Source organism: Melospiza georgiana, chromosome 2 (genome assembly GCF_028018845.1).
Source record: "Melospiza georgiana isolate bMelGeo1 chromosome 2, bMelGeo1.pri, whole genome shotgun sequence".
NCBI classification, from domain to species: domain Eukaryota; kingdom Metazoa; phylum Chordata; class Aves; order Passeriformes; family Passerellidae; genus Melospiza; species Melospiza georgiana.
Genome location: NC_080431.1, coordinates 115,503,993 through 115,572,871, shown reverse-complemented (window position 1 = coordinate 115,572,871; position 68,879 = coordinate 115,503,993). Strand labels below are relative to the sequence as shown.

The window sequence follows — 68,879 nt, the reverse complement described above, 5'->3', positions numbered from 1 at the left end:
TTTAATAAATATAGATATATATAACTACCTGATTATCAACTCCACTCCAAGAGGCACTGAAGTAAACAATGCTGTATTTTTAAGACTGAACTACATCCAGCAAGAATTCCCTTTTTTCCCCCTTCTTTATTCACTTGGATATTTTCAGACAACAGAAAAACTGGGACCGAAAAAAGTCAACTCCTACCCAAAGAGGAGACCAGCTCTAGCTAAAGCCACTGTGTTTCCTGTTCACTCCATCAGTTCTGTGAGAGCAAATACCACACTGACTCTTAGTTTACCTCTTCTATGAAGGGAGTCCATTTTCTATCACATCAGCTCCTCATCCAGAAATTCTCAAGTGCTGCATATTGCAAAAGGGTTTAAATTATTTCTTTTTGAAGGGAAATGAAGCAGTTGCTTTACTGTTTTTGGGACAAGGAAAGATGCCCCATGTTACTCTACTGGTGACAAAACTGTGACATGAGCAGCTTTAACTCTGAACCCTTCCCAAGGTGGCACTTGCAGCACAACAGCTTTGCTTTGTGCTGGTTTGTGCTGAATTTGTTAATGATGATCCACCATCCTCGTGGGTCATCTGGAAGCTTTCTGCAGCTCTTCTCTATGTGATGTGTTTAATTAACAAAATGCAGCCCTGAAATCCTATGCACAAACAGGAACATGCCTTTCCACTGTCCATTTTTCTCCTGCTTTTCCTCTCTGCTCATCAGGTAACTGCCTCCAGGAAAGTACAATGTTTCTTTCAATGAAAGGAAAAAATGAAAATATTTCTCTCAGAGCATGGCTAAAAATGTTTTCACTTTCACTCCTCATCGCCTGCTCCTATGTGACATCTCCCTGCAAGCCATTAGCCATGGGGGCATGCAGAGGAGCCCATCCAACACTGCAGCTTTGGGGCTGACAAGTGCCTGACAGGCACCTTTATCTGTGGGTGTAGAGATTTTGTTATCTCAGCTGTGCACCTGCAATGATTCATTCTGACTTTCCAGCTCTGGTGGAGTTGCTTGAGCTCTCAGTTTTCTGACAGTGCTGCAATTTTACAGTGAAAGTCAAATGTCTCAGACAGGAGCTCTTTAATGAGCAAGGGCACGGGACTCAAGCTCAGGAGATGGGTGGCTACAGCTGTAGTTCTAGAAAAAGATAAAAACACCAAATGTCACCACAACCTTTTCTTAATCAGGGGAAGCAGGATGCCACTGCAGTGCTGAGAGAACTGTGGCTTGGCTACTTCTCCACATCTCAGCCCAGCACACACTTGCTGTCAGCCAAGAGAGGCAGGTGTGGTGAGGGATGAGTTTGCTCTGTCTGAAGGTGGTGGCCAGGCTCCTCTGTGGCCAGCAGGGAGGGCAGGGGGGACTCACAGGTCTGGCTGAGAAAGGGCTGTATGATGCAAGAAGATCAGCAAAGACTGGTCATTTTTAATGTATTAGTGATATTAAATTTCATTACAAATTTTCTTCTACCTTTCTAGAGATAACAAGGGTTTTTTTTCATAATGCTATTATACATCAATCCTAGATTGGCCTGCAAACTCCAGTTTGGATTAAGAATCTTTTTCTTCCTATAAAATACCATGTGACATCTCTCCCTTCACCCAATGGAATCACATGTATTGTCAGGGTGGGTCTGTTGTGAAAAATAACCTGTAAGAACAGCACCATCTCATTTCTTTAACAGCATCATCCTTTCTTTAGGAGCTTTTCCACGTTGCTGCCACTGTGTATAAGGTAACAATGAAAACTTCTTTTTGCTTTTCAGTCCTTCTGGTCTGCAGAAATAATGCTGCTGAAAATGAGTTAATAGCACTCTAATCCTGTTATTACCCATGCAGCTCCTGTCCTTAATGAGTGTGTGCAGCTCCCTAGAGGCAGGTGACAGGAGGGGAGAAGGATGTGGCTGGGGGAAGTGTCTGTCTGTCTGTCTCTTACAGGGGATGGATTTTACTGCTCCACCCAATTTTGGCATCTAATCAGATGCCCACAATGCATGGACAACACTACTAACAAGCTAAATATACTTAACAGGCAGATTCCTAAAGCACTCAAACCAGAATCCCACTGTGCTTTTCTTTTATTCTCCATACAGATGCACTCCAATGAATTTTACTTCAGCGAAAGCAATGAATTAAACTTCAGAGCATGTTTAAATGAGGGTTTCAAACTTAAGTTTTCTTTTGTGGTGAGGACAAATGCTTAGTCACAAAACACTGTGCTAAAGTTATAAAGACTTCTCCATGTCTGTTGTTTGAGTCAATTGAACAGAAAGAACATGAACAGAAAGAACAGGCAGCACCCTCAGGAACCCATTGAAACCATCTCAGTCTTAATAATGGAAGGGCAAGGACAAGCTCTGCTATTCACAAGGACCCTGCTTTTGGCTTTTCTGGGAGCCCATGAACATAGACTCAACCCTAAACAATTTTTAAAATCAGAGCTGAAATGATGTCCTCATCATACAAGGTTTCTTGGTTGTACAATCTGGTGCTGGGGAGAGAGAGAGAATTCCTAACATGGTGTGTACAATTTATTTTTGTGATAAACAAAATAAATAGGAACTTGTTTTCCAGTTTCTTGGAGGGTTTTTTGTGATTTGTTTTTTGGGTTTTTTGTTTGTTTGGGTTTTTTTGGTTTTGTTTATTTGTTTGGTTTGGTTTTTTAATGCAACTTCTAAAATTAGTTGTTGCTTTACTCCATTGCAGTTTCCTTCCACTGGATACATTTTATTACAAAGTTATATGCTTCAATAGATGCTTTTAGTACTGCCTTGAGAATCTAAATGTTTTCTTTGTATCTTAAAATGTGAGAACATAAATTCTTTTGATGAAGACCTGCAGTGAGGCTAATCTATGGTGACCCCTTGTGGGAAAACAACTCCAGATTTATATGGCTAAATAAAGTCTGGCGTGATTGAGGGATGAGGAGGAAAAGCAGCAATTTTTTTAAACAATAATGCCTCTTCCATACCCTGAAAGGATATGAACATCAAAAATTGTATTGTTTGGGACTAGTTTTAGGCAGATGAGCTTGGAAAAACGCTTGAGACAAATTCTTCAAAAAAGCGAGATAAAGCATGCCATGAATGTTCTGATCCTGATTTTTCCAAAGCTTTTTTCCTTGTGCCAGCATTAATACTGGTTCAAGGAATATGAATGATTCTGCTGAGTCAGAGAAACAGATATTTCTATTCTTTGCACAGTTTTAAGTCACAGGTCAGGAATAACAGTTGAGTGGATATTTTTACTCCTTTTTTACTTACTGGGGATCTCCAAAAGGAACAAGTCCTGTTCTCAGGAGCAACCTGTAACACACTAGAGATTTGCAGATGTTCTCAGCTTTCCCTGATTGTATTCCAAGCAGGAGGCTTTTTATTTTTTTCAGGAATACCACTGGAGGTCACTCATGTACTAACAAACAGTGCTGCAGGGGAAAAAAGTAATTTAAACTACCCAAGAATGAACTCGACTTGAAGATTATGTTAAAATGGAGGTGAATTTGGAATTATGTTGGGCAGATATTCCTCACACTTACAGTAGACTATGACAAAAGTAGCAAGTAAACTAATTATCCTAATTTTCTTATAAAAAGACTAATCCCCTCCCCACAACATTATCAGGCCAAGGTAGCTTTGATCTAGCTACAGCAATAATGGAAATGCATCACAAATCTTCATCAAAAGTAGCAAAAATTAGGAAAATAGAACTAATCTAAAAATGCTCACTGGGGTAAGCATTGGGGGACATCAGTGTGACAAAAAAATTGAAAAAAAAATTTAAGATAGGAGAAGAAAGACTGCATGGGAATTTTATCACTATGTTATTTCAGACAGCAGAAAAAATTGCAAGGAAGAAGTAATAACCTCTATTTCATGTGACCGGTTTCCCTATCTCCACTTGCTCTTAATCCATTTTTATCACTAACTTTCAAACTTTCAGATACATTTTGTTGGAATTCTGAGTTGTAGAGAAATGGAAATTGTTAAAATGTTTTTCTTCATTCTGCTAAAAATTTAATATTGATTTCTTGCTCTGAAGTGAAGAACTAGAAAATGTAATTCCCGTTTCAGCAATATCATTACAATATCTCAGCCTAATGGGCCCAACCTTGTTGTTTCACTTCAGAAGCAGAAAAAAACCTGCTACTGGCTGGTAACTCTCTACCTCAGGCTCCAGGCCCATTAATATTGATACCAAAATTCTCACAGTATGAGAGAGCAAATTAAAACCAGACAGGTATACATAATAATAAAGGTATTGCTTACAAATTAACAGGGAAAAAAATTTCCAGAGCAGCTTTATTCACCTGCACAAAGAGAGAAAACCATCTGTCAGTGGAGTTTCATGCTTGTACAACACTTTGTATAGCTCTGCCTTGCTCTGTACTTTTAATTTACTATTATGTCTTTCCATTTGATTCTGGCAGCTTCTAGGAGGGTTCTGCAGCTGCTGTGTCCCGCCAGCCACTTTCTGATTGACAGGTTTTTTGTTTCAAAAAGCTGCATTAAAAATAAAAAGGCTTTTTTGATTTTTGATTTCAAAAAGCTGCATTAGCTGCATGTTAAGTAATTATCTGCCTGCTGATAGGGACCACTGGGCTTTGGCTGCTCTGAAAGGATTCCTCTTCCACTGGGAGATGGGAGCAGAGCAAGCAGAGCTGTTGGTAATTTGTGTGGGTGCTGGGGAATGGCAGAAACTCTCCTCCAAGCAGTGGCAACTGTGCGACACCAAGGGTGATGAAACACTGGGCCTGATCTCCAGCACCCTGGAACAATTTCCCTTGGCACCATGCTGGCGACAGCCTAGATGTGGCCACATCTCTCTTCACAGAGAGAAGCAGGCACAACTTCTCAAGGACTTGTCCTGGGAAATGCAGTGAGAGACCTCAGAGAAGGAGAGAAAACGATTCTTATCTCTACTTGCTGCACCTCTTGTTTTGCACATGTGGCATGTGTTATGGAAATTGTTTGCCTCAAGGGATTTGGTAATTGGATTCTGGGGATGGTTGTTTATATTAATGAACCAATCACTCAAAGCTGTGCCTGACTGTCGGGAGACAGTCACAGGTTTTCCTTGAATATAATATCTTTTAGTATCTCTTTAGTATAGTTATAATATAGTATTAATGGAATGTAGTATAGTTTTAATAAAGCAATTGTTCAGCATTGTGAAGCAATGGAGTCAGATGCCAATCATTCCCTGCATTCAATACCCAGACAGGGTTTGGGCAGGGGCACCTTGTGTCTGAGCCTCTCCCAGCTCTGGGCTCCTTCCCTGGGGGAGCTGTGTGCTGGTCCTGGTGTCACATCCAAGGAATTGCAGGAGGAGAGGTGCAGATTACTCTCTTTGAAGAAGGGAAAATGGGATATCAGCTGGAATTCTACAGAGGTGAGAGCCTGAACCTGGGATGGAGGGATGGCAGGGGCTGGGCTGGGTGGAGCAGAGGAGGAGGACACCCTTGAGGGAAGTTGCTGAAGTTCACAATTTCTGACAGCAGCAGCAATGTTCCTTGTCCCTGCCCAGACCTAAGTGCACAGTGTGCCAGTGTCAGGGCTGTGTGTGAGCCTGCAGGACACTGCTGGGAGCTTTGGGTGTACTGGAGGTGCGGGAATGTCCAGAGCTGCTGTTGGTGATGGCACCAGAGAGCCCTGGGGAAGGACTGAAGGACAAACAAACGAAGCAGAATCACAGGCTTCACAAGCAGAATTTTAATTAAGCCCCTAGCAGTCAGCAATTCAGTTTGCACATCTGACAGCTTTACGTCACTGTCTGGAGGATTGCATGAAATTGCAGATATTTACATGGCAATTGCTCTGGTCAAGAGTTCAGGGTTTTGGGTTGTTTCAAAAAATCAATGACCTTGTACAGAAAGCAGGAAATGTAAATGTGCTCCTGCCCTGAAAGATTCAACTATTCCATGTAATCATATCCAGTAGCTGGATGGGGTGGTCATATCAGCAGTTAACTTAAGAGCATCCTCAACAGAGATAGCAGAGGTTCTAATATCATCTAAAATCATCTGTCCCAGCAATGGGTGGGAGGATGGCAGGAAGCGAAAGGAGAAAGGGAGGAATTTTTGCTTTGCTCTGTAGTGCTGCCCCTCAGGATCACAGCAATAAGGGCAGCCACAGGACCATGTGCCCTCTCCATAGCTGAGCTGGGTCCATGTTTGGTTGTGAAAAAGAAAGCCCACCTGGTTTTCTCAGTTGGGATTTTTATCTGTAAATCTGACATCCTGAGCTTTCAGAGTAATGGATGTTCTAGAGATGATGAAGAGAAAGCAAAGTTTATAACATCTCTCATATGCCAATTCAATTGCATCAAAATCTCTTTATCCAAAAGTGGCATTTCTTTACCTGAAGTGACCATACTTCTGAGACATCTGATAGAGAATATTGTGCATTACCAGAGTGGGAGGCTGCTCTTGCCTACCCTACTAGGACAATGACTCCAACAAATGATTCTTTAAAGAACCAAGGGACACCTCCAAACCAGCTGCCCTTGTCCCTGTGGGGGAACTCAGCTTGCCAGGTGCTCACTGGAACACCACACAGCTGGGCCCAGCAGCCCCAGGAGGTTCCCCGAACACCTGGACCACAACTCCTCGGTGCAGGGGCTCGGGGGCAGCTGGCAGAGGCGCCCTCTGGGATCTGGTGCTCGTTCCCAGAGGGGCTCTCGTGGCTGCTGGGGGATTGTCTGGGCCACAGCGACCGCGCAGCCGCCGAGTTTCAGATCTCTGCTGCTCTGCCCGCGCCCGGCTGGCTCCGAGATGGGCCGGGCACAGCTGAGCCTGCCTGGAAAAGCAGCAGCTTTTGTCCATGTGGCCATGGCAAAGCTGCTGTGCCAAAGGGATCCTTTCACCTGTGTGCAAGAAGCCAATCCCCACACAGAGTTCAGCTATTTCCTTTATTTACAGTTCTGCACAGGAGGAGCTGCTGGGTGGCAAATCCACAGAGGCAGCACAGCAACTATCAAAACTTTTCACTATTTATACATTTTAGTGAACAAAGGCATTCATGTTCATTGGCTACCAGTTATATGGCTCTCTTATTAAATACATATAATATTTTTGTGAAAATTATTTTCATTTTTTATAGCATCATATCTAGATATTTAGATGTTACATTTGTATTACATGGAACTCTAATGTTCTAGATCATGTATTACATTTTTGACATCTTACAATATTCAAAATATATTATTTCTCAATATTTATTATATATAGACATTATAACTATTAAATATTATACAATATTTATATTTGTATTTTATAATGGTATTTTGTTTCTGTATGTATTAAATACTGATGCAATCTTTTATCTTATTATTGAATAATATTCATTTACAATAACTTAATAATTAATATTAGTATCTTGGCATTAATATGTCAGTATTGATACTTTTCTTCTACTGGTTTAAAGATTCCCTTGCTTTTTATGCTAACGACTCTTTGTGCTCAGTCTGTCTCTTCTTTTTTCTCGCTGGGTTTCTGGTGTCACTGGGCCAGGACTTGGTGGTCGCCATGCCCCTATGCCAGAAGTACCTTTTTCCCAGCTGGAGCTGATTTCAGCACAGTTGCTGGGTTGGCTTGATGAGTTTTGTCCTTATCTGGGAAGTTGTGCCAAATGTCCTTGTGGTTGTCACTCTGCATCCTTGGTGTCCCCTCTGAGCAGGAGCTCCTTCTCCCCGGGCTTTGTGCCCCTGCCCTTGATCTGACATGGCTGGTGCCTCTCAAGCCCTAAGCCTCAGCCAGGCCATTTTCCCGACGAGGAGCGATGTCCCTGAGCCCTGGAACATGACAGGCAGCCCGTGTGGCACCGGGCAGGCTCTGGGCCTGCGGGGCCGGGCCTGGCGCTGGCAGCGGGCACTGATTGTCCGGCTGTGCCCTCAGGCAGGGCCAGCAGAGCAGCACCTGCAGCGCCCGCCTGAGGCGGGACGGGTGTTTCTTGGGGGGAGCCGGCTGCTCCCTGAGGGCCTGGGCTCCTGCCTGGGGAGCTGAGGGGCCTGGGGGGCTGCTGGGGCTGTGCAGGGCAGGGCCCCGGCTCTGTGCCCCTGCTGCCTTCACCTGCTCTGCCAAGGCAGGAGAAGCTGCTGCCTTGGCAGAGTCCTCGGGGTCCTGCAGGAACTGTGCGTACTTGGGGTTGATCCAAATGGTGGTGATGGTGATCTCTTCCGCATCTTTCTGCAACTCCTCTATGTTTCTCCTGTATCCCCTTTGGGACAGCTCTGGGTCATGTCTGACTTCCTCTTTGTACAGCTCTTGGTCAGTGGAGCCTTCCCAATAGGAAGACTCATGGTATTTCTCATATTCCCACTGGTAAAGACTTTGGGCATTTTCATTTTGCCATTGAGAAGGCTTCTTGTGTCCCTCATACTCCCAAGGGAGCAGTTCGTGGACTCTCACATCTCCCCACTGGGAATGCTTCTTGTATCTATCATATTCCCATTGTTGGACATCCTCGTTTCCCCATTGGGAAGGCTCATGGTATCTTTCATATTCCGACTGGTCCAGCATTTGGACATTCTCATTTCCCCATCGAGAAGGCTCCTGGTATCTGTCATATTCCAACTGGTCCACCTCTTGGACACTCTCATTTTCCCATTGAGAATGCTCCTTGTGTCCCTCATATTCCCAAGGGAACCGTTTATGGACTCTCATGTCTTCCCAGTGGGAAGGTTCCTGGTATCTCTCATATTCCACCTGGTCCAGCTCTTGGACATTCTCATTTCCCCATCGGGAAGGCTCCTTGTGTACCTCATATTCCCAAGGGAACAGTCCTTGGACCCTCACATCTCTCCACTGGGGCAGGCCCTGGTATCTCTCATATTCCCACTGCTCTAGCTCCTGGCCCCTCTCCTTTCCCCACTGGACCAGTTCCCGGCCCATGTAGGGTTTCCTCTCTCTCTCCCTCCTGGCCAAGTCCCATTCCACAGTCTGTGGCCTTGGCAGCTCTGAACCCCCTACTGCCCCATGCCCCTGCTCCCTGAGGGCTTCCAGCCATCCGTGGTGGCGGCTGGAGGGCCACCAGGTCCTGTGTGGGGCACGACCCTGCCTCTCTGCCCTGGCTGTGGGGGAAGGAGGCGACCGCCTTGACACAGTCGCCAGCCCGGCCCTGGCTCCTGGGCCTCTGCCTCTGGCCTCATGCCAGATCTCTCTGTCTCTTCTCCCTCCATGGCTGGCCATCACCTGGGGTTTTATGCGCCGGCCCCGTTGCTCCATGGCAGGGGAGGAGTTGGGGTTCACCTCCTCTGTGAGCGGCTCTGTCGTGCTCTGCCACAGAGGCTCTCAGGGGAGCTGCTGCCTCCTGGCAGAGTGGCTCTGCTGGGACTGGGCACCCCAGGGCTCTGCGCCCTTCAGACACCCTTCAGACACCCTTCAGACACCCTTCAGACACGCCTCAGACACCCCTCTGGCACCCCTCAGACACCCCTCAGATATCCCTCAGACACCTCTCAGACATCCCTCAGACACTCTTAGGCACCCCTCAGACACTCCTCAGACACTCCTCAGACACCCTCAGCCATCCCTCAGACACTCTTAGGCACCCCTCAGACACCCCTCAGACACTCCTCAGACACCCTCAGACACCCTCAGACATCCCTCAGACACTCTTAGGCACCCCTCAGACACCCCTCAGACACTCCTCAGACACCCTCAGACACCCCTCTGGCAGGGTGGGGCTCTGCCGTGTCACAAAGGCCTCCGGGTGCCACTGTGTCCTGCATCACCACAGGCCGTCACCACACACCTGTGTCACAAATGGCCACACCCCACATCCAGCACAGAGCAGCCACAGATTTGGCACGTGTAGCCCGTGATGTGCCCAGGCCCCTGTGAGGGGAACTTTCCTTAGGGACACTGGGCCAGCAGAGGCCTTCAGAGGCCTTCAGTGGCCTGCCAAAGACACCAGTGTCAAATTCAGAGTTTTTGTCAGTTTTCATACAACAAAGGGTTTCCCCTTCTCTCAGTGTTAGTGTGTGATGCTGTTTGCACACTAAGCAACAACTGCAGAGTTTTGTGAACAGCCCCTCACATCTTTTCATCAATAAAGAACCTGTGGGCACTGGGCATAGTAAAGAACCCTGCTAGTGTCACCTCTGTGCACAGGGGTTTGGCTACCAATGGGCCTGGCTTTCTCCTCCAAAAAAGAAAGATCACAGAATCTCTGTGTACAGGAGGCCGAGGCCTATTCACCTGGCTTGTGGCAGAATAACAAAGCCCAGTGAATAAAATTGCAGTGCTGCCCCTCAGTACCCAGCAACTGTAGGAAGGCACCCCTTGGGGCTCTGGTATCAGCCTGTGGGAGCACTTACAGAGATCGCCAGACCTTCCCTTCCCCTGCCCTGTGTCTTCTTGAAGGGTGAATGCAAGCTGCCCTTTTCTTTCTTCTGCCTCCTCTCCTGAGAATGTCAAAGTAACTGAAAGGAGAAGTAAGCCCGTTCCATGTTTCATTGCGTTCACAGCCTGCAACCAATTCAGAACTAAGGACTTTCTGTAAACTGTGCTGCATGATTGTTGTTATCCAGAGGAGGTTTGTGATAAAGGGAGAAAATGCATAATAATCCAAAGTTTCAGATTTCTTTATTTCTGTCTCATTCCTTTTCAGGAAGTTCCACTTTGGATTTCAGAGTGCCACCTTCTCAGCTTAGTGCTACTTGCATCCTTTCTCTTCTTTCATTGTTTGTCTGCTCTGCTTCTTTCATACTGTCTGTCTTTACCTGTGACACCTCCCAGCCAAAGACCCTTGCCTGATTTTTTTTTCCCAATCCACGTGCTAAAAGAACCCTTGATTAAGTTATGAAACCTGCTCATGCAATGTCATTGCAAAATCTTGCTCCACTTGGCTTGCAGCCCCTTCAGAGCTTTGCGTTAAAGGGCAGGAACATCTTTTCCTTGCTGGAAACTGGAATTCCAGACCATTGCAGTGTGTGCCATGGACCACAGAGGGGAATTCCCGAGGCTCTTGGGGTGCTGGTTCTGCCTCTCGAGGGAGCTGTGCAGGTGACAAGGTCCCAAAGCCACATGGGCTCCCAGAGCAGACAGCAAAGGCTTCTTTGCTGGACATTCTCAAGCACATTCCCAGCTCAAAGCAGAGGCAAGAAGAAGAGGGAAGAGAGGAGCTGACAGAATCCCGGAATGCTGGCAGATGGAAGGGACACTGAGCAGGTGTTACAAACCCATGAGGGAGAGAGGCCTCTGCCCAAATGCAGGTGCAAAGGAGGCCATATGAAGACAATATTTAACATGGAGCTTATTTATCAAGAAAGGGGAGGAAGAGAGGTAGAAAGAGATAGCAAAAGGGTCTCACAGAGAAAGAGACAGTGAGAAGAGAATACTATCACCTGGAACTAGATGATCTTTAAGGCCCTCCCCTTCATTCTGTGATTCTAGAAGGTGTGGATTTTTTTATTATTATTATTATTTGCTACTACTACAATTTCATCTTCTTCATCTTACTACTCTTATTCTTATTTACTATTACTAGTATTTTTTTTCTTTCTTAGTACTTGTTCTTCTCATTGTTTTTCTTATTCTCTCTTACAAATTACTACTACTAATAATTCTTATCTTCTTATTATTCTTAATCTTGTTCTTCTTATAACTCTTAATCAACTTATCCTTATTATTTTTGTTATTCTTATTATTTTAATTACTATTTAGTCCTCTTAATCCTCTTCTTCTTTACTACAATGATTTCTTCATCTTGTTATTCTTATTCAACTTTTTTTGTTATTCCTTTTCTTCTTGTAATTATTATAATTTACTACCAATATTTCTTAATCCTCTTATTCCTCTTAATCTTACTCTTATTCATATTCCTATTCTTATTTTCTTGGGTTTTTTTTTATGGGGGAGGGGTTTTGTGTGGTGATGTTTTGTTTATTGGGGGGATTTTTGGTGGTTTTAGGAGGGTTTTTTTGGTTTTTTTTGTGGGTTTTCTTTTCTTACTGCTACTATTTCTTAAGCCAAACTTTCATTGTTTTGGGTCTCTGTCCCTGCCTCTGGCACCTGCTACTCACAGGAGGGAGAAGCCCTGTGCTCAACCCAGGCCTCTGAGGGACAGGCCCTGGGAGCCCATTTTCTGCAAAAACTCCATCTTTGTTCCCCGTCTTCTTCACTCCGCTCAAAGAAACCCAGTTTGTGCCATGTCCTTCTCCTGCAGCAAGGGCTTGATCCCATCGCTGCGGACACTCATGTTTCTCAGTTGCCTGAGCAAGCTCTTTGTCACCATCATTGTCCCAACTGGACTGCACACAGGCTCTGCTACCATTGCCTTGGGACAACTCCTGTCCAGCAGAGTCTTCCCCTCTGGAAAGCTCTTGGCCAACAGAGTCCTCCCAGTCAGACAGTTCTGGGGAGCTTCTGACAGCTCCTTGGGACAGGCCCTGCTCCTTGCATTCTTCCCCATGGAAAATTCTTGGTAGCTGAGGGCTTCTCCCTGGGACAGCTGCTTCTCTCCTCATCCCAGCTGGAGAGGTCTCCACACTTACTGACATCTCCTTGGGAGAGCTTTTGCTCAAGAGACTCTTCCCAGTCAGAAATTTCTTGGTAGCTCCTAACATCTAGGGGATTGGGAAAGCTCATGATCCATGTCAGATTCCCGCTCTTCCTCCACACTGACAAAGCCCCCTCCTCCTCAGTCCCTGACAGGGGCAGGACTGAGCCATGCACTGCCCTCACCAAGTGCCCGCTGAGGGCCTGGTGTTCGGCCAGCTGGGCAAGGGGCTGGGGGGCTGGAAGTTGGGGTTCACTTTGTCCTCTTCCATCTCTGTCGTGCTCTAGCACAGACATCCCAGGAGCTGCTTCCTCCTGAGAGAGGCCCCAGGGCTCTTGCATGGCTTCCCCAATGGCACAAACAGTGGATCCAGCCCTCCCTCAGCACGCTTGCAGGGGATGGGAAGCTGAGCAGAGCAGGTGAATTGCTGCCTTTGCCACCTCTTGTACCTCAGCAGCGATAGGAGCACGGTGCTCCTGCTTGGGCTTTAATCACCATGGCTCCCTCTTTGAGCAACAAAGTAAGAGTGTGTTTTCCAACAGGTTTGAGAATCTGATGAGGAAAAACTTGGTATCTTGGAGGACGGCAAGAACTGCTTACACTAAGGAATTAAGTTCAGGGTTGCTACATAAATGGAGCAGGGTGATGGTAGCAAGATATCCATCATGAAGATAAAACAACTCAAAAGGGAGGCTGTCTTAGACTGTGTGTATAAAACTGGGAAAAGGAGGAACTAGGAACTGCTTCAGATGCAGAACAGTGACATCCTTGGGAAAACGGGAACAAAGTGGGACAGCTCACAGAACCAGAGCTCTCCAATGAATGAAGGGCTCCTCAATAAAGACAGAGAGGTAAAATTTGGAGGAGAGTTTTTCTCCATGTGAAGAAGCTGCTTGAATGCATGAAACTATTCTGTATATGAACAACATTTTGGTAAGAGCTTGTGGATCACCGATGATCATTATGATGATGTGGCAGAGTGCTGATCAGCTGTTTCAATACCTTTGAAACAGCTTAAGGAAGGCACATGGTAAAGAAGGATCTTGGGACTGAGTTGCAATACAACTCAAAATCAAACCAAACCAAACTAAACAAGTAGTATACAGAAAGCAGAAGGAAAACCAGCGTAAAGAGGAAGAATTTAAAAACATTGCACCAGTGTGTTAGGATAAAAAAATCCAGTTGGAGTTCCAACTGGCAAGGGAAGATTTAGGGCAACAAGAAGAGCTTCTACAGATGCAAGGACAAGAGCAAAATCAACAAGGAAAACGTAGGCCTGGAATTGTGCCCTAGTGACAGGAAAAATGGAGAGAGCTGGGAAGTCCAGTACTGCCTTTGTCTTCACCAGCAAGACCCCCAAGTCTCTGTGCCCAGAGGCAGGGCTCAAGAAACACAGCAGCCACCAGGAGTAGAAGAGTAAGTTGTGTGGACACAGCTTCATGGCTTCATGAATCCAGAATAATTCCACACTGGATTTGACACCTCGTTACTGGCTACATGGAATAAAGGAAGTTGCTGTAAGAATCTGAGAGTAAAAGGTCCAAAGATACACATTACAGACAGAACACTGACAGAAATGTTTATTCAAAGCACCTAGAAATGTTTATTCAAAACATCTTAACACAACCTTTTACAAATAAAAATATTGCAGGCTTACCAAACCAAATAATCTACTTTAAAATTTCAATTTTGGGGTCTTTTCCTTTAGTTACACCCAAATCCTCTGATTCCTCTGGTTCATCCTCCAAAATCAGTAATTTCTGCGAAGTAGAAGGAAAGACAGGGCATAGAGATGCATTTTATTATAAAACACTGGAAAGTAATCCCAGTAATCTAAAACATAACTCTAGAACTCTGCTGTCCACCTCAGTCCTCCTCACCCACTGCCTTTCAATGCCAGTAGTTGAACTGAAGTTGTTTACATTGTTTGACAGCTGGCACACAGACTCAGTACACCCACACCGACTGCCAGCCAGCCCACATGTAACTGAACAGCCAAAAATGCCTCCTGGTTAGATGATATCATAAAGAATGCAGAACAAAAAAAGAAGGAATTTCTGTGTGGAAAAAGAATGATGGTAAAGGAGCAGGGATTACTAGGCTGCAAAGAAAACAGATTTTCTTATATCTGCTCTTCACAGGACGCATATTTTCTTCAAGTCATTCCCTCTTCCTATAACTTAATCTTGCTAAACCTAAAGACAAGGGGAACAATATGTTGCCTCATTAATTGTGGATGGAGACCTATGCTGAAAAATGTTGAAAATCATCCAACTCCTTGATTTTGGAAATAAAGAGTTGGAGGGAATTTTGAATCTATCACTTTGCTGTGTTTTCAAGCATTGGCATCTGCCTCTGTGCCATATCTGACAGACACCTGGGCTCATTTGTTCACAAAAACACTCTAGGAAAGCCACTGGGAAAACCAGAACTGCTTTGTTGTGGTGGGCCAGAAAATTTATTAGAATCAAGTTCAGTCCAAATGGTTATTTGAGTCCAAGAGTCTTTGAGACAAACCAGGCTCAATGCACTTTTGTAAAATCCAAAGCAGAGCTATAACCTGCTGAGATTTCTGATGGATTTGACCCAAGCCCAGGGACCCTGTAAGATGTCAGTCCCACACACCAGGTCAGCCAGCTGCCTGTCCTGCCCTCAAGCTGGAAAGCACCTTCAGAGCTGAAAATGAAAAGCAAATAAACTGAAAACTACAAGGGCTGACCTAAATGTTTAGTGTATACCTCCAGGCATTTTCATATGGTTTAAGGTATTTTCTAATCCATAAAGACAGTGGTTGGCTTGGATTTATTGTAAAATTGACTGATTACAAATAGATAAATTCATCTGATATTTTCATATCAGATAGGCAAGCTTGCAAATTTTAAGAATAAATACAAATAACACAATTGGTTGGAGGCTTTTAAGCTAAATATGAGTAAACATGGATGCAACCCTGTTGCTGCTTGTAACTGTGTATTTAAAACAGGTTTTTTAACTGCCTGGAAGAAAACCTGAGCACTTGAATTTCAAATCTCCTTGGTTTGTAGGAGAAACAAACCAAACAAAGACTATTCAAACCAGAATGTATAACAACACCAAAAATTTCTTTCTTCATATTTGTTCTGCCTGCTTTTGAACTACACTTGGGAGAATTAATGATACACAGTTGTATTCATGAGAGAAAAGTGAAGTGCTGAAAATTCCTGAACTTCTCAGGATCTGACATACTTTGTCTCATTTTTGGTAAAAAAACCACAGTTTGGAAATTAAATCTCTTACAAATTCAGCTCTGTAAGTGCTGTCAAGTGTATATGCACAGAAGTGTCACTTTTAATTTGTTCTATTGCAGCATATGAATTTAACTTCTCATAGTTTACTTCTCCAGAGGACTGCCCTCCTTATGAAAGGCAGAGATGCCCACGGTCTCCTAACAGCAGCATGGCCTCAGCTGATTGACATCCACAATTTCAAACCCTGACTGCTAATTAAAGAATGAGCACACGAGCCCCATTTCTCACCTTGATCCTCCTGATCTTGATTTACTTCTTCCTCTCTCTTTTCCTCACCTTCCTCTCCTGCATCACCTTCTGGGTGATCCCCACCCTCCTCAGCATCTGAAATGTAAGAAATTAGAAATATCAAAGAAAACCAGTTTTACAAATTTGCATTCAGCCTTTGTTTCCATATAATAGCTCCTAAGTCCTACTGAAGGCTGCAGTTGTTGTTCACATGAGAAATCCCACAAAATCTTATCTTTATAACCAAGTTTGTATAATAAGCCATGATATAGAGTCAAATAACTCACAGGCTTCCCAAGACAGTTGTATCTCATGCTATGTGAAATAAAACACATACATACATACATATTGTGCAGTTTATGAATGGACTTGGAAGTTCCAAATAGTCAATACATGGAAAATCACAGGAAAAACAAAACAAAACACAAAAACCTTTTCACATCACTTGATATTAAACCCCTAAAACAATGGTCACCATAGTCAAAACATGGCGTTTCCAGATGTTTCCAGAACAAACCTAGAGCTGATGGAATTTCCTCCTCTTCAGCTTCTCCACCTTCACCTTCCTTGGGGACTAGCAGCTCCTCATCATCAGGAGACCAGGGTGTTAATTTGGTAATTTCTGATGCTTTCCATATTGGTTCAAGAGGTAAAGGTGGTTCATCCTCATCTTCTTCCTCTTTTTCCTAGAAGAGAATTCATGAAATCCAGGATTTCATCCTACAGACAGTAACTAAGATGATGGGTTAGTCTACTAAAACCTCCTTATCTGGAATCAAAATGGCAATGAAAGTATTTACAGGTGGAGGAACTTCAGCAGCTGCAAATCTTGGATAAGAACTACCAAGTTCTTGAGCCCTGATGAAATCAGTTGGCTGTTAATGATGATTGCTACCTGATGCTCTGCCTGGTAGATGCTGCACTGTCTGTCTCACACAGAAACAGAATGAAAAACCAGCTGTTTCTACCTCAATCTTTGCCTAAGGAAGACATTTGAAAACACCTAGGAAGGAGGAAGGTTGTGCGCAGAGCTTATGGCTTTGAAATGTGAAAATATTTTTAAAATTTAAAAAAATAATGTTTTTCCTACAAATATGAAGTAGTCAATAATTGAATCACTGTCTGTATTATTAGGTAATTTCTTCTCTCTTTTTTTAATGGGCTTTGTTCTGTCATTACTTCAACTAAAGCAAAAGGGCAAAATTTAATCTTACTTCAGTGACAGCACTGTCCCCTGCTTTAAAAACTCATCTAAGAATTCCCAGCTGAACTAAGGAAACACACATTACTCTGGATACTCCTATGAATCTGACACCTAATTTGAGGATCTCTTGCTTCCAGCCAGAAAAACAGCAAAACAGTCTCCAAGCTTTGCAAGTCTCTATCACAATTGATAGGATTTTGATGATTATTATTTTATCCTTCAGAATGATTGCTGCATCGCAGTTTTCAGAGTGTGTAACAGGAACTGACGTGTCAGACAACAGAGGTAGCAAACTCGAAGCTAAACTGTGGAAATTTTTTTAAAAATCAGTTACATTAAAATGTATTTCCTACTTCTGTAGCTATTTTTGCACCATATCAAACAGATATGTTTCAAAACATTCATGAATAAAGAAGGGAAAACAAACTTTGATCCCAACCACTTCCTACAATTATTAGAAGCTGTGGACATTAAGCTCCCAACATGACCAGAACAACAATAGGATATTTTTCCCAAACATGACCCTGCTGGAAATTACCATTTGTATGCAAAGCACCAAGCAGTTCAGAAACACAAAAAATACTGCTCATTGTTTTCTGGTGTTGAGAAGAAAATGCAATAGAGGCTAAATGTGTATACAAATATCTCTATATTCCTCTGTGATTTGAAGCTTCAAATGTTTTGAAAATGTCCTGATTCTTTTTAAGCAGAAAGGATTCATGTCTGCAAACAGTACAAAATCACACCTTGTACTTTTCAAAGCTTACACAGTAGAAACCATTAAAAAAACAAAATGAAACCTCATTTAGCACCTAGGAATGCATGAGTTTCCACCCTTTTTGACTCAAATGATCTACTTTCACATCACTGTCTGAAAGGCATTTTATATATTCCTCAACAACAGATTTGATTTACTGAGTGCTCTTGCACTGTTTCTTTTACCTGCACTGGTTGTATGTATTCACCATGCTGCTCACATCCAATATCAAAGATGAATTTGCCACGACCTAAAGGCTGCATAAACCCACAAAAACATCAGGAGAACTGAACAGCTAATCCATTTTAAGCACAGAAATGTAAAATATCCTTTACTAGAAATTCCATACAATAGTCAGTAACACTACAGTTGGAAAGCAACATTGCAAAGAAACTTGGCATTGTGTTTATAGAATAATTCAGTTTCACGTGTTACACTAATGGTACAGGAAATACAACAAAAGATCAGAAGCCTAGCTTACTATTTTAAGTGGAAATAGGTCATTTTAAGGCAATTCCATGCTAACTGTTCAGAATAGAAAGCACACTTACCTTTCCATTGAGAAACCTGCCCTTAAATCTGTGGTTTAGGTGGATAAGTTCAGCTGGTCCATTCTGGATTCCATTTACCCAACAACCAACATACTTAGATCCTGTCTCTTTATAGACATATGTGCCTTGCCCATGCCTAGGGAGAAAATAATAATTTTGTTTTATGCCAGGGAATATTAAGAATTTAGGCTGTTGTTATAATTAAGATATTAAGACTGTATTAATTAAGCAGCTGAAACTACTCAAGCTGGACTAAATTGCCAAGGTCACCCCTGGACCTCATTTGCTGCAGTCAGACATGCTCTGAAAATAATGTTTGCATTTTAATGCCATTGGGTGACCTGAAACATCCCTGTGAGAAGGAAACAAACCTCTTGTTGTTAGCCCATTCTCCAGTATAGGTGTCTCCATTTGCATACAGATATTCTCCATAGCCCTGTCTCTGGTCATGCACCCAGTCTCCTTCAAGGACAAAAGGATAAAAGCAGTGTGAGACTGGTTTATTTCCCTGTGGCCAGTTTGTAACATTATCATACAAGTATTAGAGAAAGAAAAGAAAGCTATGGCACGGCTGGGGTTCCTCACTATTCCTTACACCACTCCTTACTCTAAAGTAGAATCCCTTGCTCTTTTTTCATCAGTCTGTTCCTCTCCACATGTATTTATGCTGCTGCCTGACCTCTCTTTCCATTTTCCCATAATTACCTGCCTTCATTATCACTCTCTATTACCATTATGAACACATAACAACCCAATCCTATCTTTGAATTGGGAAATGTATTACAGTTGCATTAGATAATGTGACATTTCCACATGAATTTAAAGAGGAGCGACTTTAATTTGACTAATTTATTGAAGTTGTCCTGTCAGTATTGGGGCACATATATTCAGAGGGATGCTAGATGGTTTCTATCTTAATTATTCTTCAAATCCAACTTAAAATAAATTTTAAAAAACCCAAACAAACAAAAAAACCCAACTCAGAGCATATGTTCCTGCAAGGCAAGATTGGGCTGCTCTTTTTTCTCTCAGCTTTTAGCCCTCACAATGTGGATGTCTTTTCTTTCCTAGCTTTGAAATTAGGGGGGAAATATTGTCCTTTGAATCTTAACTGATAAATTCTGATTGTTTCAGGTACTCTCCAGCAAGCAGGGGAATTCTAACTTTCCTTACTTCTTCAAACTTCAGGTGTCCCAATCCCTAAAAATAGGCTTTATTAAAAAGCCTATTTTTTAAACGATAAACCTAATAAACGTCCTAACATAAATCCCCACAAATAAACCCCAAGCTTCTCAGAACTGTTACTAAAAAGGGAACAAGAGGAAAATATTTTGTAGCAATATATCTTGGAAAATATCTTGTATCTACTTAAAACATTCTCCACTCTTTTCATTTGTGGAGGGAGGAGGAGTGAGGTCGAATGTGTCCTTTTGGCTACAGAAATCCCTGCAATTGTGTTCATTGCTTTACCTGCATATTTCGATCCATCTGGATAAAAAAAGACACCTTTGCCATGCTTTTTGTTCTGAAGGTAGTCCCCAGTGTAGAGAGCACCGTTTTTAAACCTGTATGTCCCCTGGAACACATTTGGCACAGATGAAACACCCATCATTTCTCGCCCTTGTTTCAATACAGAGCCCAGCTGCAGGAGCAGAGCCGCAGCCAGGCTCGGTGCCTTACATTCCCACTCCTCAGACCGTGCTCGTACTGCCCCTCGTAGGTGTCACCGTTGGGCAGCCGCGCCTTGCCGAACCCGTGCCGCCGCCCTTCGCCATCGCGATCGCCATCGTACTCCTGCCAAACGGGAGGGAAAGGGTTAAAGGGCTGGGGCCGCCACAATCCAACCCATCAGAGGGACACAGGTGTCTGAGGAAAGCTGCTCCAGCCCGGCTCCAGACCCCGGCACCCCCAGCCTTCTTGGCACAGAGCTGCAGAGCGCGGGCGCGTTGTTCCAGACCCGCGTTAGAAGCCGGGAGGTGGCACAGCCGTGCCCGGGGCTGCCCTCGGCAACGCTGCCCGGCCCGGCGGGCACTGAGCGGGGCTGTTCTTTTTCCATTTCCCTTTCCCTTTCCCCTTCCCTTCCCCGCTCCCCCCGGGCCCCGCGGACCCCGATGTCTTTCTCGGCCTCCCCGGACTCGGCGTCCTCGGAGCCCAGGTCCGACATGGCCGCGGCGTCGCCGTCGCTGTGACAACGGAGCGAGCGCGGCCCCTCAGCGGGGCCTGCCCGGGCACCCCGACCCGAGCGCCGGGAAATACAAATAAACCCTCCGAGCTGCTTGCTGGAAAGGCGGCATTCGCTGAGAAAAATGCATGTATTTTATCATTGGCTTTTCGCAAATATTAAAGTGAATATTGTATGTGTTGTGTTAGAAAGTAATGCTGTATTCATTCTCTTAAGTACTGTGGTAAATATAGCTTTAAGTTATAAAAACTGTTAAAATAGAAACTGTGCTATGTAGGATACTTTTTTTAAAGAAAGGACTCGCAGCGAGATAGCAGCCACAGGACACCTGAATCTTTCAGAGAAAGAGAATTTATTGCTCCATTATCAGAAGAACCAAACTTCTTACCGCCTCGAAGGCGCTGTCAGGATTCAGAGGAAGAAGCTGAGGATGACCAGACACAATCCTGTGTTTGAATGGAATTTATGCATCATGTATGACGTGTATGAATATGCAACAGGCTGTTGCTTTTAAGGGTTAATCCTCTGTTAATGTGTGTTCTTTTTCGGGCTCATGCTGCCCAGAAAAAGGTACCCGGATGTCCGCAACTCTTTGTCTCTATTGTCTCACATTGTCCTAATTCAATTTGTCCAAATTATTATTACTCTAATTATATTACCATTTTAATAATCATTTTATTACTATTAAAATTTAAAAATTTTAGAAACAAGTGATTGGCGTTTTTCACATTCATGATTCAGCGTTGAAGGAACACAGGGATGGCTCCCTGCAACATGCATGTCAGCCATCAAAACCCTTATCTATTTATACATTTCAGCAAAGAGATTAATTTAATTAGCTTATAATTCACAGAGTTTTCTTCATTAATTAGGATTCTGTCTTCTATTTGTTATTGATTTCTCGCTTCTCATGCTAATTAGTCTGTGTTTTTCAGTCTTTGTATTATCTTTTTCACAGATAGGGCATTTCTGCTTTATGTAATGTGGTTTATAAATTCTGTTCAGTTGTCAACAATAAATTTCCCTCTCAGGCTCTGCTAACTTCCTCCTCCAGATCTGAGATCAAAAACCATGTCAAACCCTAAACTCTTAATTGGTTTTTCTAACACATGGACATCACCCAGAGTTTGCCCATCAACTGTTAATTGTTTCACAGATTAAAGATCTTCTCAGCATTTCCCCCCACTGCTGCCCAGGCTCCTTTTAAAACAGTGCTGGACTTTGTTCAGTTCCCATCATCAGGATGAGGAGCAACAGCCATGAAATAAAACACAAGAAGTTTCACCTCAATATGGAGAATTTCTTTACGTGGACGGTGGCAGAGCTCTGGGACAGCTGCCCAGGGAGGACACAGACTTCCCTCTCTGGGGACATTCCAGAGCCACCTGGATGTGCTCTGTGTCACCACTCTGGGTGACCCTACCTTGGCAGGAATGGACTGGTGATCTCCAGAGGTCACTGCAACCTTGCCTTGGTGACCCAGGTGACCCTGCCTTGGCAGGAATGGACTGGGTGATCTCCTGAGGTCACTCCAACCCTCTGCCTCTTCCCCTCAGCTTTTCCCAGCCAGTGCCTTGTGTGTGTTGAAACTGGTGACATCTGGGATGTGACCTGAGACCCCCTCAGCCTTCTGAGAGCTCCCAATAGCTCAGCTGGTCCGGCCTGAAAACAACATTTTTAGATTTTAAACCCATTCCTCCACCTAGATTCTTTCATTTTGGGGTGGGTTTATTGATGCTCAGAAATACCAGTCCACTTTTTGTTTTCTCTCATACAGGAGTCAGGCAAATCATCTCACCATCTCTTTGCACAGTGATTTAATGGCCAAGGATTCACAAGAGGAGCCAGGCAAGGATATGCTGGGTGAAAAGCAGTGAGATAGAGAGGCACTGGGCAGAGCAGGTGATGCTTCTGAGGTAGACAGGATTGGCAAGTGACTGGAAAATGGGTGGAGGTCACCTTATGCCCTAAATAAAAGCTCCACCACCCAAACCAGAAGAAAAACAGAGTCATCACTCTACAAAGATACACCATATTCAGGTGGGTTTCTTCCTTCCATAGGCAGGAATCTAAGTAGCCAATATTTAAATAATGTATGAATAGTAATAAAGTGTCACTTCTGTGGCAAGTCTCTTTTTACTTCAGTTGGGTAAAGATGAAAAAGGAAGAGACTGTTCCTAAATACCTCTGTGTTCACAGGAACCCTTCCAGCTTCTGAGTTAACATCAGTTACTCATTTGAGAGCACTTTGCCTTTGAAGCAGTTAAGAATGCTGAAATGAAATTTTGTTAGCTGGCAGAGCATTATACATTTATTGACTCCAAACTGTATGCTTATTTCTCTTTCCTGCACACTGCCAGCATTTGACTAGGGAAGACTAATTTGCATAATGTACTGTTAATAAGCAATTGCAGAATATGCAAACCACTGCTCTGCTCACCTCCTGCAGAGCTGACACGAGGGCACATCTTGGTGATGCCTCTGTTTCTCCCTTGCACCTAAGATTGACTTAAATTCTTTTAGCTATGATAAGGCAATGTCTCTAATTATAAAAGTGCTCGCTTGGTCTGTCATGGCACATTAATTCTAAGCAGACACTGAGGCTCAGGGTGACAAGGGAATTAATGTTTGGAATGCATAGGGAGGTGCTGCCTGCTAAACTCGAGGACAAAAATAACCAGACGTGTCTTTTGCCCTGGAAGGTGACGTGGCTCAGGGAACAGCTGTGACACAAACAGGAAGCAGTGACAAGACACCAGTGACAAGACATCAGAGCCACTCCCCTGGATGACCACTAATAATGATCATTAACTGCTCTTGCTTATTGTTTCAGAGCTCTGAAAAAGGAAAAGGGTCTGAAGCAGCTCAGTTTTCTTGAGAAGCAGCTAAGAACTCTTTCTGTATAGAATTTAAGCTGCTCAGCACCCAGAAGTGACAGATAGAATAAATATTTTTACAACAGGATCATTTTACTTAAATGAGGGAGGCATAATTTAAAGTTTTCTATACCTAGAAACTGTCTTGTGAGGACAGCTACAGCTTATATATAATTAATGACAAGAAGGATTTATTTTGTAGTTTCTTGTCTTCTAGTTGAATTTGGATGCATTTCAATGTCAGATTAAAGTTAAGCTCCAGGTATGTCACTGCTTAAAGGAGGTCTGCTATCATCCTTATTTTCCTGTTCTTTTCCCTTTTCTGTCAAAGGACCAATACTCCTAAGGTCCTGCTGATCTTGTATACAAATTCCATTTGTCCCAAGTGCCGAGAGGGTAATTTGTGCTGGTCACCTGCTCTGCCCTTGCTGCTGGCTGAGCTGCCAGCACTGCCTGGCACCCTGGCAGGGACAGCAGAAGCTGCCACAGCTCTGAGTGACCCTGAGGAAGCTCCTGGCTTGAGTTTGACAGGAGCCCCACAGAGAGCCAGAGCTGCACTAAAACCCAAAGCCATTGCTACCAGAGGTGCTTAAAAACCAAGGGAAGGAACAACAACACAGGGAAGGTAAAGGCTGCTGGAATGAAGATGTCAGAAGGTGCCTCCTGTGGGTGAGGACAGTCCTGGTGTCCTTTTATCCTGCCTTGCAGGTCCTCACTTTGATTTTAAGCTCCTCTTTTGATTTTTCAGTTCTTCTGCAGAGAGAAATGGCCAAAAAGCACTTTTAAGGCCAGTTATGTTCTTGTTTCTCCTTGGACTTTATTCTCTCTTAGGAGGGGGACACTTTTGCAGTTCAGGGATTTTGCAGGGAAAATGCTGCTGTGCCGGGCCTGTGAAACAGCCTGAACACTTCCCTCCAGCACTGATCAAGCTCTGAAAACACACAATGAACATCCAAAACCACAGGACTGTTTGTTGACCTCTGTGTTTCAACCAGTGTCTGTCCCGTTCTCGGCTGTTTTTGATGGCCTGGAAAGGCTCGGGGTGGCCTTGGACAGCCCGCGCTCCAAAAGACGAGAAGAGTCTTCAGGTTTTTTCTCGGTCTTCAGTGTTTATTAGTTTTTATCTACAAGATTTTCTCTCGGCCTGACAGAGGTTTGCACAGCACGCCAGCCATGAGCACACTGAGAGCCCCCGGGGGGGTCACTTATCTTTAAACCCAAAACTACGTATACAATATTTACCTATTTTCCCCAATACCTTTCACCCTTATTGACAAGTGCACTTTTAGTAAGAACCAATCCCAAAGTGCCACCACCACCACAGAAGATGGAGGCCAAGAAGAAGAAGGACAGGACACACCCCAATTCCTCCATCTTACTTCGCTAGACCCCCCTGTACTGAAATTCTAAAACCTGTGTTTCACACTGCAATTAACCTATCCCTTCACCATTCACCCCCGTGAGATCCTCCCATCCTCATACAGGTGTTGTCTCCTGTGCAGGATCAAAGTCCAGCCACCAGACACTTCTGGCAACATTCCAGGACCTCCGAGCCCCCCAAGGGTTATCTCGGTGTCTCTGCACATCAGGACTGATGTGCTGAGATCCCACAAGTGTCCTGCTTCAAAGGGGTGATAAAAATCCAGCAGGGTGCACACACAGCCTCTGATGTGGCAAAGGCAGGATGCTGCTTCATTCCCACTCAGTGCATTTGGGAATTCCTGCCCTCAGGAGCTCACTGATATCTGTCCCTGTCCCACTATGCATCCTCCTTCCAGGGACAGTGCCTTCTGAGCCAGCATTTCTCCACCCTGCCAGCAGGGGCTCTGGGAGCTGCCTTTTCATTCTCTGCCACCAAAATTAAAAGGATGAGTGGAGATAATTTGCCTGATTCACAGGTTGATTTCCTCACTTCTTACACTGCTCAACCACTCCTTTCATTTCATTTCCTTTTGGGAAAGGAAAGGGAATCTTGCAACCCAGAAACTAAAGGCTTACAAACACTCTGGAAAGGAGATAGCATCAAATGAAATGCAATTGAAAAAAACCCAGAAAATCGGCAGATTTAGTGTCTTCAAAAAATGGTCTGTGAGAAAGTGAGTTGCACTGCAAAGGACCAAATCATGTCCGCACGAGCTCACAGAAGTGTCAAAAGCAGGGGAAAAAGTCGAGGAGGAAGACACAACTTGGAGGGGAAGATATGAGGGACATGCTATGGATAGTGCAAAAAAGAAAAAAACATTTTTGCAAAGTCACAGCCATGCAAAGGCATGGCATGCCATCAAGTGCAGGGACATGCACCAAAGATTCCCCTATTGGTCCCCATTGAAATCGCAAGATTCCCTTTCCCTTCCCGAAAGGAAATTTCATTTCCTTTTTTCTCCTCCAATTGCTGTTCCTTTGATGGTATCTCCTTTCAGAGTGTTTGTAAGTCCTTCTTTTCTGTTTTGGCCTTCAGCGGGGATCAATTTGGGCAAGCTTTGGTGCATGTCCCTGCACTTGATGGCATATGGCCTGCCTTTTTATGGGCTTGACTCTGGGAAATTGGTTCTTTTTTTTTTTTTAAGTATCCATGCCATGTCCCTGATATCTTCCCCTCCAAGTTGTGTCTTCCTCCTCGACTTTTTCCCCTGCTTTTTCAACTTCTGTGAGCTTTGTTTGGGCATGTTTTGGTTCTTTGCACTGCAACTCACTTCCTCACAGACCATTTCTGGAAGACACTAAATCTGCCGATATTCTGGTTTTTTTTCAATTGCATTTCATTTGATCCTATCTCCTTTCCAGGGTGTTTGTAAGCCTTTCTTTTCGGGGTCGCAAGATTGTCTTTCCCTTCCCGAAAGGAAATTTCATTTCCTTTTGGGAAGGGAAAGGGAATCTTGCGATTTCAATGGGCACCAATAGGGGAATCTTTGGTGCATGTCCCTGCACTTGATGGCATGCCATGCCTTTGCATGGCTTTGACTTTGCGAAAATGTTTTTTCTTTTTTGCACTATTCATAGCATGTCCCTCATATCTTTCCCTCCAAGCTGAGTCTTCCTCCTTGACTTTTTCCCCTGCTTTTGCAGCATCTGCAAGCTTAGTTTTGGCCTGTTTTGGTCCTTTGCACTGCCCTGGATAGAATCCCGGTCCATTTCCTTGTATGTGAGTTCGTGTGTTCTTTTTTTTTAACCATGTAGATTTCCTTTTATCTCCGCCCGACCTCTGGCCCCTCTGCTAGGTTGTTGTGCAACCAGCAGCACCAGCTCCTACTGCTGCCTCTCTCTGTATTTCACTTATTTTATGGCTTCTGGCAGTTGTGGCCCAGGCTGGCACAGCACAGACAGCAGCTCTGCCAAGTGTGGCAGCCAGCAGCTTCCACTGATGCGAGGGGATTGGATTACAGGAAACATTTATTTGAATGGGAGTTGCAGTTTCTACTTTAAGTATGAAAAATATCAGGCTTTTCTAAGGCTATTTGTCTCATGCTTTTTGCAACCTGCTTGTAACAGAATAAGGTACTCATGCAAGGTTAAATTCTTTAAGGAGTTAAAAAAGGGCCAAGGCAATGGCAATTTTTTAAAAATGAGGATTTCACATGATGATTAATAGTTTTTGTGATAATTTGGCATGCCTAACCATGTATACAGATGCACTGTGAAGGTCTGACCTTTTCTGCTGTAGGAAGACAAAACTTTTTTCTTGTGTCTTATTTTCTTTTTTTTAAAATTTTTTTGTGTCTGTGCGCCAGTCTGAATAGACAGTGCCTGGGTTCCTTCTGGTGCTGGTGCAGAAATGCAGCCACTCCATTCATGAAAATCATCTCCTCAGAAGGTAAGATTGTGATAATTAAGAGCAGTGCATTAACTTTCCAAGTAGGACATTTGTAGCATTTGGAGAAACAGGTTTTTTTTTTTAAATCTCTGACTCACATGTTAAAAATCTCAGCAGGAAAGTTGGAATCAATACTTGCCAGCAACAAGCTTTGAAGCAGCAGATTTTACAGCACCCATGGGTGCTTGCAATGGTTCGGGTAACACTCTGAGACCCTGATTCTGCAAATGTGAAAATAAGGGTGAAAAGTTCCTTTACTGCCTGGGAGGAGGTGAAGGGAAGATGCCCTGGGATCATGGAGAAAAGCTGAGCACATGTCTAAGTGTTTGATGTTTGGAGCCTAAGGAACATCACACTGGGAGTCAGAGTTTCTTTTCTTGGTATTCCCAGCACAGGCAGTGCAAGATGAGAGGGAAAAGGAAACAACATCAGACACTTCAGTGAGGGCCTTAAGGGGTCATTTGTCAGGGACACGGTGCTCTGCAAGGGACAGACTTACACAGATAAATTTAAACCTGCATGAGGTAACTTTAGCAGCTATTCAGTCTTGGATGAAGGAAATAGCACAGGGTTTTTTGCTCTGGTGAGGTGGTTACGATGAAGAAATACACCTGCAGCAGGAAGTGTGTGTTTATCTACATAAATTGACCTTTGATATAGGGTTTCTGAAACACTGCAGGATGAGGAAACTAGGAGATAACTAAAGTAAATGTATTCTTTCTTCTTTAATGTAGTCCTGCTGAATGTTTCCCTCAGCTTTCAGATGATCTGTGACTGTTTGGCACCAGGAATACCTTCCTGTGTGTCTGACAGTGCTGCAGGGAAGCACCTGTGTCAGAACCCAGGACACCCCTCTGGCTGTCCAGAGCAGCCAAGACCCCTGACAGGGGGCTCAGAGACCCTGGCACAGAGCCCAAGGTGCCTGTGGTTTTGATTATGACCCATGGAGCAAATTACCAACCTTAGATGAAGATCTGCAAGCCACGACAAATTAAGTAGAATGATAGTGAATTTATCACAGGGTGGAAAAGTAGATTTTGGGGTTTTTTTAGAATGGGGATTCAGGGGGCAAGATGGAGGGATCTGGGTGTGTCCAGCCTTTCTCCTTCTTCTTCTTGGCCTTCATCTTTTGCTGTGATGTTGGCACTTTTAGATTGGTTTAGAGTAGAAGCTCACTGTCTAACATTGGTGATAGGTATTGGAAAGTAATTGTAAACATTGTACATGTAGTTTTTACTATAAAGACATAACACCGCCCTGGGGGCAGGCAGAGTGCCTGGACTGTCCTGCTGGATGGACCTCGGCAGGACAGGAGAAAGAATTAAAGAATTTTATAGGTAAGAAACAATAAACAACCTTGAAACTGAGAAATTAAGAGCCCTGACTCCTTCTTCAAGCGCCAGGCTGGGAAAAGAGACTTTTGAACATTTCTCGGGGTCACTCTGACCAGCTAGAGACCCCAAGACATCTGTGCACACTGCCCAGGCTGGGGCCGCCTGCCTGGGGATCCCACTGCAGTACAGAGGGGTCCAGCCACCACTCTGGAGCACCTGGAGTAGAAGAGGCTGCTGGGGTGACAGATGAGGACAGCAGGTACAAGGGAGCATCTTTCCCCTCTCTGGCAGGACAGGGGTGATCTGGGGCCCTGCCAGAGGCCAGGGACAGCAGCTCACAATCACAGAATGGTCAGGCTGGAAGGGACCACAGTGAGTCAAAGGTCCAACCTGCCTGGTGGACATGGCACAGGATTGTGTCCAGATGGTTCTGGAGTATCTCCAGTAAGGAGACAGATATTCAGATATCCAGATATTCATCCACACCCTCTCTGGACAATCTGTCCCAGTGCTCAGTCACTGTTCAGGTGGAACTTCCTGGGCATCAGTTCCTGCCCATTCCTCTTGTTCTGTTGCTCAGCATCAACAGAACCTAGATCCATCCTCTTTATACACTTCTTTCAATATTTAATGACATTAATGAGGTCCCCTTGGAGTTATCTCCTTAGAGGCTGAACATCCCCTGCTTCCACAGCCTTTCCTTATCACAGAGAAGCTCCAGTCCCTTCACCTTCGAGGCTGAACATCCCCAGCTCTCAGAGCCTTTCCTCAACACAGAGATGCTCCAGTCCCTTCATCTTCGAGGCTGAACATCCCCAGCTCTCAGAGCCTTTCCTCAACACAGAGATGCTCCAGTCCCTTCATCTTCGAGGCTGAACATCCCCAGCTCTCAGAGCCTTTCCTCAACACAGAGATACTCCAGTCCCTTCACCTTCGCCTCCGCTAGAGCTGCTACAGGAGCTCCACATCTCTCTTGTCTTTCAGAGCCCAGACCTGGACACAGCACCCCAGAGGCGCCTCATCTGGTGTAATCATAGGGGCAGGATCAGCTCCCTGACCGGCGGGCACGGCTCTCCCCACAGCCAAGGCTTCGCTCCGCAGGCTCCTCCTCCATGGCGGGAGGGGCCGAGGCCGCCGGGTCCCGGCGCGCAGCTCCGGCGGCGGGCGGCGATCCGCAGCCGCGCCCGGCTCGGCAGGCTGGCAGCCGGAGGAGGAGGAAGACGGGAGGAGGAGGCGGCGGCGGTGCCGGGAGCAGCGGCCCGGGGTAGGCTGTGCGGGCGGCCGCGCACCTGCCGAGCCCGCGGCGGGGGCGGAGCGGGGGCGGCTCCAGGGCCGCGGGGCCGCTCGGGAGCGGCGGCCGGGCCGGGCCAGGCCGGGCTGGGCTGAGGAGCGGCGGCCGCGGGCTGGGGAGTTCTGTCACTCCGCCGCCTTTTGTCTGCTTTTGTCCCGTTTATTTTTCCCCGGAGCCCCCATCCTGCTGGACGGGAAGGCGCTGCTCGGTTGGGGGGTGGCACCGCGGGGCTGCGGTGGGACAGGGACAGAGCCCGGCCGTGCCCTGCCCGTGGGTCCCGGGGGAAGGCGGTGCCTGTCCCTTCCCCGGCTCCGCTGCCCTTGACCTTTGGGATGGTTGGAGCCGCCCTGATCGCTCTTCGGGTCCCTAAGCACAGTGAACCTTTTCCTCCCTGTATTAAATAGAAGGAATTTATTCCTTCTCCGCTATTTAAGGCGCCGGAGTGATGGATTTGGCAGCTTCTGGCTCAGGTGCAGAGGAGCCGGGTATTAAGCGCAATTTGCATTTGATCCGCGTGTGTGCGAAGGTGTTGTGAGCCCTTAAGGGCACCCCGGGGAGGGTTTGGTAACCCGGTGTCTGCACAGACATTGACAGAATTCATCTCAGCCCAGGCAGGACCTTCCCCTGCCTGCCCAGCACAGCTGAGCCCGCCTGTGCCGTGTTTGCAGGGGGAAAAGCCGCTCCCGCTTGCCTGAAATAGGGAGGAAGGAATGCTTCAGCCGCTGCAGAGAAGGAGCAATAGCAAGTTTGAAAGGTAAATGTGGTTTTAAAGTAAATACGGGAATGGCTTTGTGCACTGAAGTACAGCAAGGAGGAAGTGGAGGGTTGGTTTCGCTGTTGGCAGAAATAGTTGCTGAAAATGAAAGAATGTAAAACAAGTTTGGGTAATCTAAAGGGACGTTGTCCTTGGGCTTCATCAGGAAAACTGAAATATAAAAAATTGTATTGATAAACTACTGGTTGAATGCTGTAGCTTATTAGTGTAATTTCTGAAGTATAGCTTGGTTTTTAAAATCTGCTTTAATCCCCAATAAGAGGTGAAATTTACAACCTGCTATCACAAGTTTTTATTGCCACAAATTTCTTTGCTTATGTGTGATGCCTTGAGAGGCTACCTAGAACAGAGGCTAGACAGTGTTAAAGGAATAAAATAGGGATTTATTAAAAAGAAAGTAGGGATTTATTAAAAAGGCCTTCAAAGGATGCACCTTGGGCAGTACAAGAGCCTGGCCAAGGCTACACCTAAGATGGTCACGAGTTTTCACACTTTTATAAGTTTTGGTCCGTTTCCTATTGGGGTTAATTGTCCAATTATAGCTTCAGGTTATGAAGTCCCATCCAGATTGCTCTATTCAGTTTGCTATTGTTTATACTTTTTTGACCTGAAGCTGCCATGGTTCTTGGGCTGGAAAGGGATTTTTGTGTCTCAAATCACTTGCTAACACTTTATATGAAGTTCTGTACTAATGCAGTACAGAATCTGGAAAATATTAAACTTAAGGCATCATCTGGAGGATATTTTTTATGTTTGTTAAAATGCACATGAATGTTAGAGGAACTTAGAAATATGCAGAGACAGAAACAAGTTATTGAGATGTAAATGAGAACTCAGGTGTTGGTGCCTGCAGTACATAAAATGAAACCAGCCCCTGTCAGACAGAGTTAGGCTGCAGTTCTCTCTGTGCTGCTGATAGTCCAGTCATCTTAGCTGGGAATGACTGGGATGCTTGTGATGGGGTTTATCCTGAGGATACATGCTGGGAGGTGTGTGAGTGCAGTCTGTGCAGCAGGTGCACAGCTGTGCAGCCTGCTGGGACCACTGAGCCCTGAAACCTTCTGTAAGGTGTGTGAAGTCTTTTCCTGCTTGCACTGGAGCTGTTAAATAGTAACCTGCTAAACAATTGCTTTGCTATAATGATGATTGCCCTGTCCTATTATAGTTTCAGAGAACTGTTTAAGGAAGTGTTTGACCTCAGGTGTTTGTTCTTTGCTGGCTTCTCAGGTTTTTTTCCTACTGGGTATTTCTGTCAGCTCACTTGGTGTGGTTGATGCAATCATTTTGGTGTTTGGAGAGGACTGTCAGAGGAGAAATGGGGTTTGGGATCACCCTGAAATGAATTTGTTACTGCTGGAGGAAAACTTCACTCCTGCTGTGAGCTACTTGTGCCAATCTCTTTTCTCCTTACCTTTTTTCTCCCACTCAGAGCTATCTGTGTCTCATTTCAACCAAACACAGATTACTGATGAGAAATAGTTGTTTTGAAATTGGAATTTTGAAATCTGACCTGACTAGCCAGCTGTGGCTGTAAGGGGCAATCCCAGTTTTTAATCCTTGTCTTTATGCCCCTGCTGCCTTGGATTTATTCTGTGTGGCAGTTTTATGGCTACAGAATGAGTTAATATTCTCTATTGGATCAGCTGCGTTTCAGAGCAGGATTTCTGGTGGATCAGGCTCCTGAACCATGGCTGTAGGATGACAAGTCTGACACAAGGAGGGAGGCAGGGATCTTTATCTGGAGTTGGGAGAGGGGAGGAGGGGATGGGGTTGCACTTTCTCTAACCTCAGCAGCCTCAGAGAGCAGATAGGAAACTCGTGTAGGGCGGGAATGATTATGGGGTTTGATTAATTGCACAGTCTGATTCAGGGCCAGGGAGGGGGTGGAACATGCCAAACGAGATTAGCAAGTCAATTCACTTTTAGGGTAGGAAGGTGGCAAGCTGAACCAGGACACTGTAGAAAAAATAGAGGTATGACAAGAATGTGTTAGCATCAAGGAGCAGAGCCTTGATCTTTTGGTGGGATACTCAGTTATGTAAAGAGGGGGTTGTGTTCCTCTATTCCTGGGGAGGAAGCCTGGGTAGGTGCTGAAGCTTTCAAGTTGCCGGCTTGGAGCTGACAGATCTTGTTTGTTGTCACTTACCTGGCTGAGGACAAGCAGCTTTGATTTCTGTAGTTAGATGGGGCAGTGAAGATGAGAGGAGAGAGTCTCCGACCTTCACCTGCCCTGTGGCAGCCCCTAAAATTCCCAGGTGAACACCAGCTGTGGGTTTGGCAATTGTGCTTTCATTCTTTCACTCACCTCCTGTTGTTTACCAGGAGAGCTCATCCTGAATCCTCCCAGCTTCCCATCAGGAGCATGGCAGTGGCTTGGGCTGGCATTAAAGAGGGTTGTGGGGTCCTCAGGGGCTGCCAGGGGGGTTGTGGGGTCCTGGAGTGTCCCTGGATCCTGCTGGGTTTGCATGCCTGAGTTGTGGTCACGCCTTTTGCCTACAGCTCCTTTGTTGGTTACTCGGCTGTTTAAGTGACTTGGAAAGGTCTGGGGTGGCTTTGGACAGCCCATGCTTCAAAGGACGAGAAGAGGCTTTAGGTCTTTTCTCAGTCTTGGTGTTTATTAGTTGTTTATTTAAAAGATTTTTCTTCGGCTCGACAGAGGTTTGCACAGCAAGCTAGCTATGAGTACACTGAGAACTTTTGGGGTGGTTACTTATCTTTATACTCAAAATTACGTATACAATATTTATCAATTTTTTCTAATACTTTTTACTTTTATTAACTAGTGCACACTTAGTAATAACTAATCTCAAAGTGCTAACATCACTACAGAAGATGGAGGTTAAGAAGAAGAAGGACAGGACACGCTTCAGTTCTTCTATCTTACTTCTTTAGACTTTCTTGTACAGAAATTTTAAACTCTGTGTTTCACTCTAATTAACTTATCTCTTTACTATTTACTCTAGTGAAATCTTCTCATCTTCAGGCGTCGTCTCCCGTGCAGGATCAAAGTTTAGCTACCAGACGCTTCTGGCAACATTTTAGGACTCTCGAGCCCCTTAAGGGTGGTCTCGGTCACTCTGCACATCAGTCTTGAGGTGCTGAGATCTCACACTCCTTTGGCCACCTGACTCTGCACCTCAACTGCAGCCAGTTCCTATTGCAGCACCTGGAATAAAATATGGGGTTTTTTATTGTCAATGGGCTTCAGATCATGTTGGAACAAACAGCAGGAACTTTGTGAGAGTTTAAACCAAACCACTGCAGTCTCACTGTTCTCTGTATTCTGAGGACACATGTGGTCCTGCCTTTTGCTGCTGTAGGGAGCTCAAGTGGTGAAAAAACTCATTTTTTTTCCTTTTCCAAGGCTTTCTGATGATGTGGAGCTTTGTTCAGTGCTGGTACTGGGTCAGGGAAATGGAAGAGGGAGTGCTGCTCAAGCCTTGCTGGCAGCATTGTTCAGCAGCACCCACTCTCAAGCTGGAGGAGTCTCTCATTCCAGGCTGGAAACACTACAGCCGTTCTTGAGCAAATTGCAAGCTCATAAATGTTCCTGATGTGCTCAAACAGATCTTTGTGAGCTGAAGAGTTGCCTGTTCATAGTCATTCTGGGACAAAAGCTGAGTGTTCTGATATAAGCTGGCTTTGGTTCAAGTTCTGAGTGCATCTTTCCTTTGTGTCTCCACTGCTTTGTACGATGCCAAGCTCTCAAAATAAATTATAAATTAGAAAAATCAGAGAAGGCTGAAATTTATATAGGCTTAAAACTCTCCACTGCATTTCTAATGTGAAGTTTAGTGATGTGAATTACTTTCCTCTGAAATGGATCATTGCTGATTCAAATGTTATGATTAGAAAATACCCCAATAACTCAACCCGACTGTTTACTTACCAGCTTCTCTTGTTTGAAGATCAGCAGTAAACAAAGGCAGAGTGAAGAATTTGCCACGTCGTGACTGAAGGTAGAAGGAAAAAAAAAAAACAAACCTGCAAGGAGATCAGCCCAGCAGCAGATATTCCATGTCAGTGGAACCCACAGGCTTTGGGGGATCTTTGTCACACTTCCAGAAGAACAAATAGCACTGCCACACATCCATAATTGTGTCCCCTGGAATCTGGCAGCAGCTGTGGTGTAGATGGCTCAGCTTCCTCCTGGGATCCGTTTCATCACTTCATTCTCACGAGATCAGTGGTGAGTCTGCAGTGCTGGTGTGATCCTTGCTGTGCACACTTGTGAGCTTGGGGCTGCTGCCTTGCTCAGGATTTTTGCTTTCTCATTGTTTAATACATCCAGGAAGAACGTACGGTCATTTGTATGATAATTAAATATTGCTGACCTATAAAAAGTGAAATATTTTGCTGGGAAACCCAGACAAACCCTTACTAGTGAAGCATGCTAGAGAATTAAGCCTTTTGTCCTTTTCTGTGCAAGGTATGAAAGAATAAATTGCATTTTCAAGATCCTGGGTGGGAGGAGTGCTCAAGATTAGCTTTCTTTTCTTAGCCAAAAGTGTCTTTTCTCCCCAATAATTTGATGTGTGATACAGACTTATACAATTACAGTTTTAGTTCTTGCTACTGCAATATTAAAAAAAAAAAAAAAACCAGCAAAGCCCCCCAGCAAAACCACACAAAAATCCTCCTTGCATTAGGAAAACTAATCCTGGAAATTTTATGGCATCAGTTCATGTGGTTCCTGAGATAGAATATTGAGTCAATTGTGTGTGAATAACAAAAAAATAACAAATGAAAGAAAAAGCTCTTTCCATCTGAGCCATTTTATGGCATTTTCACTAGCTGAGCAGCAGGAACAAAATAATTGCAGTTTTATCCCTTGTGAGGATGTTTTCAGTCATGAGGGTGAATAATTCTGCTTGTGGGATGACTCTTTTTCCTGTGAATATGCCAGAATTATAAAACAAGACCCTGGTTATGTAAAAGTTCATAAGGCAAAAAATGATTGAAAAGAGTTAATTAAAAATCAGGGACTGTAGCAGGCAGTGATAATCAGATATTTGTATGTATATATGTACTTACATTTACAGATGTTAATTTTAAGATCAAGGCTAGAAGGAGCCAGGAGACACATTTTGGGTATTTTTAAAAGCACAAATCCCCAAAATGCTCTCCTTAAACAACTGAAACCATAGATAGGGAATAGAATAGATCAAATTATTATCTTCATTTAATGTTTGCAGTGACTGTGAAATTCATAGATAGGGAGTAGAATAGATCAGATTATTGTCTTTGTTTAATGCTTGCAGTGTCAGTGAAATTAAGATGCACTTTTAATTCAGCTGAACTGTAGAGAAAGACCCAAGGATCCAGTGAGGCACAGAGGAGAATTCCTTCCCAATCCAAAGCTGCTCAATTCTGTTCCTGTGCTCCAGTTCAGCCCCATTGTCCATCCCTGCAAATGACTGATTTCTATTAGAGGAAGGCAGAATTAAATCCTAAAAGCAGTAAGAACAGAAGGAATTTCCAAACTGACAATTAAGGGTGCCATCACTTATGTCCTAGCAATGCCACCAAACCCAAGGAGACAGGGAGGTGTGGAGTATGACTCTCAGTGTGTTGAGCTGATGTTTAATAATTTTGAGCTGATATTTAAGAGCCTCCAAAGGAGGGTTGCACACCAGGCAGGTCAGCTCTGTGGGCTCAGGGCACTGCCACATTGTCCTGCCTGTCCCCATGTGCCACCAGGCTCCTCCCAAGGCCACATCAGAGCAGATGGACGCAGCATAACTGGGAGGGTTGTTCTTCAGGCTGCTGGGGAACTCAAAAAAGTTATCTTCCACTATTCCAATATTATCAGTGACTTGTGTAGTGGTTCTGTGTGACTTGGTGCTAAAAGAAAATCAGAATAAAATAATTATTCATTTTTTTTCTTTTCTCTTGTAGGTATAGAGCTTTCATTTTCTCTCTCACCTTCCTGCTGTATGCCAGCTTCCATCTCTCCAGGAAACCTATCAGTATAGTGAAGGTAAGAGAGGTGTTGTCCTTGTTCAAACATCCTCCTGCTCCTGTCAGACAAGGATGTTGTTGTCTTTTTCAGTATTTCCTGTTGTGAAAGGCAGGGTTAACCTTTAACTTGAAATGCCTTCAAGATGAAAGACTGATAAAGCTGGCACGCAGTGATATTTGCTTGATAAACTTTAGTGAGACCACACCTAGAATATTGCATGTAAGTCTGGGTTTGGGGCTGGAGGCAGCTGTGCCTGCACTCCATTCATGTGAATGAATCTAATTAGAGATATTTGAGAGGTTTGCATTCTTATGGTTGAGAAAAGTTGCTCATAACTGGTGAGTTGAACATTCCACTGGCATTTTCAAGTGTTCCCAGTACTGCTGAGCATCATGGTCATCATTTTCTGTACCCTTGTGGCTGTTCCCAGTGAAGCTGATGACACAAGTTCTCTAATTCTGGTTTTTTTATTTTAATCTTCAGTGTTTATAACTTGCCAGACACAAACCAAATTCCCCAGTGCTGCATTGCATAACACTGAGGAGTAACAGTGGGCAAAGTATTTGATGTTACTGCAGAATTTCAGAGATTTTTACTGTCAGAAACACCAGTTTACTGTAGAATTTTTTTTTCTAACCATGTAATGGTGGCTTCCCCCAGCAAAATACCAAGCAATTAATAAGCAAATAATTTTACTGATATTGGTAGGTTTGACGCAGGTACATACAAATCTAGAATTGTTACATTTCTTGCTGTAGGAGAGTTATCAGTCCCCACTTTGCAAGTGAATTTTCTATTTTCAAATGTCCTTTCTGTTTCAGGGAGAGCTGCATAAGCATTGTGCAAGCCAAGTTGAGCTTGACTCCTACAAAGAATATGCAGCCCAGATCCAGCCTGTCAAAAAACCATTTAATGCCTCTCAGTGTGGATGGGAGCCATTTGGTAAGGCTTGGCTTTTCTGGTTTTGTGTCCTTCTTTCCTAATACTGAGCTGATATTCATAATTAGATTATTAATTATTACATATTCATAATTAGCTATTTCTTAAAGTGTGAGGAATGTGCATGGAAGGGGTGTTTTGTTTTCCATGTCCTCACTGATTTTTCCACAGAAAGTGAAGTTGTGACTTACCTTATGATTTTTTGCTACTTAAAGTTACTTAAATAAATGAGATTATTTTAATTGTTATATCTAAGAGATGGTTTCATCAGATCAGCTTTCAGTCAGAAAATGGGTTTTGTCTTTAGCATGTCTGCTTAGGAAAAAAGGGTGAAGAATAAAATCAATCATTATTATTTTCTGCTTGTTTAATTCAGGCAATCTTTTAAGTGAAATTACTTGGTTCTTATCTAAATTGGAACTTTGCAGAGTCCTTATCTGCCTGAAGGAATAAATTTCTCTCCATTTTAATGAAGAAAAAGGGGAGACTTCATTGCAGGAGAGACTTGACAACTTACTGGATAGTTTATGAACCTGGTCTTTCACTTGAATAGAAAAAAATATTTGTCTACTGGACGATTAAATTTTAATTTCATCATATTTGACTTTAAGTGAGACTTTGAATCATTCCTTGACACTTTTATTGCTCTCAGAACCCTCAGTGAAACAGATTAGTCCATTCTGTCAATGTGCCAGTCCACCCCAGTCTGTGTAGCTATACATTCTAATTAGTCTTTAATTAGCGATTTAAAAAAGTCCTGCTCTCTTCAAAGATAATTAAAGATATGAGCTCTGGGGTTTCTGGGGACAAAATCCACTGTATTAACTCCTGCTGCAGGGTGTGCTGGAAAAATTGAGTCCCCCAGGTGGGATGCACTTAAAGCTGGGCAGTGTTTGTTGTCCGTTGACCAAGGGGGATTGAGTTTGTTTGTCTGAAATATTGATTGACTTTTTTAAATGGAGATTTCTTAGTCCAAATATCCTCCTTTTTCCATGGGCATTATTGCCAAGCTGCCCCTTTGGAATGTCACTTTAGACTTGTTCTTTCAGGTGTTTTTCTGGCAAAGCTGGGAGTTTTGCCAGAAAAACGCTGGAGGAAGGAATTTGTTTTAATATCTGTGACTTTGTGCACAAAGCCAATAGAAATTGTGGCAATTTATTGCAAGTAAATGCACAAAACTGTCTGGGTATGAGCTCAGGGCCCTTGAGAGTTGGCTTGGTGTTTCCATCAGGGTGGAGCCCCTTTGCTCCCTCTGCCCTGTCTGCAGTTCCCATTTAGGTGTGATTATGGTTGTTTGCTCTACAGGGCAGAACTCTGGGGTTTTTTTAAGCAGAATTCCTCTGTGCTTTGTGAATAGCTGGAAAATGAAATACAAAAGGCTTTACCCATTAAAAAAAATAACTTAATATTTTAAATATTTAAATAACTTAATATTTTAAAAATATTAAGCTGATTGTTTAAAGGCCTCTATGATGATGGATTTATTTTTTTAGACATTCTGTTAGGATCTCATGCTTTTGCAACTCATCTTACCACTTTTAATCAAGTCTGTTAAATTGGATTTTGGATTGTCTTTTGCCTAAGGCCTTTTAAGAAAAGGTCACCTTGCTAATACCTGATGTTTCTTCTATTCCAAAATGGTGTTTTAAATAAGTTAGAGTTTAGCATGGGCCTGCCAATATTTTCCTAATATTTTAGAGGCAGAAGGTATTTTTTTGTTAAATAAAACATTGGCAACATGTTTGCTGAAGTCTGAATGTGCCTGTTGGAAATTGTATGTCAGTGCACATTCACTGACATTTTTGTTGTTATATGTAAAAATGGTTGGGAAGTCATTAGTACATTTGAAGTGACAATTTGTTTTGAAAATTATTCTTAGATAAGAGCAACTACAAACAGCTACTGGGAGCTCTGGATTACTCATTTTTGTGTGCATATGCAGTTGGGATGTATTTAAGGTAAAACCCCACTCTCTTTACTGTTATTTGACTTCTGTGATATTGTGCTTTCCTACTGCAGAGGTTCTGATGGAGAGTGAGAAATTGATTGCTGAGGGGAAAAATGCCAACATGATTCTGAGCTCCAGTGGTATCAATCTGTGATACACTGAAAGCTTTTTAGCTGCACCAGTCTTGACTGAATATTTTCCAGATTGAAGTCTAGCCTGTCTTTTTTTTCATCTAGAATGTAAATCAATCAGTCAGTCAATCTCCAGTCATTCTCCAAATTGCACTGATTGGGTTTAAATTATTGTCCTGGCTTACTTTAGTCAAAGAATGGGAGCAAACACCTCCTAAAATAATACCAAACCCATCCTCAAGTGTGCAGTCTTAGCTGCTGTGTGGAGATGATTCTTTTTATTGACTAAAGCCAGAACCTTCATGACTTGAATCGTTAGCAAGGGAGACAAGTTGCACTTTCAATGGCTGGAGACACATAATTGAGAAATGACTCTGTAAGTAAATGACTTTGAATGTGCTCCAGATGAGTATCTCCCTGAAAGATGCTTGTGCAGATGTCAGAACTTAGCAATTAATGAACTTTTGTTGGGGCTTTTTTCCCCTGTCAAGTGATAAAAATTGCTCTTTTGCTGCTGTGAAGGCAAGCAGCAGTTACCAGTAGAGCTTCTCCTCAACCAGAATTTTAAACAACACAAAACAACCTTCATTTGTGAAGGCTTTTGGGGTGTGATCTCATTTTTAATGATGCCTTTTCTCTTTATTTCCTCCCCAATTCCAAGTGGCCTCATCGGAGAGCGGCTGCCCATCCGCTACTACCTGACAGGGGGGATGCTGGCCAGTGGACTCTTCACTGCAATGTTTGGATTGGGTTATTTCTATAATGTGCACAATCTCTGGTTTTACATCATGGCCCAGGTAGGCACAGTGTGAATTTAGGCACTGAGTTCCTCCCATGGTGCTGTTTAGGGTAATGCTGGGGTTTTGTCACTTGCACACAGTGATGGTTGGGTGGGAGGATGTAAGTGCTGGAATAGCTTGTTGGTGACAGGCAGAAGTGATAGAGTGGGTACCCCCAGGCTTTATTTTTGAAAAATGGTGGGGTTTTTTTTTTAATTGAAAGCAAATTAATGTGTTTCACTCTGTGTCAAATCAGCAATCAGATCTTTGCAAGCTTAAATGTGTGTGAGTTTTGAAACAAGCCTGTTTACTTCTGTCAGTCTGCCAAGACCTGAGTGACACATCCTGGCTTTCTCTGCAGGAAAATTCCATTTACACTGCTAATGATGAGCAGCCTCCCACACTGGTGTGGCTGGGAACAGGCAGCTTATGTAACCAGGTTCACTGTGGGAGATTTTTCTGAGCTCTGATCAGGTGTCAGGAATTCTTACCATTGGCTAAAACGGAATTTAGGTCAGGACCAGGCTAGGGTTGGCCCTGGGGCCATTTTGGACAGGTCTGCACCTTGCACTGCTGCTTTGTGTGTGGTTGCAGTAACACTCTCACCTCTGGCACATCTGTATAGCAGTGAGCAAGGTGGCATGGGGAGATACTAACCTGGCACAGCACTTCTGTAACCTTGTCACCAATTAATCTGTGATTAATTAATAACCCCAGCCCTCTGTCATCGGGGGTTTTCCACAGGAAATGCCTCCTTTAGGGTTGAGCTGACTGTCTCTGCCCTGTGGGATGTGCTCAGTGAGCCCTGTAATTCCAGGGGGATCTCACACCACCAGCCCCAGTGGTTTTTGTTGGGTGGAGTGAGCTTGGTTTTTTGTTGGGTAGACTGAGCTTGGTTTTTTGTTGCATGTTCAAATGCTCATTGTACATGTGAGGTTTTGTATTGTGATGTTTGTGTTATGGTGCAATTGTAGAAAGGGAGCTTTTTAGGAGTTGTGATGAGTTAATGTTCTGTGCAATGTGGAGACTAAAATAATTCTTACTTCACCCTGAATATATTAAATTAAATTCCTCCTCTCAGTTTATTTACAGATGTCTGCTAAGCATTTTAAAGTTATCCAGTCTCCCCTAAAATTGTCTTGTTTTCTGCTTTATTTGATTGCAAACATGCTTTGCCATATGCTCAAGTTGAGATAAGTGTTATGCTGCTGCTTGAATGTGGGGAATTCACTTCTCTTTGCAGCTCTGAGCAGTGTGATTTTTGGTAAATATGTGACTGAATTACAGTAATCTGTGATTTAAATCATAAACTAATTATAGAGATGGAGGTAGAGGGAAGAATCTCTGCAAAACTTTGTAAGTTGTTTCTTCTTGGGTGTGGGGGGAAGAAATGCTTTCTAAACCCCCCAGCAAATTTCTAAATTCAGTTTATTTGTGTAGATTTCCTTTTCCCAATACAGAACTCAGCAGGAATTGTGTGGGAACCTAGTTTATGATAGGAAATGCTTATTTATTATTTTTTATTTACTTTCAGATAGCCAATGGGTTGGTGCAAACCACTGGCTGGCCAAGTGTCGTTACATGTATTGGCAACTGGTTTGGAAAAGGAAGGTAAAGGATACAAAATCCACAGCTTTGGAAGCACAGATCAATACATTCTGCCTGTGATATTATAATATCTATTTAAATATCTTTCTTAGGCTTCTGTGGGTTTTTTTTTTTTTGTTTTTTTTTTTTTTTTTTATTTATGAAACAAAGCAGTTAGAATTTTGAGAGGAGCTTCCTTTGTTATGCTGCTTAATTTATATGTGGGTTTGAAACTGTCTCCCTCATGTGAAAACAGTGTTCTGTGGTAGCTCTTCTTCAGATTAATTATTTCAGAATTGTATTAGAATAATTCTTGTAAATATAAATAGTCTAAAACTACTCTTAGTAAAGGCTGTTATTATGCCATTTTAATGTGAAACTTCCTGTGTTTTCCTCTGTGTTGCAAAACAATTATCAAGGCATAACTGTAAAAAATACCTTTGTATAATGTCTTTTTTTCTAACACACATAAACTTGAAAATTTAATTTAGAAGACAAAATACATATGGCAGCTGATTTAACCTTTCTTTTATCACCTTCTTTAAATCATCAGCTTGGTTTGTTGTTTTTTTTTTATATTAATTCTGCACAGTGATCACTCATGATATTTATTTTGTCACACCATACAGTAGTTTTCCATAAATTTTGCAAGAGCTGCATGCCAAACCCACTGGCTTTGATAATGGTTGATGCATGTAGCATATAACAATGCTACTGTGGTACCATCCTTTGTATATGTAGAGCATTGTTGTTAATCAGTTCCAGAGAAGGATGTACTGAAATTCAGGATTTGATTTTAATATAAACCACAGGATAGTTAAAAAGATGTAGCCTCAAACTAATTTTCCATTAGGAAATGCAGAGAATGGAACTGTCATATAATATTGAACAAGATTGGGAGTCTGTGCAAAATAAATACATTTATTCAGGCTTTGCTTTATGCACAAGCAGCATCCTTTATTTTTAGGATGCCACACAGTGGGCTGGTGAGTTGGGCTCTGGTTTAAATGTCAGTGACCTGGTCCTTGTTTTCATTCTGCTCTAATTCCATGAAGCATGAGCTGAACTCTTAAATTTTTTTCTTCAGGCCATGGAAAAGATTCTGTTTAGGTTAGGCTGCTCCAAGTAAAATCCTGCTGAGGGCAAGGCAGTTTTCCCATGACTTAAGAGGGAAAAAAAATCCCTGTTTTCATGACTTCAGTGGGATTTTTGTGCTGACAGGAATCTGATGTGTGCTTATCCAAGCTGGTACAGGTGTCACCTTCTGCCAGAGCCCAGCAAGTCCAGAATGGCATCAGAAAACACTGAATTTGCTCCCCATATCCTCTACAGTTTGTTTTCTTCTCCATGACAAGTCTGACACATCCTGCAAGCATCAGATTATCAGTGCAATGTGTTTGCAGGAGGATTTTTATTCCCAAAAGCATCAGACTTGGTGTCCACATGCTACACAACATCAATGTTTGTTTGAATTAGAGAAGCTGTCTAGAAATATGCAAGCCCTAGTGTGGTGTTTTTAAATGCCAGGAAGTGCAGGATAAATTCTGTCATGCACAGAATATTTACAATAGTTCTATTCATGTTTAGGTGCCTTGAAATTGCCTGGTGGAGATTGTAGCATGAATAAATGATCAGTTAAAGAACCATGAGATATATTGTGACACAACAGCTGCACAGCCATTTTGATACACTTTTCTCAAGAGATTAATGCTTATAATTAATATTTGTGTGGGTTTTTTGTTTGTTTGTTTTTTTGTTTTTTTTTTTTTAATGCAGGAGAGGTTTGATCATGGGAGTCTGGAATTCCCACACCTCAGTGGGGAATATCTTGGGATCCTTGATTGCTGCTTACTGGGTGTCCTCGTGCTGGGGTCTCTCTTTTGTGGTGCCTGGGCTCATCGTGGCTCTCATGGGGGTTCTTTGTTTCCTGTTCCTCATTGAACGTGAGTGCTCACTGGGACACAGCCGTGCAGGGCTCAGCTTAGAGAGCTCCTTCTAAGCTTACAGAGCTCCTCCCTAGGACACTTGGTGGGGGAAGAAAGCACTTGGTGTGCCTTCAGAGAGCTTATCCAGCAGAATCACTGAGGGTGGAAAAGCTCTCCAAGGTCATCCAGCTTTGATGCCCACCCTGACCCCAGCCCAGGGCACCTCCAGGGATGGGGACTCCAAACCTGCCAGGGCAGCCCCTGTCAGTATTTAACAACCCTTCCAGTGCAGAAATTGCTGCTGCTGTCCACCCTGAGCCTGCCCTGAGGCCGTTCCCTCTCCTCCTGTCCCTGTTCCCTGGGAGCACAGCCTGATCCCCTGGCTGTCCCCTGCTGGCAGGGAATTACAGACAGCAATAAATACAGCAATAAAACACCCTCTGAGCCCCCTTTTCTCCGGGTGAGCCCCCTCAGCTGTTCCTCATCTGGTTTGTGCCCCAGACCCCTCCCCAGCTCCCCTGACAGAGCCAGTGACACTTCAGAGTTCAGCCCCCTGTCCTGTGACCCTCTGTTGGTAAATGCCTTCAGTGTCCCTTGGCTGAAGGTCCCACCTGGCTGCAGTGAATGTTCTGTGCTGCCATTCAGCCCCCACCATCATCATCCTCTGTGCCATCAATTACCTGAGGGAGCATCTTTTGACACTTTAAATTAGAAATGAAAGAGTAATGCCCCATCCTGTCCCTATGCAGACGTGTGAATTTTTGTTTTACTGTAACTGTCCTGTCTCAGGAGATGAATTTTGGCAGATCTAACAAGAATTCTGTAACTAGCTGCTAAGAGTAGCACTTCTTATCTCTATTGTCAGTTTATTGTCAGTAAGTTACACTATTTAAAAGTGTTTTAGGAGATTTCTTAGGCTTGTTTTCACAATTAGCTCTGTGTGGTATTTTATTTCAGATCCTAAAGATGTCAGTTGCTCCTGCACACCATCCAGTGTAAGTAAAGGCATTTTTTTTTATTTTTGCCCCTTAATAGACACTTATTGAGGTGGTTCTGTGAATCAGATGGTGTGTGTGGCACTTCGTGCCAGGCTGTTGTAACTGATGCTGTGCTTGAGGCAATGATTGGTCTTCTGTGCTTCACTGGGAAACCAGGAGCTTATTTTCTCTCAAAGTAAATGAATCAAGAGGTGAATTAATTTGTTTTGGAACAGCTGATCTTACAGTAAACCAAGTAAAAACTGTCCATCTCTTTTTTTTCTTCTTTTTCTTGAGTTTTCTTAATTTTCTTCAGTCTTCCTGAGCATCTTCATAGGGTGTTTTGTTTAAGTATTTAGTATTAAGGTAGGTAAATAAGTAATAAATATTATTTATTTATTAAGTATTTTAGAATGAAGTGTCAGAGGTAGAAAGATTTCCCTAGGAAATCCTGAGTTACTGTGTGAGATGATTCCTTTTCTGCCTCATGAACCCAAGAGGAGAAAGCCAATCCAAGTGGAATTGGAGAAAAGTAAAAAGCAAGGAAAGGCAACAAAGAGAGCATTAGGAAAACCAGCTGTGTGTAACATCTCATGACAGAAATGTCATTCCTGGCTCAGTTTTGCTCAGGACTGTGCTCACAGGTTGATGATGTTTGATATTCCTTGAGTCTCTGCTCTGAGTTTGTCTCTACTGCAGCCAAAATCTGGAGCAGTTCTTGCTCCAGGCTCCCAGGAGCCCTTGGGCAGTCAGGTCTGCCACATTTCCAGGTATTTTCTGGAATAGTAGAGGGGATTGGCAGGGCAGGCCATGAGGTTTCCAATGTCTGAGGGCAATCAGGGCTGTGGGTGACAGTCCCAAGGGAATCCTACATGGAAATTATCTGTACATGTGAATCATGTGAACCATGTATTTTCTTTGCCAGCCTCACAGGTAGATTGTACAGGATTGATTGCTCTTTTTTTACCCCCTAATGTTTTCAGATCAATGTAGTTCTACATTTTAAATGCTCTTGAATAGGATCTGAAGGCAACTTTTCTAGTCTATGTTCTCTCTTCTTTTCTTAAAATTTTTTAATCTTCATATGAAGCACTTCTGATAAAGCTTCTAAATGCTTTTGGTGGTCTGTGGAACTCCTTATTTTATTCCTGTGAGACAAGGTGGGCTTTTTTCCTTTTTCATTTCTTAGAAGTAACTTCTGTCAAGTGTGAGAGTATTTGATGTGACTCTCTTTGCCTGCTGTTAAAGAGTCCCTTTTTCCTTAGCTTTTATATAGTTCAGAGCATTGTTTTTACAGAATATCCAGTTAAGCATTATGGAAATAAATATTTATTTGTTTCAAATACACTTCAACTGGAAAGCATAACTAAAGAGCTTTGCACAGTGTATTGCTTATATGTCTCCGAGAGCTGGTGTGGAAAACTCTGACATGCAATATTTACTTATCATGATACTTTTAACAAATAATTTAGTATTTTAGGAGCAATTTCCCCCATTTGCAAAAAAGGAGGAGCATTTGACTCAGTCTTCACTGGTACAGCAGCAGGGTCACTGCCCCAGGCTCACTCTCACTGTGTGGGATGCATTTGACCTCCTGTTTCCCTGGAAACCTCACTCTGCAGAGCAAAAGGAATCACTTCTTCCTTCCCTATTCCCATTTCACATCTGGAAATCTGGGAGGAGTTATCACAGGGCTCCCCCACCTGCCTTGGACCTTTCTCAGATTGAGGTTTGCCTTGTCCTGGGGAGCTTTATGTCATTGGAGCTGCCCAAATGCTTCACTCCTGAGTGGTCTGCAAGGATTCTAAACCCTTGTGGAAGGGGCTCACAGCTTCTGTTCACCACAGACAGGTGGCCTTAGGAATTAAGGAAATTAATTAGGTAGGAGTACCCAGATGTAGATGTGGTGATCACAGCTTCTGACTGTAAAGAAAAGTGAATGCTAATTGAAGGGAGGTTGATGTAGTGAAATAGGGAAAAAAATATAATCTGTGTTGTACAAGGGCTGTAATTTAGCAGGTGTAAAATTCTTGCTGTCCTTTTTTTTTTGTTGTTGTTGTTCAGTCATTCTGTTCCACCTGAACAACCTTCTGCAAATAGCTAGAAATCTTTTTTTTTTTAGGTATTAAACACACACACTTGCTTTTCTCCTAAGGCTGTGGCAGGTAATTTTGGCCAGATGTCCTGGGTAGGTGCAGGCAGCTCTGCACTAAAAGATAAATCTCCTTGTGGAAGAATGAGGCCAGTTAAATTTAAGCAGCACTAAAATAAATGCTCAGCACGAGGGAAGGGTTTATATTAAGATTGAGAGATCACAGTCCTCTCTGTGTGATGCCAGTTTTGGATGAATTTGATCTAATGTTTATTTGCAGCGTGGTCCTGAGCCCAATATTTCCACAGAGTTTGTAGTGGTGATTAATCAGATTTCATTGAGCTGTCCAAACCACAGATGGAGAGTCAGGCACAGAGCCCTGAGTGTGTGGTTCTTTCTCTTTATTCTCTGCTTTCCTGGGCTGGGCTTCATTTGCCTGAATTCATCTTGGCTCTGATTTACCCATCTGAAATTTGTTTCCAGATAAATACTTGAGGACAATAAAGTGCTTCTAAATGCTGGCATTGGAGGCTTCATCTTGACTTTCTGGAGGGCTGTGTACCTATGACAAATGCAAGTCAGTGGGTGTTATTCAGAATTGCTGCACTTCCTTTATGAAGGTTAAAGAGGAGATTTAACTTTTTTTTCCTCCCTTTGGGAAATGTGATTTAGAACTGGTTTCATTGCTTTTCATCTTTTCTCCCTGTGCCTTTTTCCCCCCATAGTTGCATCATGTTCATACAAACTTGTCTTTGTACTCTAAGAGCTTCCTTTTTCTCCACTTTGCATTCCCAGACAACTTCCCTCCCTTAAACTCCTGTTGCAGAGTGCTTGTGCATTTAAAAATTACCAGGCTGCAATTTTTATCTCCTGGAAAGGAGGAAGAAGCCCAAGTATTAAATATGCAGCCTCTCAGTGTAGTCCTTTTCCCCAGACATTTTCTCCTTACTGTAGTAAATCTTATTTTTTGACAATCAAATGAAAAAGTCATTCATTTTTCCTCTGCTGAGCTGCTGATTAAAAATGTAGATGACTTATCTCTAGGTGATGGATTTTCTTCCCTGTGTGTTCTTGTAAATCACATTTTTGACAAGAGCCAGATTTTCTGTAAGATAAAACTTAAAAATCTGTTTTATCAGACCCTGGGGGCTCGAGTATTGTTGGTTTATTTTGAGGAATGCATGTCCAAAACTGCTTGTGCCTCAGCTCTGAGCTGAGCTGCAGAATTACCTCAGCTTATCCTCAAAAGTATTTTTTCTTCGTAGAAGGATTTGAATGATGAAGGGCAATTTTTGTATAAAACACTGAAATACAAACTCTTGATTTTTTTGGCAGGGGGGAAGAATTACCAGGAGATGGAGAGTTCTAAATATACTCAATAATTCACAAAAATCAGTGATTGATTTTGAGCTGGATTGTTCAGTGAGGATTTGCATTCCTTTTTTATTTGTGAGCTTGAGGAGGGGGTTATTTGGGACAGAGTTTGTAGGGCTTTTTATTGTCCTTTCTTGATATTTTTTCAATGTGTCATCCAGAGTGTGATTAGACACTTGAGCATCTCATCCCTGAGGAATTCACAGTGCTTCTTTTGGACTTAGCAATAGATTGTCCATACCTGACTGCAGACCTATTTTAGAGCTGTATATTTAATTCAGCAGACAAATCTGAATGTCCCTGGTAAATCTTTTTAGACTAAAGATCTCAGAATGGTGTTTTCCAGTGAATGCAGTGAATTCCAGTGGTGTTTCCCAGTGAATTTTGGTGTGAACTGACACAGGAATGCACTTGTTAATAAGTGAGGATAAAAAGCAAGTCCATCTGCTGCCTAAAATGTAGATTTTTGTCTCATTTTTTCTTCTGGAACTTGCTGGAGGTGCTCAGACTCCTCCTCAGTACTCCCATCCACCAGAACACAAGAATTTATGGGCTAAAAGAATTCAGTCTGACAGAATATAAGCTAAAGGGATGAACTTTTCTCTTAAAGGGATTAGGAAAGTGAAAAAAAAAAGGTTTTTATGAAACAAATCAACTTCTGTAGTTGCTGCTGGAATCATCTGCATAAAGCAAAAACTGAGTTTGCAATGTCAGTAAGTTCAGTAGAGGAAAAAGCAGCTAAAGATGTTGAGAGGGGCATGACTGTGCTCTGAATTTAACTCCTTCTGTATAAAACCAGTGTGAAATAAGAAATAAGCCTTCAGATCAGTTTGTGAGTGCATTTTATGTCCCTTGCCATAGGTCTGTGTAAGCACTTGAAAATCTCAAAACACACAGTCACCAAATTAAAGATGCTCCAGTTGGGGTTATGTTTCTGTTACAATGCACAAAAACTTGGTCCAGAGAGATGATTTACAATAATGTAATCCTAAAAAAAAGGAAAAGGAAAAAAAAAAGCAGAAAAAATGAAAAAAAAAATTCTTTGTTTTGTTTTTCTTTTCTTTTTTCAGAGTTCTAAAACCTTCCTGAATGGTGCCTCTCGGTGCAGGATCCAGATGCCAATGTTAAATGCTAAGGAAAATGGCAAACCTCAGGTAAAATAGAAAATATTGCTGTAAAATAGCATAGAAGACCTCTTAAAGCTCACATGAAGCATTTACTGTTTGTAAAGATTATTCCTCTTTTTATGATGCTGAAATCTGCCTCCATCTTCACACACAAATGTAACTTCAGAGGAGGGAGCTAAGCATTAGCTGCCATAAATAATGCAAACTGAGCTGTGTGAGATGGCACTGCTTGCTCCATTGGTCTTTTTTATTTTGTGATCTTGACACAATTCCATCAAAAATAATGCACTGCAAAATGCTTTAAAGGCAGCCCACTTGAAATATTTAAATTATGTATATTTGTCCCGTCCTTGCAGTCTCACTTCTCTCTCTTTTCCTTTCAAAAGCTGTCTGTACTTAACAAGATTATATGTGGAAATGGAGAGTTCTAAATATACACAATTATTCTCAAAAATCTTGCTTAAAACTCATAACCATAAGGGCTGCTATTTCTCACTAGAAAATGAATTCTGGACTTGCCCATTTTGTGGGCAAAATAGCATTTTATCTTGTGATGGACATGAACTGAAAATTTCCATTTGAAATTTTGTGTCTGTATTCAGCACACTTGGCACATTGTATCCTGAGAGGATAACTTTTTTTAAACTTCTTTCACACTTTTCCAGGAAAATAGAAACTTCCTGTTCTCTTTATCCTTTGCCCATAGAATGATAATGAGCGTTCACAGGGTGGAATAATCGGTGTTGGGAAAAAAGTTTTGAAATTTTTGCTAAGGAAACACTTCAATACAGCTTAAACCCCCTCGGTACTGAGTTTATTATTTTAATTTTGAGCTGTCCAACAACAGTCTCCAGCCCAGAAACCATTTGTATTATTTCACAACCAGCTGGAAGGTAAGGGGAGATGTAAGAATATCAGCAGGTGTATTTAGACAGGTTGGAGTTTACAGAAGAAATTCTTTTAAATGTATGGAAGAAAGGGTGGTGAGGCACTGGAACAAGAGAAGCTGCGGCTGTCCCATCCCTGGAAGTGTCCAAAGCCAGGCTGGATGGGGCTTGGAGCAACCTGGGATTGTGGAAAGGGGTTGGAATTGGATGATTTTCAATTCCTTTCCAACTCCATCCAATCTGTGATTCTAAATCATGATGACAGAGCTAAAAAACCACAGAAATCAGCAAATCAGCAGACAGAGATTTCCTTTTTAACTCTGCTACCCTGTGAAGGGTCTGCCTAGCCAAGGGTGAGGAAAATGCACCCCTGTCCTACTGACTGGTGTCCCTTGGGAGCAGGACAGAGGGACAACACAGACAATGAACTGGGGGAACAATCCTGGGAATATCCCCCCCTTCTCTCTCCTCCCTGCCAGCTGGGGTATGTTTGTAATACAGAGTCTCAACAAGGTTTAAAAATAATAAAATCATTAAATCCCCTTCTTTGTTGCTCTTTGGGGCTTCCTGATTTTCTGCCAGTGACAGAAGAACAAGTTGTTCTGTCAGAGCCAAGCTGAACATCTTCCCCTTTTCACAGGGGTTATTTGGAGCTGATTTTCACAGGCAGCTTTTGAGCCTCTACAAACAGCAGATGTTTTGCATTTATGCCTTGGTCTCCAAGCACACTGGAATGGCAGCTTTTACTGGGTTTTCATTGACCTCTGCAATTACTGTAAAAAGGAAGCAAACACTCAGGATCTGCAGTGGCTGAAAGCAGAATGTGGTTTTGGCTGCGTGACCTGAATAACTCTGTGCCTTCATTGCTGCTTGTGTCAGCTTGGCCCCTTAAAAATGACACAAAATTGGGGGATAATGAATCCTTCCCCAGGGATCAAGAGTGTGCCATATGCCTAATCATGCTCTAGACAAGCTGGCAAGGCTGCACAAGTTGTCTCTGCCAAGCACAAACTGCTGGGTTTATTTATCCTTTAGCTCTGTGCAGCATAAAAACCCCCAAATCACTGACAAAAGTTTCCAGCATGAGTTTAAATAAGTTATTTGGACTTTGGTCACCTCTGCTTCAATATTTACTCACTCTTCTAAAGCAGATTGAGAGCTGCTTGTCTGAGAAATGAGCAGCATTGCCTCAGACAGTCCTTCCTGGCTGGGTTTGCTCTGCTGATTGTGCAGGAGATGCTCAGACACCATCTAAAATCCACTGGGGAGCTTCACTGCTTAAACCCTTTTTTTTTCCCTTCTTTTTCTCTTCTGTCTCTCATATTTTAAAAAAATTTAATAGCTTATGGTTTGAATTGGTGCTGTTAAAATAGTACAAGTTTTGAAGTTGGTCCAGTAATTCAGAAGAGAAATATTTTTATGATGATGGAGTGACTTCTGGGCCATGACACAGGTCTGCAGGGCCATATCAAAGGTCTCTAGGTGTTTTTTCTGTCTTCTGGTTAATACTTTATCACCTGAGCCCAGACACTGGACTTCTGTAAGTCCTGCATCCCATCTAACAATCAAATCTAAAATTTGGATGCTGCATGGCAGCTTCTAAAACTGTGCTGAGTGTCTGGGCTCAGGTGTCCAGATGGTTCCCTGGTGCCCTCTCCTAAATGATGTTATTTAAAAACTGAATTTATTTAGAATCACTGAATGTAAAATAGCAGAAGTGAATTTTTCCAGCACTTATGGTTTTTTTTCTTCCCCCACCAGCTTAGCAAATATTAATCCAAGTTTTCATCTTTGCAATAAGCACTGGAAATGGAACAGCCTGCTGTTATATCCTTTCTAGCTTGCAGTCAAATATATATTTGAGGCTTAATTCTTCACTGAGGCTTTGTTCAGATGCTGAAGAATTAGGAGAAGGAAGACAGTGTGTGGAATACATAAATAGGAAAAGTGCTCAGCTTGGTAAATCCTCTCAGCAAGCAGGTGAAAGGGAGGATAGCTGCATCCCATCCCTTTTCCAAGTTGGAAAAGAAGTACTGAGGTCTATTTATACCTGATTTTTGGGTTTTTTTCTTGTGTACAGCTGTAAGATGTAAATTTTCAGTTCTATTCTGAGAGTTCACTTCAGTCTGGTAGAGGATTAAAAATAACATAAACTCTCCTGGCTACACTGGGATGGCTTGTTCTTGTGCAGTGGTAACTTGCTCCACAAGTATTCTTAGCAGCCAGTGGAATTCTTGGAATAAAATCCTTCCTAGTACTAGAAAAGAACTCAGAATTCACAACTTGGGCAATGCTGATGAACCCCAGGCTTTTATATTTTGAGGATTGCGATGCTCAAATGGAACAGATTTGAAAAAAAAAATAAGTGATTGCTTAACATAAAGCACTCTCTGTCCATAATTCATGTGGAAAGATGGCCTGTACTTAGATCAGTCAGGTGATGTTACAGAGCCTGAAAAACTGGCTTAGTATTTGTACAGAAAGAAGATAATGCATGATTTTATACAGAAATGTATCCTTGCAGAAATATCTTGTACACAGTGTTGTAGGACTCAGTGGCTTGTCAGCTTTAATTAGACCACGTTTATTTGGTGGGGTGAGGGAAGGTTGGAAACTGTTTTATTCCATGGAATGTGTTCTTCATGTGTTGGGGTTTTGCAGCTTGAAATTGTTCTTCAATAGAACAGAAACTTGGTTCTGTTATGGACTGTATGCACACAGATACCACCTGATATTCTGAATATAGTCTCTGCTCTCTCTGTACACTCTGGCTATCCACACCAAGGCATTTTTAAAAGCTGTAACTTTCTGTGACAAATTAGGTACTTGTTTTTAAAAATTATTTTGGAGCTGTTTGATTTCTTGATACATACTTTTGTTTTTTGTTCTCTTCTCTCTCTTACCTGTTGCTGGGGGATGTTGCAGGATGCAGAGATGCAGCATTTGCTCAGTGAGAATGAGAACAGCAGCGTGGCCACTGGGGAAGGAAGGCATGGGACATCAGCCATCAGCTTCCTTGGGGCCCTGAGGATACCTGTGAGTGCCTGTGCTGCTCCTCTTCACAGTGAAGTTTTGCCCATAATTCACATTTCCATGAAGTTCTGGGTGGGACACTGTGGTGGTGTTTGAGGGTCCCCAGGATGAGGGAAGAAATGAAAATCTTGACTACATGTTTCAGAAAGCTGATTTATTATTTTATGATATATATTATATTAAAAGAAAATTATATACTAAAACTATACTAAAGAAAGGAGACATCAGAAAGCTAGAAAAGATTGAATAATAAAAACCTGTGACTGCTCACAGCCTCAACACAGCTGGCTGTGATTGGTCATTAATTAAAAACAATTTCACATGCTGGGTAAACAATTCTCCAAATCACATTCCAAAGTAGCAAAACATGGAGAAGCTGAAGCTTGCCAGCTTCTCAGAAGAAAAGATCTTGGCAAAGGAGTTTTTCAGAAAATGTGTCAGTGGCAGGACAGTAGTGGGTATTAACTTCATATCACAGTCTTGAAATGCAGGGGCTTTTGGCATTATTAATTTGGAGGAAAGGAGGCTGAGAGGGAACCTCACTGTCCCTCAGGAGGGGAGGTGGAGGGAGAGCTGCTCATCTCTCTCTGATAATGTTCAAGAGGCATTTGGATAATGACTTTATCAGTGTGCTTCAACTTGTGCCAGCCCTGAAGGGGTCCAGCAGTGGGACAGGGGGGTTGCTGTAGGGCCCTTCTGACTGAAATTGTTTATTCTGTCCTAAAGTCTGTTGTGAAAGTTGACTGAACCTAATGACATGCACTTGTTAAGGGTGGAGTAGCAAACTGAGTCCATAAGCCCTTCTGTGTGTCAGAACTTCCTTCTGTGGCTCCCCTTTTTACATTCCTCAGCATTGTTTTTAAAAGCTTAAGTCTTAAATCCTCTTGTCTGAGAAGTTTCAGGCAGCCCAGTCATTTGGACTGCTGGTAAAGGAAAGGAAGTTTCCTCAGAGTCAGAACCTGTCATTTTTGTTTTTCCTCTCAACCTGAAGCCTGAATGCAGAATTAGGATTATTTGCAGATTGATTTGGACCACATGTAGAGTAAAAAAAAATAATCCTGTACCCAACCATTGTATTCCTGCATCTTCTCATGGTCAGCCTGGTTCTCTACTGTTTTTCCTGTAGCAGAGTGGAATAGTGGGTGACAAATTGCTGCTGCTGCCACCTGGGATCTCTGAAACCCTGTGGGATTTGTCCTGCCTGTTGTTGGGAAGGGTCACAGCTGCATGTGGAGCGTGTGTGCTGTTCCTCAGGGTAACTGCAGCCCTCCATGCCAGGGATTTAGGAAATCTGCTTTCAAACAAGAAGTTATCAGATGGTGAAGGGAATGGAGATGGGGTAATCTGGCAGTTTAGCTGCAGCTCTGGGCAATAAATGCACTTTTATGTGCTCGGCAGGACTGAGGATGGAGCAAGTTAAAGCTTTAACAGGTCATTGCTCAGTCTGTGATGTGCTCTTACCACATTCTGATCTGAACTGTGTCACACTGGTTTACTGGCTTTTTACAGAGATGAACAATAAGGGAGGAATCTTGAACTCATCTGAAGGAAGGAGATAAAGAGCACAAAAATGTGCCAGTTTCTCTGGAACACACTCCATACCTGCTATAATGCTGTGTAACAACTTTACTTAAGGGAAATAAGTGATGCAGGTGTTCCCAAACTGTATAAAATCCTTCCCTTTCATTTCTGTGTTCTCTGCTCAGGTTATTCAGTACCACTTTAGTGTTCTCTCTTCAGGCAGTTCAGTACAATTGAAAGGAAGCATGTAAGTAAAATACCACAGTCTGCTCAGAGTGCAAGCTTTGTGCTCTCAGGGGAAAAATGCTTCTTGGGAATTCATGAGAGAAAAAGAAAAGCCTAAATGCTTCCTAGAAACCATTTTCATAATGGTCTGTGAAAGCAAATAGCTCTCAGATACTAACTCCCTGTTTTCATTGTGCTCTCAGGGGGTTGTGGAGTTCTCCCTTTGTCTCCTGTTTGCAAAACTGGTGAGCTACACTTTCCTCTTCTGGCTTCCCCTCTACATCACAAATGTGGGTGAGTATTACAGGAAAGGGGTGCTGAGTTATGGCTGCAGAGTCTCTGCAAATAAGAGCTTGGAATAAATAATAAAATAAACATTACTGCTTCTGAAAGAGGCTTTTTGTGCTGCAGTAGCAGGGGAGCTGTAAGTCACCAAGCAGGTTTATGAATTCAGTGCTATGAGAGGGCATTTTCAAAACAAGCAGAAGTGTCTGTAATTCAGTAATTCAGCATAAATGCTGTCTCTCAGGTTCTTGCAAACAAATCAAAAAGTTTTACTTTCTAACAATATTTAAGATTGAAGTGTCCTAATAAAACTTACACAAAATCATGTAAATGAGTTGCTTTATCTGTTCAGTACTGCTGTTTTGATTTTTTTTTTTATACTTTAAGAGTTCAAGATGGACCAACTTTTTGGCAAGGTCTGTTGTGATAGGAGAAGGAGTAATGATTTTAGACTAAAAGGGGGTAGATTTAGACTAGATATAAAGAAGAAATCTTTTACAGTGAGGGTGGTGAAATGCTACAACAGGCTGCCCATAGAACCTGTGGATCTGGAACATCCATCCCTGGAACATTCCAGCTCTGGCTGGGTGGAGCTCTGAGCTCTGCTCTCGTTGAAGATGTCCCTGCTCATGGCAGAGGGGTTGGACTGGATGACTTTTGAACAATCCTTCCAACTCAGACCATTCTGTAATTCTGTGATTATAAAAGTGGTAAAATGTCTCTTCCAGTGAGAGTAATTGCATTCAGAAGTCTGTATTGCTGAGTACCTACTTTTGTTCTTATTTCTTTTACACAATGTCACCTTATTGTGTATTATCTGAATGAAGAATTCTCCTGTAAGATGGCTTTGCCCTGGCATTACAACACTGCTGAGATTTTAATGTTTATATTCCAGAAATGAGACAAATGTTTTGCTTCTCTCACCAGAGCATCTTGATGCCAAAAGAGCTGGGGACCTTTCTACACTGTTTGATGTGGGTGGGATCTTTGGTAAGTTTTAATTTTATTTCACTCCTGATCACACCAGTTCAGGAAAGGCTCTGGTGTACACAGCTTACATGTTTTATAGATCATATTCATTATTTCTACTGAAGAAGAGTAGCAGTAAAGGTACTGAGCTGAGAGTTGAAAAGTGAAAATCTAGTAAATCTAGTAAAATACCTCCACAGCCAGTGCTGCTGTCCAGTACAAATCAGAATAGACAAATTATCTTTTATCTCCATCAGCTCTGGCCCATGAGTCTTGGTCACCACCCATCAAAATAATTCCTTTTGTCAGTCTAACTTAAGAGACCTGTCCCTGTTTGTTCAGGGGTGTGGATTTTCAAGGCACGAAGGTTAATGGCCACAGGTGTTTTGGTTTGTTTTTTCCTTGATTCCTTACATAACTATACATGATAAAATTGGGAGATCATAATAATAATAATGACTAGACTATTCCTGTATAATTTTCAAGGTGACCAGTGAATAAATTTTCATGCCAATGCAGACAGTTTAGTTTGTTTCCCTGGCTGCAGAGAACCAAGTTTTCTTTTGAATGTGAAACCAGTGAGTGGATACCAGAACTCCAGCAGCAGGGCCATGTGGCACCTGGTAAAAAGGCTTTTGGCCTTGGATATTTGGAATAAATAATGAGTTTGGAATAAATAAATAACAAGTTCTGCTTCTGTTCTGTTTAGGTTAAAAATGGTTGCTGTGTGAATGTAAAAATGGATGTTGCTGTGTGAATTGCGTAACTGTGGAGTAAAAGCCCTTTGGTTCTTTTTCATTAAATTAAACTGATATCTTTTGTGCAAAACACACCCTGGATGTTTTCCTCACACCTGTGTGTTCTTTCAGGTGGGATCTTGGCAGGTCTCATTTCAGATAGGCTGGAGAAGAGAGCGTCAACCTGTGGAATGATGTTGCTGCTTGCAGCACCCACTGTAAGAGCCTGCCCCTGTCCCACAGCTGTGACACCATTCCTGGACAGTTCTGCAGGCAGCATCTCCCAGCCTGGACATAAAGAGTCCAGGCCAGATTAAAAACTGGCATGAAAAGTTGAGCAAGTATAGATACTGGGGCTAAACAAGCTAACAAGCTTGTCTACTAAACAAGTCTTTTTTTGTTGTTGTTGTTGTTACAGAATATATGGAAAGTTTCACTCTCTTGTAAAATTTGATGTTCAGTTGTTAGCTGGAATTTTATCTGCTCAAAGGCTAAAATTTCTGAGCTGTAATTGTTGGAAAACCAGAAGATGGACACGAGAGAGACATTTTTATTTGATGTTTAATGAGTTGTATTCTGTGCTGTGTTGAAGCTGCAGTTGGAGAGTTTAAAATTGTGTGGTCCCATAACACAGCCCTTCCTTCTGAAAGGACATAGAGGAATGGGATCCTACCCCTTATCTCCCTTCTGTGGCAAATCAAACAGGCCTGAAAGAGTTTAGTAGAACCTGGAACTTTCATGTAATACCAATTAAGATATCTTGTAGTTAACATGGGGAAAATGGGGAACCCAGGATAAGTCCGTGTGTTGGTATTCTGAGTGCTTGTTTATTCTGTTTCCAGCTATACATGTTCTCTGCAGTCAGTAAAATGGGCCTTGAGGCTACTATAGGTGAGTATTTTTAAATTATTCTACCTACCTTTCCATGAACTTTGCATTTATGACCTTTGATGCTTTTTCCTTTGTTTTCTCTTTTATCTTTTCCTTAGAGGAGGAAGTATGGAATCAAATTCTTAAATTTGGTCTTGTAGGCTTTTTACAGGTTGAAGTAGGAAGACAGAAAATGAGTAAGAGGTGACAAGAGAACAGATCTAATTAATATCATTACTCTTCTGGAGCTTGTTGTGTCAGCACAGGCTTTTTTATATCCCCTGTGCCAGATGTCAGAGATGTTTAAATATTGCCTGTAGTACTTTTGACAGCAGCATTCACTTCATTTGAGTAGGCAGAATTCACCTGTGGCTTTGTGTGTGTTGCCTCAAACCAGAAATGGGAACAGGAGTGAGGCAGTGCTGTCTCACCTGCCTGAAGGGCTCCTTCACTTCCAGGGTCCTCTGCTGCTCTGCAAGGAGAGAAGGAGGGACTTGTGGGTGTATCTTGTGAGCACTCCCTGCCCTCGTGGCCAGTTGGGTCAAATATTCCCTTTTCTGTGACCTCCCAGGATCAGTAAAGACCCTGGGAAGTGCTTTTGTCTCAGCCCCATCTTCTGGTACATTTGAGAATTCACATTATGGAGTGAGCACTGAAAAGGGGAGGAATGGATGTTGGTTTTCTTCCTTTCCCAGTTCTGTATTGGGTCAGGGGAGCCAGGGAAGGATTAAACCACTTGGGAGCCATGGGGTGTGATGTCTCCTGTTGTTATGGTGAACAGTTTCTCACACAACTCTGTGGCATTCACATTCTCTGAAAAATCCATTTGCCCAGGATTTTTCTCCTGGGAGGCTGAGAAGCCTCAGAGAAAAAGGAAAACAATTCTTATGTCATTTGCTTCTCTTCTGTTGTGCTCATGTGGAATGTGTTTGGAGATTGTTAACCCACAGGTGATTGTTTCATTGGTTTCTGGCATGAGCTGTTTTCACTCATTGGCCAATTGGGGCCAAGCTGTGTTGGGACTCTGGAGAGAGTCACGAGTTTTCATTATTATCTTGTTAGCATTCATAAGTATCCTTTCTGTGTTCTTTAGTATAGTTTAGTATAGTATTCTACAATATAATGTAGTATAAAATAATAAATTAGCCTTCTGAGAACATGGAGTCAGATTCATCGTTCCTGCTTTCATCAGGGCACCCTGCAAATACAGCACAACTCACATTTTCTTTCTTTTTTTTTTTTTTTTAATTGGAACAGTGATGCTGCTTATCAGTGGTGCCCTGGTGAATGGCCCTTATGCCCTGATCACCACTGCTGTCTCTGCTGACTTGGTGAGTTTGGCTTTCCCTGTGACATTTGGCCTCCAGAGAGCCCTTTGACTTCTGCAGGGTCACCAGGGAAGGGGCTGCATTGGCCCAAAGCAAAGGAATATGGAGCTGGAAAAAGGCAGTGCTGAACTCAGCCACTGAGATTTGGTTTAGAATTTGTGTTTTAGTGTGAGTGCCATGCTTTTGAGAGACTTCTAAATTATTCTTGACCACTCACAAGACTGTGGGTGACAACCCAGATTGAGTCTGAAGGTTGCATGCAAAGCCAGGCCTCTGTGCAGGGCCTTGGCCCCTTTTATATTTTGCATTTTTAAATGATTGGGGGAGCTGTAGCTGTGTGAGACATGAGCTGCTGATGTAATTCCCATCAGAAAGTTCTATCTGGCACAGACCTTAACACAAGTAAATGTGTGTGAAAATAAAAAGTCCAGATACTTAAGCTGCCAGCACTTCCAGCAGGATCAGGTCAGCCAAGTCACAAATGCCTTGTGAAAACACCAACATTGCTCAGCAGGGAGACTTTGGAAGTTTGTTTTGTAATATGTTGGTTCTTTAGGGCACCAAGAGAGAGGCAAAAGTCCTCTTATTGTCTTAAATGCAGAAGTGTTTTAAATGCAGGACAAGGAACAGGGCAGAAATCTCCACGCATCCTCTGGAGCCCTTGTCCTTGGCAAGACCGAGGTGACCCCAGGCAGTGCCCACTCACTTCATTCTTGGCCTTGAGGCATGTCCCCAGCACAGAGCCCATGTGAGGGGTGGGAGATGGGTGCTGTTATCAGGGCTCAGCTCAGGGTGGGTCTCAGCCATCTCTGTCCCCCCAGGGTACCCACAAGAGCCTGAAGGGGAACGCGCGGGCCTTGTCCACGGTGACGGCCATCATCGACGGGACCGGATCTGTGGGTAAGCCAGGGCCCCCTGCCCCTGCTCTGACAGGTTACAACAAAGCATTTCCAAAAAACTGGGCTCTTCAGGTCATATTTGGCCAGGACTCCATTTTGGAAATGGGGAATAGCACAAGCTTCACCTGAAACATCCAGTGGTCCCACAGCTGAGGGTGGGAGGAAGGGGGGTGGCACTGACATATTTTCTGAAAAATGCCTTGGCCAGGAATTTTCTCCTGAGAAGTTGAGAGGCCTCAGAAACAAAATGTAAACAATGATTATCTGCTTGCTTGGAATGTGGTTTGGAGGCTGCTTACCAGCAGGTGCATCTTTGATTGGTTCCATGTGAAGTGTTTTTACTTGATGACCAACCATGGTCCAGCTGTGTCGGACTCTCTGGTCAGTCACAAGATTTTATTATCATTCCTTGCTAGCCTTCTGATGTCTCCTTTCTCTTTCTTTAGTGTAGTTTTAGTATATAATTTTCTTTTAATATAATATAATATTATAAAATAATAAATCAGCCTTCTGAAACATGGAGTCAAGATTCTTATCTCTTCCCTCATTCTGGGGACCCTCAAACACTGCCACAGAGGGGGATCACTGTGATGCCTTAAGTTTTAGCTTTCATATTTTCCAGATTCTGTACTGCATTAGTATAGAACTCTGAACTTCATATAAAGTGTTAGCAAGTTCTCTTTGCAGTTGCATTAGACAAAACAATCCATTTCCAGCCTGAGAACCAAGGACACCATTGCAGCTTTGGGCCTAAAAGTGCAAACAACAAAAAGGCCCAAAAGGCCCAAAAAGTATAACAATAGCAAATAGAGGAGAGCAGTCTGGGAGGATGGGACTGCATAACCTGAAGCTGTAATTGGACAATTAACCCCAACATGGAAATGGACCAAAACTTATAAAAGTGTGAAAAGTTGTGACCATCTTGGGTGTAGCCTCAGCCAGGCTCTTGTACTGCCCAAGGTGCATCCTTTGAAGGCCTTTTTAATAAATCCCTACTTTATTCCTTTAACTCTGTCCAGCCTCTGCTCTAGGTAACCTCTCAAAGCATCAACTGATACTGGGCACAGACAGCAAAAGGAGATGGCTCTGGGCTGTCCTGGGGTCAGGGATATTTTATTTATGCCCTCCTTGTGGAAGGGAAAGCAGAGTAAAATTCAGGGTAATAAAGGGTGAGCATTTTGTTGAACCAAAGGCAGGTGTTTATTACACGTCTAAGTCTTCCAGCTTCCCATCTGTACCAGTAATGTTTTGCACTTACTGGGACTTTTTAATCCATCAGGTTTAATACCGAGTTAACTAAGTGGAAAAATGGATACTCTAATTCAGAATAACTACATTTCAGTACAGTGAATCTTACATTGCACAGTCCTGACAGTATGTAATATAAAATACCAAAATATAATGCCAATATTGTATTCTAGGTGCAGCTTTGGGGCCTCTCCTGGCTGGCCTTATTTCCCCTTCTGGTTGGAACAACGTGTTCTACATGCTCATGATGGCAGATGCATGTGCCTTGCTAGTAAGTATAAAAATGTAGATGATGTGTATTTCCTCTGTGTTAAACTGTCCCAAAATGCACATTGTCCTTTTGCCAATTCAGTATCCTGTGTTGTATTGGACTTCCAGTGGTATAAAAAATTTTCAGTCTGACAGCAAATTTGCTTGTTTTGAAATTCTCATCTAATTTTAATCAAAAGTGCAGATCAGTTCTGATGAACTTCAGTTCCTGAGCAAATACCCAGCTGTTAATTGCTGGCTGAGCAGCTTAGAACAGGCATAATTGCAAGTAAACCTTCACATTTAGACCTAGAAATTGCCTCAGATTCCACTTACAGAAGAATCACTTCTGTTGTCTTTAAAGCCAATTTCTCAAAGCCATAAAAACCATTTCCTACATTGCTGTATCACCAAAATCACCCTGAAAATGAAGCTATTGAAAGTTAATACATCACATTTTCCAGATGGGCCCTGAGACAGCTGCACTAAATTAGATGAAGAAGTGGCACTCCTGGCTTTTGACAGGAACCAGGAGCAGATGTTTGGGGAAAGAAGAGAAGAGCACACAGGTGCTGGCTTGGTCCAAAGCACTGAGCTCTGGGCTCCTGCAGAGGAGCTGAGAGTGTCAGACCATTCCCTTCCTGACACTAGAAAATCAGCATCCTTTGAGTTACAGCTGAGGCTTTTTTCTTCTAAATTCAAATTAAACCCCAATTTTGAAACTAATTTTTTCATGTTTAGGAGTATATATTAAATATACATAATATATATAATATATATTTTTCATGTTTAGAAGTATAAATTAAATAAATAAATCAGGTAATTTAATACCTGAAGTCTGTTGCCACTTGTAGTCAGCAGCTTGTTTCAATATGTGGTATTTCATGCTGCAGAATGAGGCATGGGAGGTTGTCATATTTTTCCTAGATAAAGTTCACTTTTTTTTTCTCTTACAATTATTGATTAAAATGGAAAAAAGTGCCACATTTCTTTGAGGAATCAAATTAAAATGCCTTTGCAAAGCTCTGGTTTTGAGAGGTTTGAATCTGCAGTTGCAGTAAATCCTTTTTTGCATAACTGTTCTGCTTTTCCTGGTTTTTGCAGTGCAGCACATGGATACCTGTGTTCAAATGTAATTTTTCTAAGGGTACCTGAAGGGGGCTTTATCCTCTTATGTGCCATTCAGTTCTGTCATTCTTGACCACTTCTGTGCCTCTGAAAATGTTTAACTTCTTAAAACATTCATCCTTAAAACAGTGAGCAAACTGAATTTACAATAGTGAAATTCTGAGGATGACATAACCTGAAATACTGAAGAACCCTGAAAGCTCCAATTCTGTCTGTAATGTACCTGAGAACCATCAAATTGTATTTGTAAAATAATTTTCCTGCTATTATCTGAATAATCCTTTTAAAGTGCATTGAAATCCCTGATGCTGCACAGACAAGCAAACGTGACTGTCTGTACCCACCTTGACTAATTGTGGGATTAAAGCTTTTCACACACAGTTGTTTTTGCAAATAGCTAAAATTTCTTTCTGACACGTTTTCTTGAAGCCTCGGGGTCCCTCTGCTGGTTTCTGTACACATTTGCTGGTAAAGTAACCAGAAAGCCACTGTGGCTTTTATGAAGAAATTGATGTCTCAGATGCAAAAAGGAAATTATTTTCCTCTTGCCTGCTTATTGTGACAGCTCCTTTGCCAAACATTACTGAGCATGTGTAAATCTTTATTATTTTTAAACCCAGTTCAGCATTTACAGAGTAATGTTTCAAATGAGAAACTCTCCAAATAACAATGAATAATTCTGCTTCTTGTTTATCTGGATGATACTAAAGGAGATTTTGTGATTGTTTTTGCAGCTCTTACTCCGTCTTATCCAGAAGGAACTTCAGTGTCATGCAGATCACACCCTGTAAGTGTTTTTATGGCTGCTGCTCTTTAATAACACCTTGAAAACACATTTCTAAGCCTTCCATATGTAGCCATAAATGATCATTAAGGGTGGAAAAGACCTCCAAGATCAATTCCAACCTTTGTCCCATAATACCTAAATGTAGACTGGACTGGACACATTAAGGTTTGTGTAGATCCATTTCTGTCTGGTTTAATTCTGCTTCAGAACTCAGTTTGATGTTTCAAACCATGGACATTTTCATTTATAACATATTTCAAAAATATTTGTAAGACTGTCACAGTCTCTTGTTTGTGGGTTTGTTTTTTTCTCAAATATTTAATCCTCCGTGGGTTTCATTGTGCAGGTGGGGAGTTGCCTGCCCTGTGTTTAATAGTTTAGAATGTAACTTTTTCTAAAAGTTCTCCTTAAAGAAAAGCATGACTCTGGATTTCAAACTAAGAAAAAAAGAATTCACTGAATCCAGACACAAAATCTGAATTGAGCCCCTTGATTGTAGAATTTTGGAGAGGTAAAACAGAGAGAATAGAAAAATGCACAGCAGGGGCTGGATGCTGCCTTTTGGTGCCTGTTCTGCCTCACAGCTCAGCTTTTCCTGCCTGGTTGCTTTTCTCCCCCAGGTTCAAAGAGCACTGAGCTCGCAGAGCTGGGATGAGGAGTGTGCCAGAGGATGGAGCTGCTCCCTGAGAACCCCACCCCGTGGGACACCTGATTCTGTGTTTGAAGGGTCTCTGTGTGGTGAAGAGCCTTGCAGGATTCCTGGGAGCAGTGTGAGACATGGCAAACCCCTGGAGCTCTGATTTTTGCACATGAACAAGTACCTCAGGATGGCCACTGCTCATCAGAGGGGAGATGGGGACTTGGGGAAGGCTTCAGCAGCACGCCTCAACTGAGCCAAAGAGAAATACCAAGTGCCTTTTTTATTTCTTTTGATAGGATGTTTTTAATTGAAACTGTGAACTGTGTAATTGCCAACAATCGAGGCAAAGCTGGAGCAGGAGGAAGTTGAAATTTTAACAGTGTGTGAGTGACTGTCCCAGGGTCAGTGAGCAATGTGTCTCTGATGTCATCTGTGTACACTGAGAGCATCACTTTATAGAGGGCACCATCAGCTGGTTATTAAGGTGTGCTGCTGTTAGGGTTTGAAGCTGCTCACACAGTAATCACCTGGCTGTGTTATGAGTGTTTAGCTCCAGTTCTATTTCCCAAGGACAGCATCCAGCCTTTTGGTGGGTTATGAAATAGAATTTACCCTTGCTGTGTACTGCAGTTAGCAGTTTTCACAGATCCTCTGGATGAATGTTAGTCCTCCATTAGGATTATGCAAAAAAAAAAAAAAAAAAAAAAAAAAGATAAAAAAGAGTCCTAAGCAACAAAAAGCAGTTTATGAGTCAGAATTTCCAGTGGGGACTCTAATGATTTTTCAGGGCATTATAAAATTGTGCATTTTACCTTCCCTGCCAGGCTGGGCTGACTGAGAGGGGTTTCTCTGGGGTCACAGAGAGCTGAGAGCTGTGTGAGCAGCTCAGGGCTGAGCAGGGGGAGCTGCTCTGGTGCCCCCTGGCACAGGGTCCCTGTTGGGTTCCAGTGCTGGGTGTGCATGTGGAAATCATCATCAGATCTGGGCCTTCATATCCAGAAATCTCTCTCAAGTGGCTCTGGGTTTCAGATTTGGAGCCAAAATACCAGAGAAGAAAAATTACCTGTGTGGGTGGTAGTTTGTAAGAGAACATTTGAGTACCTAGTGCTACCCAGAAAATAGATGGTGTAATGTCTTCAGAACATATCATTTCTTTGTACAGCTGTCTGCTTGGCAAACAGAATGTTTCTGTGATTATATTTTGCTTTTTTTTAAGATGTACAAAGTGAAAAGAAATCTTTTTTTTTTTGTATGGGGTGTTTATACTTAGATCACAGAGATTAGGTAATTCAAACTGTGTGTTATCCTTAACTGTATTTATTAAAGCTCTAGGCCTTTGTCTTGCTCTGTGCTCTTAAGTTTTGTGAGACAGTGCAAGAGTCTTTACACTTGATTGGCAAAACACTTTAAAAGCCCTGCAAAATATTCAGGAATGTCCCATCAGCTGCTGCTAACACTTCATTTCCAGGGCTGTTTTGTACCTGCTCAGTCTTTGAATTGCCGGTTCAAGCTTCATGCTTGACCTGGGCAGTGTCAGGATGGGCTCATTTTTATCTGTTTGGCTGAGCAGAGGTGCAGGGATGACCCCACAGGGATCTGGGGAAGGTGCCAGGTCCTTGCAGGGAGCTCTGGGAGGGTCCTGGCCCTGCACTTAAAGGATGGAAGTTTGACTTCACTTACATCTTGAGTAAACCAGGGGAGATTCTCAACAACTGAGCTCAAAAATCTGTGCTGTGCTTGTGGTTAAGTGTTGAGCCCTTCTAATGTTACTTGGAAGGGTTTCCGTCCTCCTGGAATGGGAAACTGCTCCTGGAATGTCCAACTGCTCCTCACTCAACCAGGCTGAACCTGGGCCACTGCTGAAACAGCCTCTGATGGGGCAAAAATAACACTGCAACCCCAAAGCAGCTGTCCTGGCACAGTTCAGTGCCTGTGTGGGGAGGGAGAGATGGAGGGAGAACAACTTTAGCTGGGAATTCCAGTCCCCTTCCCCAAAAAAATGTGTAGAGCTTCATCCTAGTTTATTGAAACAGTTCAAGCTCTGCTGCACTCAGATTTTGAGAAGCTGTTCCCTGTGGGCTGAAGTCTGTTGTTAAAAAGCTTTTGGTTGTATTTCTGAAGATATTCAAATGTGTTTTGGGTTTTATTTGTTGGGGCTGCTGCTCTTATTTATTTATTTATTTGAATAGGTTTTGCACTGCAGTGATTCGGGTATGGGATGATGACAGATTACATTTCAGTTCCTCCAAACTACAAATTTGTTGGACAAAAACACTTGGTTTTCTATTAAAAAAAAACGTAAAAGTCCCCCAAATAGTGAATAAACTGTGTGTATTGTTAGTATCAGGTGTTTATATCTGGAAATGGGCAAGACTGACAAAATTCTGTATGTCAAAATGTGAGTGACCAGTAGGTACAGCTAAATTTAAATGCAACTGCAGAGTTGATTTGTTGGGGTTTTTTTAATGCTGATTATTGTGACTTTAATCCATTCACCATCCTGTGTTGAATAAAAATAGATTCTGTTCTAAACTGAGAAGTGTTGAGTACTTTATTATTTACCATCTCCATGAAGAAATGCTCCATTATTGGCTGGAAGGACAGACATCCCCTCTGGGACATTAGCCTGAGTCAAATTTGGGCTGAGTGTGGCTCCTGTGGTGACTTTTAAGGTGACTTTTTTTGTTGTCTGCTTTGCTTGCTCTTCAGTGTATATGGAATTGACATGGAAAAGCTTCATCCTTTCTCTCTAGCACTGATCATCTCCAACATTTATTGTTTTGATTCTGTTAAAATGTTTGAGATTTTTTTGGTGCCTCTGCCTGATATACAATGTCCAAACCACAGATGCACTGGGGAAAAACTGATTGGAAAGGAAACCAACTTCTGGTTACAGAATTTCTGATCAAAATTCTGATCAGGTGCCTCCTAGGAATAGGCAAATAACAGCTGGGGTGCCTTATAAAAGGAGGGAGACTCAAATCCCAATTTCTCTTCTGCCTGATGGGCAGCAGGAGCCTCCCTTGTGAAAATCTTCATTGGAGCCCTGGCTGGTGCTGGACAGGCTTAGGGGGTTTGTCTCTGTGAGTAAAAGGGTTTGTAGGGTGGGAAGAAGGTAAATAAGCAGCAGGGACAGCAGTGTTGTGTCTATAAATTGCTTTGTGACTCCTTTTGCCTGTAAGTTCTACAAACCCGCTCCATGCACCAAGCCTTAATCCTGTGTGTTTTGCTAGTAAGGGAAATTCCAGAAGGGATTCTGCCATTCCTTTGAGGAGATCATTGCATGTGCTTCTGGCACAGCTCCTTAGAATGGGATGGGAATCCTCCACGTGTGCTGTGCCAAGGCTGTGCTGCCTCACACTCTGGCTGAACTCGTGTTTGGGCTCAGTTCTTTGGTTGCTGCAGCAGCTGATGCCTGGCGTGCTTTGTGCTGCTCAGGATTAGGTGTAAGAGGGCGTAAATTAAACCAGAGGGTGTTTAGAGCTGTTGGAGGCTGATGGATTTCATACAGAATTAATTTGGGGAAGATTGATCACAATTCCATCAAATGACGAGGCCTAGGATGGGTAATGGTGGCAATCTCTGCTCTGAACTAAATTTATGGCCTGTGTATGATGTAAATGTTAGATTAGATTATGTCATGGTTTGTCCCAAGCTCTGACAGGATGCTCTGATTGCTGACCTGTGCCCTTTTCACCTTGGAGCAAAGCTGGCTGGGTTTTGTTTTGCTCTCTGCTGAGCCAGCCAGGGGATGTGATGGTGTTTGCAGGGGTCTCAGGATGAGGGAAGAGATGAGGATCTGACTCCATGTTTCAGAAGGCTGATTTATTATTTTATGATACATATTATATTAAAACCATACTAAGAGAATAAAAGAAAGGATTTCATCAGAAGGCTAGCAAAGAATAGAAAAAGAAGGAATGATAACAAAGGTTTGTGTCTGGGACAGAGTCCGAGCCAGCTGACTGTGATTGGCCATTAATTAGAAACAACCACATGACACCAATCACAGATGCACCTGTTGCATTCCACAGCAGCAGATAATCATTGTTTACATTTTGTTCCTGAGGCCTCCCAGCTTCTCAGGAGGAAAAATCCTAAGGAAAATATTTTTCATAAAATATCATGGCTACAAGGGGATGGTGGGGACATGTCCTACCCTGCTGTCCTGATGTTGGGGACACTCCTGCCCTGCTGTCACAGCCTGCAGGGACTGCAGACCTTCCTGGGGGTTGTGTCTGCTGCTCTGGGACTCTGGGGACCTTGAACTACATTGCTGCCAGGCTGAGTTAAAAATGTGACTGTCACTCTTATGGCTGGGAGAGGGAAGGGAGGATTTAGCTGCTGGTAGAATTCAGCCTCACATCCAGTGTCCTTAAATGCTGGGTTATGTCTCACTGCCCCAGAGTTTCATAAACTGGGTTGTTATAAAGTGTTAGTTGTTTCC

At 42.8% G+C, this 68,879-nt stretch overlaps 2 protein-coding genes across 7 annotated transcripts; one reads left to right on the top strand and one right to left on the bottom strand.

The window, feature by feature from the left end:
* Positions 1–14,064: 14,064 nt before the first annotated feature.
* RSPH1 (radial spoke head component 1) lies at positions 14,065–20,687 on the bottom strand. Its single transcript, XM_058018373.1, has 9 exons — positions 20,624–20,687; positions 20,197–20,310; positions 19,987–20,092; positions 18,888–18,978; positions 18,517–18,652; positions 18,151–18,222; positions 16,522–16,690; positions 16,005–16,100; positions 14,065–14,249 (listed from the first exon to the last, which is right to left on the bottom strand). The coding sequence occupies exons 1-9, from the start codon at positions 20,678–20,680 to the stop codon at positions 14,227–14,229; spliced, it is 864 nt and encodes a 287-aa protein (XP_057874356.1). The 5' UTR covers positions 20,681–20,687; the 3' UTR covers positions 14,065–14,226.
* A 9,234-nt stretch (positions 20,688–29,921) lies between these two features.
* Positions 29,922–65,133, top strand: SLC37A1 (solute carrier family 37 member 1). Of its 6 annotated transcripts, none has more exons than XM_058045734.1 (21): positions 29,922–29,983; positions 30,679–30,764; positions 34,678–34,974; positions 36,684–36,765; positions 37,569–37,689; positions 39,566–39,644; positions 40,427–40,562; positions 42,079–42,155; positions 43,908–44,074; positions 45,014–45,051; positions 49,570–49,653; positions 53,439–53,549; positions 55,496–55,586; positions 56,505–56,567; positions 57,416–57,501; positions 58,126–58,174; positions 59,411–59,484; positions 60,303–60,381; positions 61,802–61,899; positions 63,740–63,792; positions 64,413–65,133. In XM_058045734.1, exons 3-21 carry the CDS (start codon positions 34,919–34,921, stop codon positions 64,426–64,428), a joined length of 1,560 nt encoding a protein of 519 aa, XP_057901717.1. In that variant the 5' UTR covers positions 29,922–29,983; positions 30,679–30,764; positions 34,678–34,918; the 3' UTR covers positions 64,429–65,133. The 6 variants fall into 6 exon arrangements, with proteins under 6 accessions (XP_057901717.1, XP_057901720.1, XP_057901718.1 ...); XM_058045737.1 differs by having other exon boundaries at positions 29,935–29,983; positions 30,617–30,764; positions 34,699–34,974; XM_058045735.1 differs by having other exon boundaries at positions 29,935–29,983; positions 30,617–30,764; positions 34,694–34,974.
* Positions 65,134–68,879: the final 3,746 nt, after the last annotated feature.

What these genes read in the sequence shown, in the direction of transcription:
- RSPH1 (XM_058018373.1), bottom strand. Translation starts at nt 20,680, where the DNA reads ATGTCGGACCTGGGCTCCGAGGACGCCGAGTCCGGGGAGGCCGAGAAA. An exon ending in AGGCCGAGAAAGACATCGGG is followed by an intron (nt 20,311 to 20,623) that starts GTCCGCGGGGCC and finishes CCCGTTTGGCAG; the next exon opens with GAGTACGATGGCGATCGCGA. An exon ending in GGAAATTCCATCAGCTCTAG is followed by an intron (nt 16,101 to 16,521) that starts GTTTGTTCTGGA and finishes CTTACATTTCAG; the next exon opens with ATGCTGAGGAGGGTGGGGAT.
- SLC37A1 (XM_058045734.1), top strand. Translation starts at nt 34,919, where the DNA reads ATGGCTCAGCTTCCTCCTGGGATCCGTTTCATCACTTCATTCTCACGA. An exon ending in GGTTTTACATCATGGCCCAG is followed by an intron (nt 40,563 to 42,078) that starts GTAGGCACAGTG and finishes ATTTACTTTCAG; the next exon opens with ATAGCCAATGGGTTGGTGCA. An exon ending in AGGAAAATGGCAAACCTCAG is followed by an intron (nt 49,654 to 53,438) that starts GTAAAATAGAAA and finishes GGGATGTTGCAG; the next exon opens with GATGCAGAGATGCAGCATTT.